This window comes from Electrophorus electricus, chromosome 7 (assembly GCF_041902795.1).
Source record: "Electrophorus electricus isolate QZ-2024a chromosome 7, ASM4190279v1, whole genome shotgun sequence".
In the NCBI taxonomy this organism is placed as follows: domain Eukaryota; kingdom Metazoa; phylum Chordata; class Actinopteri; order Gymnotiformes; family Gymnotidae; genus Electrophorus; species Electrophorus electricus.
This window is the reverse complement of record NC_137503.1, coordinates 34345032-34417120: the sequence shown is the minus strand read 5'-3', so window position 1 is coordinate 34417120 and position 72089 is coordinate 34345032. Positions and strand designations below refer to the sequence as shown.

Genomic DNA, 72089 nt, shown 5'->3' with positions numbered 1-72089 from the left:
TATGCATGCAAACATTCTTTAATTATGCATATTTATTCAAGAACTGTTCTAATCAGTAAAGCCATTCTAATCTTTGTCATATGTAATCACAAAGGCACACTTTAATAGAAATTGCACTTAAAAACAACACAATAATCACAGAAGAGTGCACCCAATGCAGTGACCATCCCATATATATTCAGCTACCAGTAGCTGTCAAAACGGTCTTCTGCAAGCATACAAATAAATGTAACTTTTTTTTTTTCCAAATCACTTGTCGGAAATGGACATGCTTTATGAGCTATATATTAGGATCCCATCCAGGAGTGCTTTCTCATTGGTGATGGATGTGTTTACCTCTTGCTCTGTGCTGAAGTTTTAAAGCAGTAATTTTGTTTAATGGTTTGTTGGAGCTGGGGGAACGTACGTGCGTGTATGTTGGGGGGTGGCAGAAGCTCCCTTTACTGGAGCTCGAATCTCCTGCTGTTCTTTCCCCGCCACATATAGCCTAGAATGGTCCGCGGGAGACCTTATGACAAATTCCGCCCTCTACAGCTCTCCGATTGTCGACCTGTCTGCCGCGCGCAGCATCCCTTCTTCACCAGCACGATATTGAACAGCCTCGGCAAGGGAATGTTCCAGTCTAGGATCATGTCCCTGGGTGTCCTCTGAAAAAAAAGAGTAGGAGGAAGAATATGTATGGAAGGCACACTGGGGTTGCGCTAAGCCATTTAGATAATGTCAGGGAATAACTGGTGCTCGTTATTCCTCTCTCCCCCTGTGAGCCCGGCGCTGTGTGCTCGGTCAGCCCGCCGCATTGCCGAGGGCGCGGTGCGTACCTGTGGCACCACTGTGCAATCCAGTGGCCCGGGGAAAACTGCTGAAATGACTAAACATCAGTTTCATTTCAAACGCCGTAACGATCTACTTCGAACTCTTGGTATTTATATGCTGCGGGAGGACAAGCTATACTTTTAGCTTATAGCCGTGAAATCCGGGTGATTTGGCGCAGCGTCCCAATTGCTGACAACAGTCGCGTAAGTCAGTTCAAGAGTTGTTCTGCTGGTTTTGTGGCATTAATAAATATATCGAGGTCCCCGATCTTATCTGCATTCGTGAAGGGAAGAAATGCTTTGACAGATCTGGTTTGACGCAAGATTTCTGTCAGAGATATTTCAAGAACAGGCTTTCACTCGCATTTGCATATTGCTATTTTCTGCTATTAATCTTTATTTCACTTCTTGCCTTCACAATAGGGTTCAGTGATGACAGCCATTTCTTAGCATTTCTTAGCTCAGTATTTTTTGAAAACTGAAATTAAAGAGAAAATAGAAAATAAAGAAAAAGAAAAAAAAAACAGCCCAATATGAATCTCTAGATTGATCAAAAATACATACACAGGGGATATCTTTTCGCTTCAAGTGCTGACCACTGTCTTCCCACTCTTCAGTGCTACTGTTATTCGGATCTGTTTCTTTCACACTTTATGGATTATTTATTTATTATTATTTATTTGTGTGTGTGTGTGTGTGTGAATTTAAAAGGATCTCTTTTGCCGGTAACTAGCGCTTGACTACTGCAGGCTATTAACATCCCTGAGTGATTCCTTCAGTCATGTACGGTGGGACCCGCAGTCTTAAACTGATATTTCACACTAAAGGTTCTGTTTATATTCTCCATCCGTATTTCACATATCCCCAAAACTAGGAAGTCACTCATCAGCTCTGACGTAAGGAATGCTGCGCTAAAATTTAGCGTCTGAGGCAATCATGACTTATTTTTCAAAGCCATCGACAGAATCTGCACAGACTGGGCCGCCAGTAGAATCTTAATGCGAAACTTCCATATGTGTGTTTCTTTGATGCTCAGGTATTTAGCCAAATTGTTACTTTCCCAGCAGCCGATAATGAAGCATCGAGCCAGACTTTGAGTGCCTGTGCAATCTTGGTCGAGTATGTCAATTCAACCCATCGCCACTCATGCTAATGTTCTCCAGTCCTCTGCAGATGCTATTCTTCCTGAGGTGGAGTCTAAATGACACTTTATATATTAGCTGGGCTCCTGGACACTGATGATATGGTGAACTGAATGAATCGAACATTATTGGTGCTGTCTCCTGGAGAAAACTTTTAAATTGATGGCTGCTGTGAAATGCTTACATGAAAAATAAACACACCATAAGATATATTAGCCAGGTCTTTAGCTATCAATCCAAATTTAAGTAGTCATGCTTAAATAATGAATAGCTTCCTGTTGGGTATGTCTGTCACACTGGCTCCGGGCCATGCCACCTCTGGCCACCAGAGGTCAGCCTCAACAGAATTCTCAACACCCCCACCCCCATTGTCACGCTATTATTTGCACCTGTCTCTTGTTATCTGTTAGCACCAGTGAGCGCAAGTCCCTCTGTTGCGAAGTCTCTTTGCGAAGTCTTGCATCTACCTTGTTTGCAAATCCTAGCGTTTCTGTTGTCTTTGCCTACCTTGTATTGTATGCCTGATTGTATGTTTCTCCCTGCTGCTATAGTAAGACTCAGAAAGAAATAACCATAATTCTCTCTTTGCTGACTGGTGAGGCATTATTCTGTATTGTAAACAAACCAAGCTAAATCAGCCTTGTTCTAAGTTTTAGAGTCTCTTTTGAGAAGTGTTCGATCATCCCAAGTTTGATCAGGGTGTTGACGAACAGCTCATGATTCTCAAACAGGAAAAAAATCCACCAGGCAAGTCTATATTCTGACAGCAGTGAGTGGCTGGAACAAACTAGCATGGGAGACAGCTCTCCGATGCAGGTTAAGAAAAGGGTTACAGGAGGCATTAGCTGGCAGAGATCTGCAATCTCTGCTGGATATATGCAGCTGGCTATTAAGAGAGACAATCTGACAGGAGCCTGAGACCCTAAAACTCATCACAACCGACAAACCCAAGAACACTGTAATGCTGTATAGGTCACTCATCTTTCCCCTCATTGCTAGTGGCCTCAGGAGCGGCTGGTAATTTGTTGGACGAAACTGTAGCCCACCAGTTGAGAATTTCCTCAACACCTTTGTCAGCCTCTCCTATATCTCATTGACTTGGATGGAAGACCATTGGAAAGTTGTAGAGTCATTTAAACTTATTTCAACTTTATCAGTATTCCCATTCCTAAAGAACTGTTTTGCAAACAGGATATAGAATTCATTATTACCCACTCATCCAATAACTCCATCTTGTTAGGGTATCCCTGGCTGGCCAGGCATAACCGTAGGTTCACTTGGGAAAAGGCAGAACACACCTCGTAGGGCATACAGTGTTTTACAGACTGTTTTATTCTTCCCTCTAGAGCCATTACAAAAGAAAGCCATGAGAACTTTGATTTCCACTCTCCTGAATACTCTGTCTATGAAGGAATATGAAAGGGATATGAAACGAATATGAAAGGGAAACTCAGGCTCAGGGTTTGACCGTCTATGTCCTCAGGTGTCGAATTTTTACCAGGTCAGATCTTCATAGTGCATAAAATCTGATTTCCATTCATAATGGTAAGTGGCCCCCACTCAAGGAGATTCTAGGGGACATGTGGAACAGCTTCGTCAGAAACTATATAGATGACATTTTGATAAGTCAAAAAAGGAACATATGCAGCATGTGCACCGAGTCCTGTCTTCTAGAGAATCAGTTGTACGTCAAGTTAGAGAAGCGTGAATTTCACAAGCAAGGACTGCTTTTCTGGGAGTACATAATTTGTGACAATGGCATGGAGAGGGATGACAACAAAGTCAAGGCAGTAACACGATGGCCACAGCACAAACAGTCAGAGAACTGTGGCAATTTAGGCTTCACAAATGTCTGTAGATGTTTAAGTAGGAATCCTAACCTTTTGAAAAAAAAGCACCAGAAACTTTTGCTATTCGGGAATCAGCTAGAAGGGCAGTCAAGGCACTAGAGGCCAAGTTCAGCACTGCTCTCACCCTTAAGCAGCCAGAGGCAGACACTTCAGAAACGGGCAGAGTTATTGCAGCATCATGGCCAGCTAGAGAAGTTATTCCTATCTGTACTTTATACACAAAAACATTCCACTGCAGAGTGCAATTATGATGTTGACATCAGGGAGCTTCTATGAGCCGCTATGAAGGATGCACTTCAAACTGGATGGAAGGTGTAATACATCCATTCCTAGTCACCATAAGATCATAAAAAGTTTGAATACATGAAGTTGGCCAAGAGATTGGTTCCTCAGCGGGCAGGGTGGGCTCTATTTTTTTTTACTTGGTTCAGGTTTATTGTCTATCATCCTGGCAGCAAAATCATCAGTGCTGATGCCTGCTCAAGACAATCAGACCTGCCAACCTCTACCCCAGAACCAAAGGCCACTCTGCTCCTTCAGTGTGTTTTGGTGCCAGTTAGATGGGAAATACTGCAGGAAATATGCCAGGGACAGCAGCATTAGCATCTCCAGAGTGTCCAGCCAACCTCACATATGTGCCTGCTCATCTGGTACAGTGGATACACACAGCTGGGAGTTCTGCCCATCTCAGGGTACAACAAACTGGTGAGGTATCCGAGTCTGAGCCACACCGCCTTCCCCAGCTGGACATTGATGGCGGCCTGGTCTATGCAGCTTTGACACTGTTGGATTCGAGGTGCAGAGTCGGGTGATTTCAGTGTCTGGAGAACTGAGAGGGGTATATTCTGGAGGAGCATTTCTGGGTGCTTGCAGTTGACTTCCTCAACTCCTCCCTGACTGATGACTTCTACCATGCCCACCCTGACCACCTAGTCTTCAAGGGAGGCTCCATTAGGGAGACACCTGTTGGGGGAGGCATGGGTTCAATTCACTCAGTCTCTTTGTGAAGTCTTGCCACTACCCTGTAGATTGCACTTCTGAGTGTTCATGACCGTTGCTTAGGTTACTATGTACGAGGTTTTGGATTGGCCCACTTGTTTTGCTTGTTTTGTCTTCATGGTGGTTTTAGCCTACCACTGTTTATGCACTACTCTGTTGGATTTGTATACTGGACCTGTCAGCTATTGATTAATAGAGCATCATGTAGCTGAAAACAAGGCACAAATTTACCACTTTAAATAAATAAATAAATTATATATATATATATATATATATATATATATATATATATATATATATATATATATATATATATATATATATATATATATATAAAAACACCCTTTGCATTTTCATAAGACTTCTTTGTCCTTTAAAATTAATTTACACCATTCACACCAAATATTGTCTTGTACAACTAAATAAAACCTAGGGAAAGTAGTCACTCCATCTGGCTCATTATATTGGCGTAATCCTTTATACTTAATTAGCCTTTTCTCCCCAGTGTCAGAAAAACATAAATTTATGATGCCTTAAAGAAAAAAAAAAGGATTTGTAGACATTCTGAGCAGTCAGGAGCAACAGGAAGATGAGCTAAGCCCAAAATATTTGGTAGATGGATGAGTGTTTAATTTAGTTGAAATGTTCAAAGGCAATTATATTCACAGTGTCTGGGCTTCAGCTGTCCATCACAAGTCCATGGGGCTATGACAGCTTGCATACAGAGAGAGAGCATCCATAAAGTGGCAATGGAGCAGTAAGGCATTAAATGAGAACCATCGTAATTATTACTTAAATACTTGCTATATAATAATTTATCTGTTGTGGCAAACACAAAGATGTCAATTTGGACATCAGATAACATGCAGGGTGTGCACATAACTCATTTGTAGCACCTAATACATTGCTGCACAGGGCACTAAAGAATGTACAAAACATAAATATAACACAATTATGTTCTATGCCATTTTGAGAAAATTGTAGGATATCTATTTCTGTGCGTGTATATGCAATTTCTCCTTCACAAATACATACATGACTGCATCCTAAAGTAAGATGTTAAGAATGTGTTATGCATCCACCCTTTATGAATAAAGGTTTTCACTCCAGCCCTAATTAATCAATGAATGATTATTGCAATGTAAGCGTGTGTTTATTTCTCTGTACAATTCATGTCCTATAAATGAAACTAAAATTAGGCTTTCTTGGCATGTCTTTTCAGGTCATGGAACTAAAGGGGTGTTTGAACTCCTGGCTGGCTGGAGGAGGACCAGAGAGAACCTGCCCTTCAAAGAACGTGTGGCTGATGCGTTTGCTGACGTTATGGTGTGCTACACTATGACCAGCTGTCTCTACATCATTACCTTCGGCATGGGCGCCAGTCCTTTCACGAACATCGAGTCTGTGAAGGTGTTCTGCCAGAGCATGTGCGTGGCCATCCTGGTCAATTACTTCTACGTCTTCTCCTTTTATGGCTCCTGCCTGGTGTTTGCTGGCCAGCTGGAGCAGAACCGCTATCACAGCGTGTTTTGCTGTAAGATCCCTTCGGTAGAGTACCTTGACCGCCAGCCCACATGGTTCAAAACCATGATGAGTGACGGTCACGATCTGTCCACACACCATGACAGTGGACCATACCAGAACCACTTCATTCAGCACTTCCTGAGGGAGCATTACACAGAGTGGATTACCAACACATACGTCAAGCCCTTTGTGGTAATCCTCTACTTAATTTACGCCTCTTTTTCTTTCATGGGATGTTTACAAATCAGTGATGGCTACAATATAGTAAATCTGTTAGCCAGCAATTCACCCAGTGTATCATTTGCCATGACTCAGCAGAAATTATTCAGCAACTACAGCCCAGTTATAGGCTTCTACATCTATGAGCCCATTGAGTACTGGAACTCTACAGTTCAGGAGCACCTCAAGACTCTAGGCCAGGGTTTCAATAAGATTTCATGGATTGATAATTACTTTAATTATTTGAAGGTAACAAATGTCAGTGCATCAACCAAAAGTGATTTTACAAACATTCTCAAGACTTCTTTTCTGAAGAGCCCAGAGTATCAGCACTTTACCGAGGACATCATTTTCTCAAAAAATAGGGATGAGTATGACATCATTGCATCCAGGATGTACTTGGTTGCCCGAACCACTGAGAAGACCAGGGAGGAGGTGGTGGAACTTCTGGAGAGACTCAGACCACTCTCCCTCATAAACAGCATCAAGTTTATTGTCTTCAACCCCACCTTCGTATTCATGGACCGCTACAGTTCTTCAGTTGTCTCCCCAATTCTCACCTCAGGCTTCAGTGTCCTGACCATCCTTATCCTCACTTTCTTCCTTGTCATCAACCCCCTGGGGAACTTCTGGTTGATCTTGACCGTCACCTCTGTGGAGTTGGGTGTCCTCGGCCTGATGACGCTTTGGAATGTAGACATGGACAGCATCTCTATTCTGTGCCTTATTTATACTCTCAACTTTGCCATGGATCACTGTGCCCCGCATCTTTACACGTTCACACTCGCCACTGAGCACACCCGGACACAGTGCATCAAGATCTCGCTCGAGGAGCACGGCGCGGCCATTTTGCAGAATGCCTCATGCTTCGTGATCGGGATAATGCCCCTGCTTTTTGTGCCTTCAAACTTGACCTACACACTGTTCAAGTGCTCTCTCCTCACCACCGGCTGCACGGTGCTGCACTGTTTCGTCATCCTTCCGGTGTTTTTGACTTTCTTCCCTCCTTCCAAGAAGAGGCACAAGAAAAAGAAACGAGCCAAGAGGAAAGAGCGGGAGCGGGAGAGGGAGGAGCTTGAGTGCATCGAGGTCAGGGAAAACCCTGACCATGTGACCAGCGTCTGAGATATGGTTGATGTGTCCGAGCTTATGGTGAAACAAGGAGACCATGTCCTGTCCAGTAGGGGGCGATGTCATGTAGCACTTCACAGGTCCAAGGAGGGGTCCAAGTGGGCTACCCTCTCTTCAGCAGGATGGTCTTCAACAGCAGACGACAGCCTTGCTGACCGTAGTGTAGAACGTCTTCTTAACGTGCAGCCTTTACCCAGAGCAGTGTAGAGCATCTGTAGCCGTGCAGCTCTCATGCCGGTTCACCCGACGAGCTGCCAAAGCCGTCTGGGGAAGAAGAAATTGGAAAATACAGTGATCCAAGAAGCTTGTAGTGTAGTCCATTCTAAAGCTGTAGCATGAAGGGAATGGATATTTTGCTTAATAATATTTTATTGTTAAGTGGGTTGCAGTGAAAACATTCCCATGGATGTGTTGATATTTAGTGAATGCAGTAGAACTAATGCTGAGTCTTAAAGAGTCAGAAGGCTGCTGCTTATACTGCGCTTCTCATTCATGCCTGAGTATGGGGGTATATCCTAAACGCGCTGCAAACCTTAGAAATGAAGAGTTGGACAGCTATATTCCAGATAACTAAAGATGTATTTTATAGGCAAAGTGTATAGATTTAAGATCCAGTTATTGTCTTGGTTATTAAATCCAAATACATATGTGCAAATGCACATGAAGAAGCATTTAAACAGGTAGCATGTCATCCGATTTCATTGAATAGCCGAGCGGAGCAAGGCAGATGTTATACACTGTTCATTCTGCACAAATTTAATAGGAAGGTACTATTGTTAAGATGCATTTTAAGCTGCAATCTGTTATAAAAAGTCTAGTTTTCCATGAGATTAGCTGTAGGGCTAATACATGAAATCAAGCATGTGCTAACATAACTGAAAATGAGCCCACTGTTGAATCATGCGTAATTTAACTGTGCGTGTCTAGGACAGTTTCTAAAGTAAATATACTAATCTGCTTTTTTTAGAAAAGCAACAGCACTCGAATCCTTTGGTAAGTCCCCTAAGAAACATGACTGCCACAAGGCACTGAAAGTGCCCTAGTTATTTTAAAGGTTCAGATTTCAAGGCAAGCTGAATGCTGAATCATGTAGGTGGATTGAAAAATAGCCCAGCTGTTGAGTAATGACAGTGTGTGGATTTGGAGTTTCATAATACCTGTCCTAACGATCAGCACACCGCGCTACCCATGATCAATTATCAGTTATCAATAATCAATTGTTTATTAGACCATTTAAGTTCACTGTATTATCAAACTTAAGTTATTGCTTTCACAGAAGAGACACATACAGGACAGCTATGTCTATGTGGAGTCAAAGTATACAATGTTAGAAATAGAGTGTTGTCAGGCCTAATTTATTAAATTTACAATGAGATACTCTCTTGGTCATTATTATAGATAACACTGTCCTTACTGTCTATATGGCTTTATTTTTTAAAGAAAGTTCCATCAGTTTGAAATGATAAAGTTTTACATTTTATGTAATTAACTAAAAACACTCAAAATACCATACAAAAAATTCAAAATAGCATACAAATGTGACATTTAAATCAATGGGAGTTTGAGAGAGTAGGCAGTATTTAATAATCCATGGTTATATGATATGAATATGGAAATAGGCTTGGTAATGTCGCAGCAATTAACCACATTTTGCTTTGAAATTCTTCAACATTAGATATGCTATCTTAATTTTATTAACTATTTTTCGGTGGGGGGGGGGGGGGGGGTATTTGTGAAAAATGTGCATGTGTGACTAGAGAGAATGTTGTCATTGTTAGCCAATGTTAGTGTTCATTTGGCCTTACTGATCAAGGCAGGGCACTGGATGTGTTTTAGTCATTCCAAAGGCAGATGGCTCCTCTACACAGAAGAGCCACGTTGATCACAGTTTACGAGAAGGGCAGTAATCTGGACCAAAATGTTGCTACTGAGGTTGAATAAACAAGTTGCAGAACATCGGATTATGGAAAATTGATCACATATCCCATACTGAAATGTTATCTTACTAAAAACAGTATAGGTTTCTCAGATGAAGATGTATAGGTTTCTCAGTGATGTCATAGTAAGTCATTGTAAAGGTATCCTCCCGTTGTGTCTATTATGAAGCTGGCATCATGCCATGACGTGGTGTTTAGATATTTAGTGGGACAAAGGTCTTATGAACAGAAATAAGGTGTGGATATCTTCAAGTGAATGTCCACCATGCCCATCTAACCTATTGGAAATAACACAAGATACCACTTATTCAAAACCAGGCAAGCAACCTATCTATTTCTCAGATATCCATCACTGAACCATAACTTAGCTGGTATGATTCATTTCTACCACTGATGGCATCACTATTTTGTGAGCCATATAATGTTTGTGTAGGAAGAGGGCATGAAAATTAAATAGGTTATGTGAAGAAAAATACATACTAAAACCATACACTTCCCAAAGTGACTGTCTACGCATGTAATGTATGTATGCATGTCTTAAGATGGTGTGCATTTTTATTTGTTTTTCCTTTTGAAAACTGTTGGAACAGTGTGCTCTATGTTTTTATGCATAATTGATATCATCTCGTCAGTAAATTGAAGATCTGTGTTTTCTGTTGTGCTACCAACCAGAAAAAATATATAAATTGTAAAATAATTGTATAGGATTTTATAGTTTTTTAAAGAAATGAAAAATGAAAGATTTTTTTAAAATCTGAAATTCTTATTATGAAAAGGCAATAAAGGATAAAAATAAAGAAACGCTTATCTGAGTAGGTCAGTAATAAATTATGGAATGTCGACTGCATAGTCAATGGATCAGTTCTTTCCACACAGAGCGTGTTAAAGTTCAGTATATTGGTGGTGTCTGGTGTGTGAAACACTTGGCTTTAATTAATTCATTCACATGAAATTATCATACTATAGATGGCTGACTCTTTTGTCCCCAAGTAACAATTTAATTTCACTTCTAAACAATGAAAGCAAATTAATTAATTAATTAAATTGATTAATATCACTGCCTGTAGATAGTTTACAAGATTGAAATAAAAAGAGATACAAACAATACAAGCTAAATATGTTACATCAAAGAGTAAATCTCTCAGTAAAATGCTAATATTAACAGTTCAAATATGATAGTTAATAATACAAAACATCATATTATTAAAGTTTTAAGAATTACTCCTAAGAGTCATCAATTGGTCAGGTTTTTAAAAGAGGGTTTCCCAGAGTCTGAGCCGCATGTCCCTCTCTGTCTGGCACAGTGTGTTTGTTTAAGCCCGGTCAAGACTCTTTGGGCCAGAATACCTACTGACTGCTTCCCTGGGGTCTGTTTTATCCAACGTGCTCACCAAAGAAAAGACTTCTGCTCTCTTCCCACTACTAACTTATCACCCTGTGCTATCCAGATCCATGTTCTTCAGACAACCATTCACAACATGCATCTAAATACACAGATACAAGAACTGATACAAAAGGCCTTCATATTATTTATATTATTTATAAATATTTGTTTATATTTTTGGAGAATTACAATCACGATGATATTCTGTTCGGTTGCATAGTTAGGTAAGAGCTCAGGAGTTAAATGTAAATGTAAATGTTAAATGTCAGACATTATTATTATTATTATTTTCATAACATTATCCCTATCGTTATCATACTCGACAACAGTATGAAAACAACCTCCGTCTGAAATCTGGAAAATGCCACAGTTTTTAGAGAACAAACTAAAGTGTTTTTATCTGGAGATAAAAATCATAAAATCATAAAGACTGTTCATTGTAGCCAATAAACTCAGTAACATGACTCATAGTTATCTACAGTTGCTATAAGTGCAGTAATTTTATTTAAATTAATTAGTATTCAGTGACTGTGTAGTGGTACAAAGTGTAAGTTGTGATTATTTAATAGCAGTATTTATATTCAAGCCAGCATACTTCTGCATTAAGGTCTGTTTGACTTGAGCCCACTGTGCTCTGTGTGAATGATTTAGAAATGCTTGCTTTCTCATGACTGGTGCTTTATACCTGCAAGACACGCAAAGACATGATTTTTAGAGTTTTTGAGTGCTTCAATATCTTAACAAAGATGAACAACAATTTGTGTCCTCCTAGATTCCATAGTGACATATACAGTGAAATGTCCTACAGTAGGGGTTTGAATCATAGCCATGCAATGTGCCATCTATGGCCAGTGATTCTCACAACAACAATCAGATGGCATTGCCATTGGAAACAAAGGATGTGAAGATTCCTCTCTTTATGTGTAAGAAATATTTCAACTTTTACTGACCTATCGCAACTTGAAATTTCAGAGGAAGTATGAAAAAGTGCATAGTGAGTATTGTGAACAAACGTTTTTTCTTCAGCTAAGAGTGTTTACAAGTGTTGATAATATATATTCTAGCACAACAGCAGGAAAACAAATGTCAGCGAAATGCATTATTTTCATTGTGACAAATGAATGGAAGCAAGAAACTAATCAGAGATTGATATAAATTTGTAAAATCTGTGTAACTAGAACACACACCAGCCCACATTTCCATGACCAGCTGATCTATATTACAGAGCAATTATATGATTTAGTAATATACTATTATTTAATATACATCAAGAGAGGGGCAATATTAAATGTTAATAACATTAAAAGAAGAAGTGGAAAAGACAGCATGTCACTGCGTATCATAACTGTATGTTTTATTCCATTTAAAAAGACTATTTTCCATCTGGCACACTACAGATTTTAATTCTGTGTGCTACACTGATTTATGGAAAAGTCTGTTTGATTAAATGTTCACTTTTTATTTCAGATTAGAATATTTTAGATAGAAAAACTAATAAAACCAGTGTCATCATACATTTTGTATATTTGTTATGCTGTGGTGTATGTGTGTGTGTGTGTGTGTATCTTACATTTAAGAAGTGCTGTTTCTCATAATGACCAGTGAGTAATGTATGTTTGTTGTGTTTACTCATAAGGGCACCTTCAGCTACAGTGAATCATTAAAAGCTCCTTTTATGAATAACATTATAATTCCCTGTTCAAGGAACACTTACAAAAATATTGTAATCAAGTATGATTATAATAAATTATAACAATGTCTTTCGGTGGAATAATACTTTACATTACATTTATCTGTCTTTTATCCAAAGCGACTTAATTGTGACTGAACACAACTTGAGTAATTGAGGATTAAGGGTTTGACAGTGGCAACTTGGCAGTGGTGGGACTTTAACCGGCAACCTTACTAGACAAGTACATTAACTACTGAGCTACCGCTGCGTAGTTTAAGTTTTAGTTGCAGTGTAAAGATAATTAACTCTAGCTGATTATAAGTAAGTGATGAATATCACTTTAGATCACTAGGTGTATAGGAACACCTGGTTTACAAAGGGTAGTCCAAACAGTTACAAACACCTGAGAACACCTTTAAAAACATAGTGAAGTTGTGTATTTCTCGGTCATGCAGTGAATCAAAGTCCAGGTACATCCATAAATTAATGTTCAGTTGTGACAACTTATATACAATATATAGTTCTTTGAAATTATATTATGCCTTAAGTTAATATAATTCTGCCTACATTTCACTGAATATTTTATTACACGCGGATCTTGCAAATTTAGGGTTCTCATAAATGTATTATCTTAAGCAAATAATTCCTAAAAATAATTCCATGTAAAATATTCAAAAGAAGTTGTGTCCCCTGACAATATTACTTTAGAAGTTATATATTACAATAGGCTCACAATAAATCATGAGGTTATAAAGTTTCTTCTTGATTTAGCACAAAGTCTGGGGACTGGTCTTTAGGCCAGTTCTGGAACATGTGGCTGAAGGCTTAGAGACATTGATTTAAATGTAATCATAGTGAAATTAGTACATTTGTCAGGTCTTCACCATGTTAAGATGTGACCTTCACCTAGCTGTCTGATGGTTGCAGGGATCCAGGAGTACACTCTCATAAAATTACAAATCAATGGAGGATGAAACTGGTGTGCCTAACTGTGACTGTGTAACACAAATATATCTGTATATTTACATACAACATTTATTTATTTATTTAATGTCTAAATATTCAATATGTCAATAAATATTTAATAAATAACATTCACAGATTTAATTAAGCATAGATGCCAACAATATTCCTTTATGTATGAAAGTTATAAAGGAAGATGCTTTGCAGTTTCTTTCAGAGGGGTTGGATCTGTTTTTCATGGTTCGTGTTGATCATATGTCTGTGTGCTTTCATGGATTATATTGTGCATAGTGTGTATAGTGTTCTGTGAGCTACACACATCTATCTTTCACTGTCCAGTGTGCATGTTCGCAGCCACTGCGAGTGAATCCAATCAGCTGCTTTGGCTGGGTTACATAAGTGATATGCAGCAAGACTGTAAGTGTGAAAGAATGAAAAAGAAAGAAAAAGATGTAGTTGGTTATACATTGTTTGTGCTTTGTTTGTTTCTGTATTTTATTTTCAGGGCACACTGAGGGAATGTCATGACTAAGTTTAAAACCTATACGTGTGAAGACATTACTCTGTTAATCAACATGTCACGGAGAATAGAATAAAACTCTGTAGCACAAATGGCCATAAAGAACAATAATAAAGAAAACCAATAGTGTGTGTGTGTGTGTGTGTGTGTGTGTGTGTGTGTGTAAGTGTGTATGTTAATGAATGTCTTCCACTAGTGCAGCGCTGGTTTTGACAGGCAGGCAACTGGATCCCCAGAACACTGCCCATTCCAGCAGGCAGCAATATTTTCTGGAAAATATAACATGAACATACGTAGCAAGCAACACTAACTGAAATAGCCAGGAATAGACCATAGAGACCGTAGTGAACTGATTGTGTAATGAAATGTGTAAGCCTGGATTTATTAGAAGTATGCATTTGGATGCTATGGGTATTTTCATTGTTAACTATTTTCTACTGCCTGCTATATTGGAGTTATAATATGTCCATTTTCTTTTTATAAGACTGGTTCAATTTTCATTAAAAGCTTTTGTCTAAGAAATACTGGGTCTAACAGTCTTGTTATTTTCTAGATTTTTTCCTTAGCGGTGGTGTAGGTACAGAGTACAGGGCACCTTTAATAAGGAGTGATGAGTTGGTGCTCCTGATGTTCTTGTTAATGAAGACAGGATGGACATCACATCAGGGCCACTTATTGCCTTGGTAAGGTATGTGATTTAAGACCACACACACACACACACACACCCACACACACACACACACAACAACAACATTCTTTAGCACATACACACACACTAAAGACAATGCTCCGTAGCAGATACACACACTGCACACACACTAAAGACAATGTTGTTCAGCACATACACACACTGACACAAATAAGGTTCCATCACCACAGTAAAGGTTTACAACAGTTACTAATTTGTCATTACGCACCACAACTTTAGGTAATAACTATCTTGATCTCTTTATTTTCTAAACATTACTTTTACTGGGCATTTTTTGGTTGGTTGTCAGTTATTCTGCTTTTGTCCTGTGATGTGTGGTGTACAGTATGTTCCTCTCCAGTGATTGGTCTGGATAAACTATACCGAACTGGGCTCCAAGATGCACCCAGGACGAGGTGCTGAATGACATTGCTTACAATTCTCTGCAATTAGAAAAGGTCCAGATTAGCCATAAGTTTCCTCTGGGTTTTATCTTGGTCTCTACTGTGTGAACACCCAGAAAAGTAAGCGAAGGCAATGATCAGTGGGGACAAGTTTAGGGATGATGTTAAACGTTTGCGCTAAGACAGATGAAAGTGCAGCGAGACTTGGGGTTGATCTTCTCCCTGCATCTCGCAGAGACTCCTCTGCTGAGACTAGGCTTCAGGCCCTGTGCCTGTGTACTTACAAGCTTTGCCTAAGGGGAGAATACTTATCCGCTCATTTAAAGGGATCAGGGGTCCCTCAACATTTTAGCTTGAAGGAACTACAGGACCTCTATTTATAATATTATATTAAGTCATTTATTTGAAGAGTCTTCACAATCTTTGCCCGCAAGTAAAGCAAATAAAAAATAAGAAAATATGCAATGTGGGATCACAAAAATGTAAGATGGAAACACTTTAAGACTTTACACTTAAAACTTTAAAAAAACACTTTTAAAGCACTGCTAGCTATCATTTAGCTGAATAACATTGTGTCTCTGTCACACATAAAATCCACCTTACATTATACTCCATCATTTAAATACAGTGAAATATCTGTATTATATTTTTCATTAAGAAACAATGAAAGCTTTTTTAAATATGAGGCAAAATGAAATTACACGGAATGCTTTGCTCTGACTGGAAGCCCCACTGGCTTGTCAGAATGGTCCAGCGGGCCATAACAGTGGTGGGGCCCCAGCAGTTACCTGCCCCGGACCGTGGAGTTTCCACCTGCCTCTCGACGTCTCAGCAGTTCCATGTGTTTCTGCCACTTCCCTGAGCCTGTGCTCTTTGTGCGCTTAGCAAATCAAAAATTCATGGAAGACCTGGATTCTTTCTGCTCCTGGACTTTCTCCGCTGCCTTTCATCAGCTGCTTTCCCTGGCACTGGGACTGTTCATTTCGAGAGCAGGGCCCATACCATGGCCTGCTTTGCCATTTCATGAGAAATGAAAAATGCATCTAACGGAATGGGTAGTGGTGGCCTGAAATATATGTAGTGGGAACTATTATTGCCCCATTTATTTGTTGAGTTGCACAGTAAAATGCCAGTAAAACTATTGGTGTTAAATTACCCCATCATCGTTCCATAACTAGAAGTGGGCCAGTTCAAGCTACGTTCATATTGGATGTAATATGCTTGAGATTTTTCTGGAGGACGACAAATTATTATTATTGGTTTTCTAGTGCCACATTAGTTTGTCATAGTTTACTATAGGGTCAGATGTCAGATGTCAATTTGTTTCAAATGATTTTCCAGCCGGTGTTATAACTGCAATGCTCTTCACTTCCCTAATGGTGTTAGGATTTCCCTGAGGAAATCCTGTTACATTGCCCTTTATGGTTGGGCTGTGTGTAGCCTTACAATGCACAGTGGCATTCATGTTGTAGGAAGGGTAGCCATTATTAGTTTATTCAGTGAAGTTATGTCACCATTATGACTGTGCTCTGACCCAGCATCACTCTGCACATGAAGAACCCGTACATCAACAGCTGCTGGCGAGATTGCAGACCTTGGGCTAACTCACAATGATGTAAACAGAAAGTGTGTGCTGAAACAATGTTGTGGGGCTGATGGTGATGTCGCACTTAAAAATAATTGTCCTTAGGATGCATGGGGACAGGAACACAGTGATCTGATTGGGTGGCAGTGGAGACAGGAACACAGTGATCTGATTGGGTGGCAGTGGAGACAGGAACACAGTGATCTGATTGGGTGGTAGTAGGTTCTGTAAAAGACCTGTCCTGCACCCGGTGCACTAAAGCGATGCAGGACAGTTGCTGCAATGCTGCCTGTGCAATAGAGGAGGCAGGGTGAGAACCTGCAGCCCACAATGCACTGGGGCAGCACCTCCTACTACTGCTTCAGGCCAGCTTGGGCCAGGAACCCCTTAAGGAGATCAGTGATCAGACCATCCACCAGGCAGACATCAGCCACTCATTCAATAAAGCCAGTGTAAACCTAGACCTTTCTAAACACCAACAGATCTACGACACCCCTTAAGGCTGGTAGTGGTACTGCAGCATTAGAGTACTATCTTAAAACTTTGTTCCTTCTTCCAAGCAATATTTATTATACACCACTCCCAGCTAGCAATCTTTTCCTCTTTGTACCTCTAACAACCATACACACCTTTATTATCTAACATAACTGCTTGCATAAAATGTTGCTGTTTTCTTACATTTTCTTAATTTTTAAAAAATGATTTTAAGGTTAATATTATTAGCACTACTATATACAAAGGAGGATGATGCAAACCATTTCTGAAGTAAGTTTTTTCTGAGTTTTTATTGTTGATTGTATAATAGATGGTCAACATTACACATGTAAAATCTAGGTGACAAAATCTGCAAAGATACATTACCTAGAAAACAGATAATAATCTTGCACCAGCGTAGTTTATCTGAAAAACAGATTTGATGAAGAACACTGAAACTAACATGGTTTTCCCAATAAAAAAGATCAAGAGCAAAATATGACTTGTTTACAGTAGCACCATATAGAAATCTCACACAAGCAACGAGCATTTCGCATGTGGAGCCCAACAGTGCTGCTGTTAATCTCATGTTTTCCACTCATTTTCTGCCTAGGGTAGCATTTCTACCAGTTCACTTTTGGGGAGGTTTTCTGTATAAACTTTAAAATACTGCAACAACCATAAATACCTTGTCCTATAAACAAAAGTCCTATACCTTTTTCTTAAATGTATGCAGTCATCAAAAAAGTTTCTTCTAGACTACTAGATTATAGGATTGGGCAGCTGACCAATTGTGTGTGCTCTATTGTTTGTGTATACTAAATGTGGTGCATTGTGTTTATTGCATTGTGTGTGTTGTATTGTGTGTGCTGTGCTGAGCATGGAGGTTTAAGTGGGATGTGTTGGTTGTTGTCTATTGTGTGTAGTGTATTGTGTAGTAATACACAATATACTGTATATACATTTATATACTGTAGATAAAAGCCAGCTTTAAATATGCATGTCATATTGTTTAAAAAACGCACCTACTTTTTTTTTACTTGCTCTTGCAGACAGTAGTTGTCATCCATTGATCCACTGTTTAAACCTAAATCGCTATTCTGAAGTTAAAGCTGTCTCTTTAGCTATTGGTCTACTTTGTACTGTTTTGATTAAGTGTAATATTCATTTAAATATTTAAAGAAGCATTTATTAAGCTTCACTTTCATTAAGAAAACTGCTGATAAAACAAGCTCTTGAAAATAATTTGCAGTAACATCTCCACTGGTTTGAACTGGGCACTTAGCAAGCACAATAATTCTATCTAAAATATGCAAGTTGAAAATATAGGTACACCAATAGTTGTAACTGCACAAGCATTTTATTAATATTTACTAATACTACTAATAAAGCATTTCACATTTTATATGTAACGTACACACACAATGATTTTACATAACGACTTATAGTACATCTAAAGGAATGTCATATGGAACTGAAAGTCCTCCTGCTGTGATCCATAGAACAGTAAACCATATTTATGAAGTAAATAAATAAGCCCAACCCATTAAAATGCTAATTACCCACAGCAGGTTTTTTGTGTCAACAAAATCTGAATATATACTAACTAGTTTTACTAACTAATATAAACTAACTAGTTTTACATTACTATACATTATGATGTGGCATTAGAAGTGTAATATTAACTACTGTAAGTGAGAATCTGAGTGATACTAATACATGTTAGAAAAACTAACATAACAGCTTTTACAACGCTTACTGATCTTTGGACACAGTATTGCACTTTAAACTGCTTTTTCATGTACACAGACTCTGTGACATGGTCCTTTGGGGTCGTTTTACACATTACAAAGTATAGAGATGACTGCTATAAAATATTAAAATACACATACACACTGCACATTCTTTGCATTACATCATTCCTAAGGAAACCATTCAAAGACAGAACCAGCGCTGTGTTTAGGCTAATGTTGGTTTGGGTCATTTGGTATTAAAGCTTCATCTGATGATTTCACAGATGACAAGTGTCAAGGGTCACTTGAGTTATTGGAGTGTTTTTTCCTCACATTTGCGTTTGTGCTTCATGTGCTGATCTATCTTCGATGGAATAAAACCTGGGAAAATCAAGAGCATTGGTGTCAAAATGGAGTAATTTAAGTGATATTAGCCTCAAACTAAGAAAAGATCAGTCGCTCTAAAACGATTGTAGACATTTTGCTAACATTGGGCTTATGGTGTAAATGCTTTTATTGGTGACGTTGGTTGGGTTGATGTCTCTAGAGCAGGTAGCAGTGATGTAAGTGCAGTGTTTCCCAGTCCTGCCGCAGGAGCTCACCTGGTAATTAACAGCAGGTGGGTAAAGCAGGATGAACTTTAACCTCTACTCCAGGTCAAGGACCACAACTTTCTTACCTCACTGTGACTCCAGGGCTTAGCACTCCATGGTTTCTAACACTGTGTGAAGTCAAATGTCTGAGGTAAATTTATAGTGGCAGGGATGGTCCAAAAAATAAGGTTTTACTGTTTACCAAAGTATTCCAACAGCTAACCCTAATCATCAGCACATCTGGGCAGGATTCACAGACATTTCTCCACATCTCATGCTTGTCTTCACACCTCACTTCATTACTCTGCACACCCAACATATGACAGATAGACAGACAACATTTTAGGCCACATCTGAAAATGGGTTCTTGCAGACTATCAGTACTATTTTTTGTATGGCTGAGCAGTAAGTAGGTTCACCCTACAAAAACAGTATGATGTGTTTAAAAGAGCCTGGAAGCATATAAGCACTGTAGATGACACTTGTCTTACTATTTCAAGTCCCTCATGCACCATGGAAACGTGTGGCTACCGGTGGCTAAAAATTTTTAAAAAGACAAACACAATTCCAGCTCCAGATCTGCCTCCAAATGACCAGTATAAGAAAACAGCCCTCATATTTCCATATTCGTATGCATGTATCAATTTAATTCAAACCAATTAAATTGACCAGTTCATAATTGAAATGTGCCATCTATCATCAGCTCGGTTACCCACAAGGCTAGCTGCCATATAAGTGCATCATATCCTATATGTGTGTGCTTATGTAGTGTGAAACTCATCCACATACTTCTGAGATTAGAGAGGAGTGTATACTCTGAAAAAAAGGACATAGTACACACTTTCACCCACAGCTACAGCATGCTCCTTTTCCTTAACCTCGGTGCCATTAACACTGTTCCTCAAGAGGCTCGAGAGAATACATAATGAAGCTGGGAACAAAACATAGAGGCATAACATGATAATAATAAAGAAAGATAAGCTGTTTAACAGATGATTTAAAGTGTTCAGGTCGACCTTACTTGCTCAGGCCTTACCTGTTCAGGTCTACCTTATCTGTTCAGATCTTACCTTACCTGTTTGGGTCTTACCTTGGGGGGTAATGCTCCTTCATCCTGTTGAAGACTTTGAGACGAGAGGATTTTGCACAGCTGCACTTCCAGGCAATGAGCTGGTATATGATGGGATTGTACATGGGCGAGGATTTGGCCAGCAAGGTTGGTATGACTGATACTGGAATAGGCACTGAATCAGGCTTCCCAAATGCAGACACCACTGACACTATGGCATATGGCAGCCATGCTATGAAAAATCCACCACAGATCAACATCGCCACCTGGAGGACACAGACAGAATCATACTGGATGCATATTCTGTTTCATTTTTCACCAAATATTTTAGTTTCTTATCCATTTTTATTAATCACTTGTACATGATTCTAAATCTCTTAGCATGTGTCAGTAGTGTAAATCTAATCACATTTTACTGGACTTGACTCATTACAAACTCCAATAATTTCCCAATCAATGCACAGAATGATCAGTATTAAGACAGAATATGCACGAATGTGGGAATCAGCAGTGTTATGACCCCATCAAGGCAGTGGGCCGCAACAGCGATGTAATAATTAAAGATTGGTAGAGGAGTGGTGTGTAGAAGGACTAAAAGGACCAGCAGGCGAGATGGGACTTAGTGTATTAGATATGTCAGTGTGTATATGTATATGTATATATATATATATATATATATATATATATATAGAGAGAGAGAGAGAGAGAGAGAGAGAGAGAGAGAGAGAGCTTTAGGAGTGGTTTAAATGCCAACAAGCAAAACCAACACTACAAAAGAAGCATCAACTCCCTGGCAATAAACAGAAAACAATCCTGTTCCCAAACAAACAGGGGACCGCTCCCTACAATCAGTAACTATATCCATACACACCAGAACATGTACTTTATCACAGGGCTCACAACTACAGGACACTAAAAGAGTAGACAGAAAGATCCATATATACATGCGCTTACTAACTATATACATCAAAAGGCAAGGTATGCACAGCTAAGAGACCAAATAAAATGTACACTAAAGCGATCCACACTAAGCTAGAGTGAGCCAAGAGTAAGCCTCTGTTTTCTTGCAGCGGGGTCCTTATATAGGCCACAGCAATCACTTAAGGGCAGGGCGGAGTCATTACTGAGGCAGGCTGCGAGACCCAAATCCCAAACTGGAACACAATGCAGCAGCACAGAGCATAACACCAAAAGAGCTTTCTTCTACATGTCTGTATCAGCACTAGTGTATTTATAGATGTACTTTTATCTATGCAGAAACACCACACATTTACATTTTGAATATGCTCTATGTATCAGGATGATCATGTGTGTGAGAATGGGAACCCTGGGAATTCCTGTTACCAGCACCTTGCTATATATTATACATATCCCACATCACTACTGAGACCAACCAGCTGATATCACAACAGCTTGAGATGCTTGGCTACAATCTCAGCAGCATCTCTCCCAGCATGGAGGGAAATTAGCAGAAAGAACTGCAGAAGGTGTGATGAAGGTGGAAATTGCCAAGCCAGGAGAATAAACAGGACGTTGTCTCAGTGGCAAGGTAACAGCATGAGAACAGACTCACCAAAGCCGGAAACTAAACAATACTGGAAAATGTTGTATATGGGAGAAAAGCAAATCACAGCAACCTCCCAGAACAGGATCCAGTAACCAGTAACAGGATCAGGATCCAGCAGATGTCAGGGAGAGGGCCGAGGACTGATCCCTGGGGAACACATTGAGTGATGGTATCAGTTTGCGATTTGTGGTTACCAAAAACAACTAAATGTTTTCTATTAGAAATATAGGAGGTGAACCATTCAAGAACCGTATTAGTAATGCCAGTGGTTGAGAGGTGGGCGATGAGTATGTTATGGTTAATTGTGTCAAATGTGGCACTTATATCTAGTGGCAGGAGAATACTCGGGTCACCAGAATCAGTAGCGAGAAGATGATCACTGAGAACACGTAAGAGGGCCGTCTCGGTGCTGTGCATAGGACGGGAACCAGATTGGAAAGGTTAAAATTGGAACCATGAAGAAGCCAGAGCCAAATATCTACAAACAGTGAGACAAGTCCTGAGAAGGAATCTGAATGAGAAGAACAAGATCCAGGCTATGAACACCTACACTCTACCAGTCATCAGATACCATACCCCACTGGCATAATAAGATGGCCATTGGAGGAGATTGAGGCCACTGACATCAAGACAAGGACACTCCTCACAATGCACGAAGGGTTTCATCCCAAATCCAGAACACTGAGAGTATACACTAAGAGGAAGGAGGGGACTAAGGATTAGTGAGCATCAGTACCCCTATCCAGGATGAAACATCAAAGATCCAGGAGTACACCAGGAAGATGGTGTGGTGGATGGGAATGAAGAAGAGAAGGAACCATCACGGGAGGAAAAACCCTTGCATGGTATGTACCCCAGGCAGACAATGGAAGTGGCTGATATGGAGAAATCCTACCAATGGTTGGAAAATCCTGGGTTGAAAGACAACTCAGAGAAACTAATCATGGGAGCACAGGAACAAACTGAATACAGATGCAGGCTGTACAGAGATACCCCTGAGACAATCCGGCACATAACAGCAGGGTGCCAGATGCTAACAGGCAGAGTGTACATGGAATGTCATAAAGTGGCTGGCATGGTATATAGAAGCATCTGTACAAAGTACAGGCTGGAAGTTCTGAGGTCAAAGTGGGACACACCCCCAAAGGAGAATGACCATGCTGAGATCCTATGGCACTTCCAGATCCAGATTAACCAAATTTTAAAGGCTAAACAACCGGACATAGTAGTGATGGACAAAGAGCAGAAAAGGGCTGTGCTGATAGATTTAGCAATCCCAAGGTCTGAGAGAAGAGTTTTAAAAGAAGGTGAAAGCAACAGTGGTGTGACCCCCAAACTGGGAGAATGGCTCCAGCAGATCCCAGGAACAATATCAGAGATGGAGTGCAGTCCTGAAAACAGCCAAGATACCACACAGGACTCAAGCTCCCAGGCCTCTGGTAGAAAACCTGAACTTGAAGGAAAAAGAGACTGCCTGGAGGAGGGTGAGTGGGGAATTTTTTTTAGATAGATAGATAGAAACAATAAACAATAACTACTATAAGAGGCTTGTGGGAAGGTGAGAGAAATGAGAGAGGAGGAGAAGAATGTGGCATCGTAAAGAACTGGAACTGTTCAGTGTTAAAATGCACATATATGTACATATAGCAGCAGCAGTTTATTGCTTCCAAATTCCATACAAGCTACAAGCATGTTAGGCTGCTATCTCCATCACAGCCAGCACACGGTCACACTCCTAACCCCCAACTGTGCAGCCAACAGTTGTTCAGAGCATACTGAATTCTCAATTTAGCCAAAAAAGAATCCATTAAATAAACACTGTTCATTGTCTCCACTCTATGGATTCAGCATATATTCATTGTGATGACTGTGTTCTCAGTTTAGTGGTGCAGTGTGAAAAAATGTGATTTGTTGTCAAAATTGATATCATAAGTGTGCATGGTATTTCAATGTGAATATTTCATTTGAGGAGATTGTTCTTGGTTTAGAAATCAATGTTTAATTTTGTTCATAAAACACAAGGATTTGCCAAAGGTTTTGAAAAATGTCCTCAGGCAAGTGTAAAAGCAAATGAGAAAAACTGGAATAATCCAAAAGACAAATGAGTGTTTCTTCAAAACAGAAAAACATGACAGAGTAACATTAAAAGAGTAAAAGAAGTGAATCTGTAAAATGGCACCTTAGTTAACTTAATCTCCAGGATGTCGTGGCTGTTATTATCACATTTGTTGAAGCGGGAGATCTCTTTTCTGGATGACTTCACCTTGACGATGATCCTGCTGTAGGAGAAGATGATGATGCCAGCAGGTAGGATTAGGCAGAAGACCAGAATGGTGAGGATGAAGCTCTGGCCGGCTGCGGAGGTTTGTGCCAGCCTCCAGTTGAGTGTGCAGGATGTGCCGAAGGGTTCTGGTGCATAGCTGCCCCAGCCCACCAGGGGCATGGTGGCCCAGAAGGCCGCGTACAGCCAAACAAGGAGCAGGCTCAACATGGCATGATGGCGCTCGATCCAAAAACCTGTGTGCCACAGGGGGCCAGCAGTGAGCACACTGTCTGCATGCTCTTCTATGTGTGCGCGTTATGTGTGTACACTCTGTGTACATGTTATGTGTCTACACTCTATTGCTTGTATTTGTGCATGCTCTACTGTGTGTGTTTTGTATGTATGCTCTATTGTGTGTATGTTATATGTGATAGCTCTACTGTGTGTTGTACTCTCCTAAACGTACACATCACACATGGACTCTGAGCCTAAATAAATATTTACTAAAAAGAAACTGGACTACAGTGAAAATTAAATGAGATGTCTGTTTAAAGGATATAACATCAAATTATATATATATGATTCTCCTTCAAACCCTTCAGTCACATGGTGTGAGAGCTACATTCTGAGATAGTCCTGTCCTGTTCGGTAACACTTTGTGATGGCTGAAGGTAATCGCAATAAGACATGTAAGACATGGGTTCATTTCTGAATGCCACGTCCAATACTGAAAGCATGCCACACCCACCGTATCTCATGTGGCAGATCTTCAGGTAGCGGTCAAAGCTGACCACAGTCATGGTGCAGAGACTGCCACAGCCAAAGAAGAAGCTTCCCCAGCCATAGAGGCAGCAGCCATACCAGCCGAAGAGCCAGCGGTGGGCCAGGCTCGAGACCACGAAGAAAGGCTTCCCCGCCACTGTGGGACAACACAGAGACCCACGCAAATACATTAGTGGCTAATTTGCATACTCAGTTCAGTTCAATTTGCACAGGCATAAAGCAGCAGCAATCTGGGTCCAGATGTGTATATCTGATCTGAGAAAAAAAACCAAAAACAACCACAGTGAAGTGGAAAAAGAACCCTGCAGTGTGGAAAAGAACCCTACAGTAGTGATAAAGAGTGCACAGCCTACAATTATACTGTCTGTGTGAATTACTGAAAGAACATGGTCTGAGTAAACAAAAAGATCAAGCACACCTTTGTGTTCAGTGCACTTACATACTTACATACTGCACAAAGATACTGTGAGATTTCTCAGTAGGACTACAGTCTTGTTTGTCAAACTAAATAAATTCATTAAAATGGACTGAGAAGTGCTTGGCCAACACAAGAGTATATAACTATTCATTTTTAGTTTGTTAGACACTGCTCAGTCTGGTGCAACATGACAGACCTGCACAGCGTAGCCTTGCAGAGCGTAGCCCTGCACAACGTAGCCCTGAACAGCGTAACCCTGCACAGCATAGGCCTATGCTTAATGAGATGTTACAAAGCAAAAAGAAAAACAGCAAAGCTGAATTTTGGTAATGATGAAGTGCAGAAATACCACAGCGTCCTCCTCTCACAGCGTGCTAGTGTAAATCACCCTGGATGCTTCAAAAGACCACATACTTCCATGTTGTAGCATTGCACCACTGTACTTCCAGAAAGCTGCTTGAGATTTACAGTGCCACACACTTCATCAGGTAATCGGGGGCCATATAGTCTGAGAACTAGAGGTCTGCTGAATATACAAGAACAACAGTAACTCAGAGTACATTTAGACTTTAGAAGAACAGTAGCTACAGACCTCAGGAATGGCCCTGTAAATACTACGGAACGTTTCTGTCTCTGTATGACAGTCAGTAGATAATAAAATAAAATACAACTTTATCTCTAAGATACATTAAGGATGAATGCTGGCAGATTAGGGCTTGAGCACACACAGAGAAGCACTGTCATCCAGAACGGCGCTGACAAATCCAGTTAAATCATGGGCTGCATTCACATTGCAGGTAAAAGTCCAATTTACAGCCCATTTTAAAGATGTTGTTTGCTTGTTCACAACAACTTTTAAATGTAGCTTATATCCAAACAGTATATAGTTTGAACAGGTTATACACATGACCTGACCTGCATGTGCAATTGAACAGAGCTTCACGAGACACATTTTTCTTGTAAATTCAGCCAACCACAGGAACCACTAACCTAATGCTCATGTTAATGAGGCCAGCTGTGAATTCAATAACAAATTCTAACGAGGGTGCAGACTGTAATGCTAGCTCTTTGTGGAGTCATGGTGACTAAAATTGGTGACAAAATTCTGATGAACATTGAGTTGGAATGACGTAAAAGTTGCGTAAATTCCCGATCTGGCTGATCAGGCTAGCATTACTGTATATCAGATATGTATCGGATTCCTTTACTACGTATGAATGTCCCAGATCAGAACTGTAAATGTATTTTTGATGTTCACACAACACATCTGTGTCATATATGAAGAAAAATATTGGATTTGGGCCAGTTTTACCAATACGTCAAAATGCCTAAAAAAAAATAAATGTTTTTTTAAAATCAGTGCATGAATTAGAGGAACATCTGAACTCCCCCACAGAAAGGAGCCAAATGAGAAACTGGTTATTAATTAACTCATTAGTCCCAATTATATCTTTCATGATCAGTATGTCCTGGCAAGGATTCAAAAGCATCAGTCAGCTGTCACAGGGAGTCCAGCCGGGTAGCAAAAGCTGCAATTTCAGTGCACAAAATAAATAATGAGCCAAAAATCAAATCAAAGCAACTCACTTTTATTATATTGAATATAGACACATTTACATGCACCCTATTTCACTATTCATTGTAAAGTGCATGTTATTAAATTAAAAACAACAACAACAACAACAACAAAAGTTACATGTAGACTCACAGTTAACAGAAGACTACAAAGAGCAGAGGAGCCCCCAACACTGTGGCCCATCTCAGCGTCAAGTCAAACAATAACCAATGAATGATTAATTAGCCTGAACAATCATTTGTCAGTTAGGACTGCAAAATAATTTCTTTAGAATTTCAAAGTATAAACAAAAGTATTAAATAATATGTACGAACATAATGGTTCAAATGTGACACTTTGACGGTCTGTCCTGGATTCTGAACTTTTTCACTGGAAAATGGTGCTACACTGCAAGCTGGGCAAAGTACACTGATCCTAAACTAACTGTGTGGGTCGTAACCGCACAGCCACATGGGCTCCGCACAGTACTGAAAGCATGAAGCATGCACAGTACTGAAAAATCATGAAGCATGCACAGTACTGAAAGCATGAAGCATGCACAGTACTGAAAAATCATGAAGCATGCACAGTACTGAAAGCATGAAGCATGCACAGTACTGAAAAATCATGAAGCATGCACAGTACTGAAAGCATGAAGCATGCACAGTACTGAAAAATCATGAAGCATGCACAGTACTGAAAGCATGGTCCTAAGCTAACTGTGGGTCATAACTGCACAGCCAGGCACATGAGGGTGCCACACTGCTTTTATGAATGAAAGCTGATGCATCCCTGATGAGGGGAATTAGTAGGGCACTACCCAGTTTTCTAGTTTTCTTCTTTATTCTCTCATTACTCTCTATAAAAGTATCCCTGCACGATACAGCTGCTGTATGACACTCCACATTCGGGACAAATTCATTCAGAGATTTCATGCTGGTGGTAAACTCCAGTGACTCTGAAACAGTTCTTGAGTTCACACTCTGAAGGCTGGTGTAGTGCTACGTTAGGACCAGATCACATGGGCGGCGAGTAGTAGCCTCTCTGCTGATGGACCTGCAGGAGTTACAGCGCTTATTCTCAACCACCATGAAGATAAATGAGCCTTTATGGAGCCTTACAGATTTGTGTCCCAATACTAAACCTGTTACTCGTATAGATTTACTGAACAAATACCAAGGCGGACACTGGCGAGATAGGGAGAGCCCAAAAAACACACAGTCACACAGTCGCATTTGAAAAAGAATATTAGAGACTAAAGAGTGCCTCTGTTAACTTTCCATTTCCACACTGTTGACAACAAATGCCCCTTAACTGAAACTCTATGTGAAAACAACATGTGTGGCTTTCAGTAGCATTCATTTAATCTCTTTGTATAACCTCTACAGGAGGATTGAATGGGTTACGTAGTGCAACTCTGGGCAAAGAGCCGATGAACCAGGAGACAGGCTGCGCGACACGGTCGTCAGATTATCTGGCCATGTCTGAATAAGGCACAGCTGGGTAAAAAAGTTATAAAATGAATAATGATGTTAAATCAAGTCTTACCTGATATGCCTAAGTCAAATATAGCTAAATTCAGGGTCATTAGTTCAGCTGGCTTTAACTTTGTCTTCCGTTTGATTGCCATGTAGATGATGTCACCATTGCCTATGGCTGCAAAAATCCCTATTAGAGAGAAATGTGGAGTGGATAATCAAAATGATGCAACCAAGAGACTGAACAGCTATTTTCACATAATTAAAATGTCAACAAAATCTGCATCTAAAACAATACACTGAATGCCTCTAAGACAAGTGTGGTTAATAATGTGGCCAGGTGCAAGGCGTGTGTTTAATTAAAGTGGGCTGTGAGTGAGTAGGTCACACATGAAAGTGACACCAGTTAATATTCTGTTGGATTTTCACGTGGCCTTCCTGATACAGTCTGGCATGGTCTGTTTTTCACATAAAGGTGCAAGATATACCGAATACAAAAAGGGTATGGAACAGTAAAGACTGCTTGGTGAAAATGTGTCAACAGGAAGATGAAGTGAAAAAATGTCTGATTTGTAAAGAACACACTTTAAAACATAACAGAAGCCCAACATCTTCTGATATGAATCACAGCAGTGGGAGTTTTGCTAGTATGTGTGAGACACAACACTGTTGTTGGAGTTTTCACAAATGTCAGTGTCAACACTGTGTGGAGACTGTCCATGTCACTCAAAGATAGTCAGCCTACAGATGCCCTGTGGTCAGAAACTAGTAAAGAGTTTTTATTGGAAGCACTTTATAAATCCACTGAACTGATATAAATTCACTGAATTTATCTCTTAAAATAATGTAGGCTAATGCAAGCAGCCACTTCTGTTCATTGTGTAATACATAAGCCATCTGCTGTGAAACTTAGCGGAATGTTTAGTTAATTGTTTAATTAATTTAGTTAAAAGACATGGCAACAGCACAGCAAAATCCTCAATTAAATTATTCCCTGCACTGTTTACATCAGTCCAGCTGGACACATCTTAACGCTGTAAGAGTTAATTCAACACTATGGGATTTAATTCAACTCTACATGTAAATGAAACCTATTTTCAAACTCTATCAACCATGGCTATAAATGATAAATGATATAAATTGCTTTAAATATAATAAAATTATAGGCATAATCAACTGTTAAAGCAGAAAGCAAATCAAGGTTTAACCATTTAAATGAACTATTTGATATACACACACAACCAACAACAACCTTGTTTCCTAAACGTTTATGGCTTCTTCCCAGAGGGCCACTGAAGAAGCCCTCTGAAAGAACTCTTGGTTTGACTTGGCTGCAAGACACGTGACTCTGCAGGAAACACTCACCAGTGATGAGAATATAGGAAGCAGCCACGATGTCCCACTCCTTGGGCAGCTGTGAGCTGAAAGGGTCCCCCTGCAGGAGGTGAGGAGGGACATGCGCCGTGTGCAATGAGCTCTCATTCTCCATTGGGCCTCTGGAGTTCCATCAATCTCCTGTTGATGGTTGAAGGGTCACATGTTTTAGGTGTTGAAAGGAGGTTCACTGAATCGGTAAGGAGATACTGGAATCAGACTGTAAAGTCCTCTGTTAGGCATCAGTAATGGGGTGGCAGTCAAAAGAATGCAAATCTGGGCCAACTATATTAAGATGCGACTTGAAAGGGCAATCTAAAAAGGTTGGAGGTCACTAATGACAAAAATATAAAAATGTAATATGTGACTTTGTAAAACAGAAAACGGCTCTGCCAGCATATTAATTTACAAGCCAAACCCCCTTGAAAAAAGACTACAGCATCCAGCTATCATGCCATTTGCAGAAAGCTGTCACTAGTAATGATATTCAGAAGACACCAGAACTACAACAGTTCTGTCCCTCAGTGCATTCCCATGTTTGTAATATTGTCCCTAATTAATGCAAATATTTTCCATGACATAAGAAAAGGATCCAATCAATCCATTGTCAATTTATGGTATACATAAAATTCAAAGGAATTGTTTTGCCAAGACCCTACCAAAGACTTTTTACAATTTCTGAAAAGCACTGAATAATCCATATAGCAGCCAACAACAACATTATTATCACATACTATATTATATATTACAGTATAATGTATTCTGTTTAGAATTTTCAGTATACTGACAACTTCTTTTCCATTTTCAAATGGGAGGTAATGTTTTGATTGAAGCGTATTTACAGTAATTTTCTATTATTTGCACCATGCACAATATTCCAACCTTAAGGCAATTTTTAAAAGCAATTATAACCTTTTGTCATAACTCTCACCATGTTTCTAACCACTAATTTCACCATATGTCTGTTTATACATTTACATATAAAAGCTCATTTTCCTCACTCTCTGGTAAATGTTGAAGGAACAGTCTATGGTCTCCCCATTAAGAAACCTTTAAGTGATCAAATACAGCATGGACCAGGTAAACTGTAGTCCTGAATTTGGGTAACCTCAGGCAATAATATAGATGATTTATCAGTGGAAGGTCTGTTTGCTTAAAAGCCCTCTTGTATATTCACAGGTAGTTAACACTAATAAGCCTTCTTGCTGTATTCATTGGGGATACTCAGCTTTGCTAATTATTTCCCAGGAGCGCTGAGGTCAGATGGCAGATCACACTGTTAGGCAATTAAAAAAAGATAAGACACAGAGCTTATTTCCACAGTAATGAGAACCACTGATCCACGTGATTTATCAGCTGTAATTTTCAAATGATATGACATCTATGTGAATGCAATGCTCTAGCAATAGAATACACTGAACTGGAAGGGTTTAAGGTGCTATGTACCAAAACGAGCAAGGACGCTTTACCCTGGCTAGACAGAGGATATTTGGACTCTTTTGTCAATATTATCTAATAAACTAATAAATGATCAACTAATCATTATTTTCAGACAGAACGAAGACTCACCATGTAAAAATGAAAGCAATCACATTTCTTGTAGTTTATTTTTACAGTGTTTAGCAACACTTATTCAAACAATACAAGAATGAATAGGTTACATTCATTCATTCATTCATTCATTCATTCATTCGATTATGCACTTTGGGAGTTCAAACCCATGACCTTGGTGTTCCAATCAACTTGTTCTATAAGAACACACTGAACTTAACAGGATCTCATAATATGAAAAACCCATATATATGTTTATGAAGCTGATTTTAAAGTATTTTTGTGCCCTCTAGGTGATTCTGCATGTTTTGTACTCCACAAAAGTTGAAAGTGTATTTCACATATAGTGTAAAGTGTAAAAATAAAACACTAAGAGGGCAAAAGTGGTATTAAATGATCAGAGATGTATTTACTTTAGTAAAAAACATGCATGTTAAAATATAACTATCCCGTCACATATGATGTACCTTCTCTGTCACATGGTTCTACTTTTTCAACTCTAACTAGAAATTACACAAATCAAATTCTTCTCCTAAAATTTAAATCTCTGCACTGTCTGGCTCTGCTGTATCTCAATGAACTTATAGAGTCAAACAACTCGGCAAGTATGCACTCTGCTCACAAAGGCTGGCCTGCTGTCTGTCTGCTCCGTGTCATAAAAGAACCATAGCAGGAGACTGGGCTCTCTCTCCCAAGACATGCCCCCTGCCTCAGGACAGGACTCAGAAACAATCAAACTCAAAACATTCCTGTTTACACTATCTTATGGTTAATTTATTATAACATGCATTGTGTTTGTTGTTTACACACTGTCTGGTAGTTTTCATAACAATAATTCTATATTATATGCGCTCATGCTTGCAACAACTTTCCGACATGTTCAGTCAGCCATCATTCACACATTCTAATGTCCACCCTGTCCTCTGTGATTTTTCTGTTTTCTTTCTCACTCACTAAATTGATAGGACTCAGCCACACTCATATAATCCAGACTTGAAAGCTTAGTTACCTTCACAAATATCTGCTTTATATCTTATGGCAGAAACTATTTCTATAATTTAATCAGGAACTTCTAACTGTAGATGAAGAACAGCGTTCATCACAAATACATGTTTAACAGATGTTTAAAGTGCTGCTACAAACTATCCTAACTATATATTTATTTACATTTATGACATTTTCAGACATGCTTATCCAGAGAAACAAGAACATCAACATGCCATTTTAATATGAAAGATTAAAACATTGCTTTAATATAAAAGATCAACATGTCAATTTAATATGAAGGATCTGGATAAGCGTGTCTGCCAAAAGCTGTAAATGTAAATGTAAGATAAAATCGTTAAACACTTACCTCCAGTTATCCCAGCGTGGCACCTCTGTCCGGATTTCAGGGAATACTGTTGTTCTTGTTGTCAATTTCTTCACAGGTTAATCCACGTTTTCGACTCAATATTTCGATTTCAAGGATCGTCCTCCTAATTAAATCTCAGGTTGAACACATGGAAGGGGCGCTGGGCTATCTGTTATCTGTCTTACCTCTCTGACGGCTCAGTTTAACACACTGAAGCGACCACGTGTCTGTTAAAGCTATAACGAGCACTCGTTAACAGCAATTCATAAACAAATTTCATCAAGTGGTCTCAGTGTAAAACAAATGTGTCGAGTGAAGTTAGTTTTCCCAGGACACGGATATGAAATATATTCAGATACAAGGGCCATGTTATCTTTAAGTAATCCCAGTACTTCTCTGCATCTGTTAACATGGTTTGGTGCAGATTAGCAAATAAATGTACAGACTGCAAAAATGTCCACATATCAGAAGTTGGATTACAGAAAGATTATTATTGGCGGTCACTGTTTTCAGATGAGTTGTTAAAGTGTTTTGTAGTAGCGCAAAGAAAGGTTCAAATAATACAACTCATTGGAATTGACCGTTGTTACCTTATCTGAGATATCTGTATGGATGAAATCTTTAGTCATGAAGAGGAATGGATATTAAAAAAAATAACATGAAGATAATTTGTGTTAGGTCTTTTCTTGGCCATACTGCAGATAACACCAAATGATAAAATGTCCATTCCTTTGAGAGGTGGTTAGGGAGAGTGAAAGATAAAGCTTAAACATTATTTGAACATAAATTCATGATTTGAGGATGACCATTTAACACGGGAACACCCCAGTGGTAACTGACATTTGTGCCATGATTTATGACACATGCATTGCACATTATTTTGAATGTTGCATGGAGTGTATTTCTTACATACTGCACACTGGTTTGGTATTTTTGTTGTTCTTGTTGTTGAAGAAATATTGACATTCACGTGACATTTACAGCTTTGCTCATCAGCTGGCCAGCAATCTCTCTGTCAGCAACGATGCATTTACAACTGCAGTACTACCTTGAAACATGGTCTTTCACCATGACACTTTAGCTAACACAGCTAAAATAATGAAAGTACAGAATTTTATTAAGTTTAAGTTTAAGTTTGGTTTATTATAGAAGAGCAATATCATAGGAGAGCAAAGTACTTAAAAAAATCAGAAGTGTGTTGTACTGCACATTCAATATCGACTGGGCAATGCATTTTTTTATATTACAAAGGGGTGAGCAAGTTCATGTATGCTGACTTTGACCTATCTAGACACTTTTCTTCATGTTTCACACATAAATGGAGTTATGGAACAAATAAAGGTTTCTGAAGAAATACAGAGACTAGAGGGTGATAGAGTAACTGCATATGCCATACAATAAGTTACAGACTATAATTCTATAATACCCAACGAAGTGCCAGTGAGGGCAGGTATAAGTCAGGTGAGACTGAGTCCACATGCCATTCCCACTTTCAAATGAAAAGTCCCACTTTTTTCCCATCATTTCACTTGTATTAACATATACTACTCAATGTCTCAAAATGACATGACACTAATAAACATACTGAGGCTTTAATATGAACAATAGTTCTCTCTTTTTCCATGTAGCGATCTACAGAATAGACTACTTATCCCCTGACATAGCCAAAGAGATTACTCTACACTATCATGCACATTACATTCTAGCTGATAAGTTGATTAATAAGGTGTGCTTGGAGTAACCGTGCTTCTGATTGTATATGGACACAAGAACCTCACTGTTCTTATTGTATATGGACACAAGAACCTCACTGTTCTTATTGCATATGGACACAAGAACCTCACTGTTCTTATTGCATATGGACACAAGAACCTCACTGTTCTTATTGTATATGGACACTGAAACCTCACTATTCTTATTGCATAGGGACAATGGAACCTCACTATTCTGTGATGTTTCTCAGTTGGGCTGCAACTTAAAAGCTATTCCACTGATCAAGTCAAAAATGCACCCCTCTTAGAGGGGGATTTTTGAAGTCCATTAACATCTGTGATATGCCCCACATACCCACAAGACTCTTCAAAATATTTGTTTTTGTACATTAATTTTTACAGTTATCAAGAGACCCTCATTTGGTGCATTGCTCTCTGAAAAAGCAAATGTGATGACATGACGCCCTAAATGATATAAGTCTGTACCAAAAGTAAAGATTTAGTACTCATAATGTTTAGAATGATAGCCACACTCTTTTTATGACTGGCATCATTTGCATCTACAAAATACTCCTAGTATATAAACTGGATTATCCATTTTAATGACAAATTGCTGTATAAAACCCAGTAATAACCATACCATTTAAAATGTTATTAATTTTTATAACTTTGTATAATTGCCATCTTTTAACAGTTCACCAGGGATAGTAATAGATTATGGCTACATTTTCACTGCAAAGCACATACTAGAACAATGCAGGTACATCCGATAACCTGAAACCAGAGCAGAGGATGGTACAGGGTTTTACTTTACTCCACCTATCAGCTAGCAGGCTGTGAGAGTAGGTAGAATGGTTTTAACGTTATACTCTTTCAGCAAGAGGGTTCATCTCATTGCAACGTCACATGAGTAGTGTGTGTGCGAAAATCAGTCTGGGAGAAAAAAATAATAAGATTATAATATGCATACATCACATGCTGGCCATCTGCCATACAATTTACTCATGAGAATAACTACATACCCCATGGTGCATTTCTTCTTTGTACAGAATAACTGAGAGATCAAAAGACATCTCACAAAAACTCACATGAACATTTCACTGCTTTGACTTCAGATAATCCAAACAAGAGATTTATGTTAGCTCATACCAGAGCCTGTTCATTACATTAGAAGTAATTAAAATGCCTCCATTTCTGGTTTTGTTTAGCAGTCATGTGAATACTGCATGATGTAGTCACAGGTCTCTGCTGACTGACAGAGGAATTTGTGTTGGATCTTTGAACAGAGCTATCTGTTCATTCGGTATTACTTACTGGGCTCTATTTCCAAGCAAGTGCCTTTAAAAAGGCCATGTGTGAACGCTCCCTTGAATAGCTTTAATACTACTGCAAAGCAATGAAATTAGAAGCAAGGTGAAAGCCAATCTTGAAAACTACAGGGTGACTGACGTTCCAGGAGGGCAGGCTAAGTGAGGAAGGTTCTGAGCCAGAAAATTAGGCCAGTAGAAATGGTAAAGGTTCTGACACAGGGGCGTGGTCATAGAAAGCAACGCAGGCCAATGTGACATGAGAAGCCCACCTTTGTTTTCACAAATCTTTTCCTTTCTAATCAGATGGAAAACAAAGCCAGCAGTAGCACCTGTTGCTTCTAATACAACCCTGGCAAAAAAAAGAGATGGAATCAGCACATCTAGAGAAAGTTCACCCAGCTAAATTACTATGTAGAAAATAATCAGATACGACAAACCAACTTTTGTTTAATAACCGAACATTCTGGTTGCGTGAAACATGCCTCAAAGATAATTAAAATTATTTTAATTAATGACATTTTTCCAGATTAATAGAGGAAACAAATATGGAATCACTCAATGTTGAGGAATGTGTGATTCAACGCTGAATACCACTTTAATTCAATCATCCACATTCCATTCTCGTTAGCCCACTTTAACCTTGTTTATATTGGTTTTCTGTATGTAAATCCCATTTCATTCAGCCAGTAACTTACAGTTCTGTCACAAGCATGGACGCCCATTTCCACCCATTTGTTTGGCTGTTTATCTTCCATTTTAAAGGCGTATAGCTTTGAGTTGTCTATCCTGATGCTTTGATATCTTTCTTGGGCTACGTTTTCCTTTTATAATCTTCCCGTTGTTTCAGTTGACAACTCTCATACTGGGGCCATGTTTCCTTTCAATCAGCCAAGCCCAACCGCTTGTTAAGGTCTGTAAGCAATGCATTTCAACTGCAGACTAATTTGCCTTTTTAGACTTGTGCCGAAATGCAAATTACAAGTTGAGGCCGTAATTTTCTCCTCTACCTGATTGTGGAGAAAAAGAAATTCCATTAATTAACAATTTATTGTTTGATGGTACGTTTCACAAAGCCAAATTGTTCAGCTATGCAGATTCCATCATCTGTACAGGAGTTGTATATTGTAAATACTGTGAACCTGGAATGTCTTGCGGTGCCATTTTATAATCAATCAATTTTATAATCAATCAATCATGGCTTGGAGGCAAATATCCCTTTGCAACACAAGCAAGCCTGAGGCACTGCACTGTGAAGTAGGGTGTTACTGGAGAGCGTGAATGAGTGCTTATGACAGGGAACTAAAGAAGCAGGGGGAGGTGGCTTAGTGTGGCTACTCACTTCTCTTTGATGAAACCTACATCCAAGTCTAAATCACAATATGTACAGACCCTAGAGTGTGCGGGGGGTTTGGTTTGTGTGTTTTTATGAATCATAAGAGAGTCAACATGGTACACAACAGCTTTTACATGATTGTACAGAACAATATTACCATTAATGAAAAACATGGATCTCTCCACCTTTGGCTAATAGAAAACTCCTGAGCAAACATATCCCATGTATTTAAAACACAATCTTATCTCGGATCCCACCCCGGTGTTATATATTTGACTTTGGCATTACAAAGTCCAGGATATATTAGTAGCTATGAAAAAAAAAAAAAACTATCAGGCAAGGGAAATATCTGTAAATAAAGGTGATATTTATTCAGTTTGAAAAACAATCTAAATTCATGCAATTCAGTTCAAAATCATGTAAACAAGATCACTTGGAGAGATGCTTAATGTATACACGACAGCTTCCCATATCCTTTCAAAACAAAAAAGGAATGTGTTCAGGTCATTTATAGACTAGATAAAACTGAACAGAATATGTAAAATGGAAAGGACACAATTACCAGAATATTCATTTCACCTGGATTGGACATAGATTAGACACATTTGCTTTGTTTATTGCTGTAGGGACTAAGACGTCATCTTGCTCAGTTGGCAAGATCACCTGTACACAATAACGCACACGTTTGTAGACGTTCATTCACACACGCACAGATGCTCATGCACTTTCATAGAAGCAGGCACACAGTCACATGGTCCCTGATACAGAATGCATACACACCTCTATCTTTTGCAGCAGCACAAAAAACTGTGGTGGAAGTGCACTTCCAGTGCACCCAAATGAAAAATGATCACTAAAAAAAAAAAAAATTGAGTGTCATTACATGAACAATGTCTTCCTACCAAGTGTGTGGTGGTGGTGGCTGCTAAAGCATCCACAGTGCATGGGATTTAGAAATGTCAAACTGAGTTAAAAGAAGGAAAGACATTATTTAGATGGAGAGATTGTGCAAGCAAGCAAAAGCACTCAATAGTAATTTACTGTGGTCTGCAGCAGGCACAGGTGGAACTGGAGTAGAGTGGAACTTCATGAGGTAATAAAAGCAGTGTTTGGAGCACTGCAGGATGGTTGCCATGGCACTAGTTCACACAGCAACCACGAGTCTTTCAGGAATGTCTGACCACTCAAAACTGGTTCTAAATGTAGAAATCACACTGAACTGGACCATTATGGGGCAAAGCAAGCTTGTCTGATCTGCTATACAGAGGACCCAAAGCCATGTGCAGGTTCTCAGAGGAATAGCATAGGCTTGGCCATAATCAGAGCATTAAGTGGGGAGGTTCACATGAATCATCATGAGGGAATTAAAAGAAAAGGTCCACCAATAAACCACCGGTGCGTTTATATGTCAGATGAGCTACTGTTTACAGAACTATGCTTTTTGAGGATGGAGTTTCTTCCAAATGTAATAAAGATACATAATCAATATAGAAATTTTCATTTCCTGCAATTACTAGACCATAAAATAAATATTTTATTTATATATATATATATATATATATATATATATATATATATATATATATATATATATATATATATATATATATATAAATATAAATTCTAAGCATATAAATGAGAGCTCCCAGTATTAACGCTTGTAAAACAGGCACAATAGTGTCTCCCTGGATAGGAATGTTAAAGAACAACGAAAGGCCCGAATCTCCCTTTTCACATAGCAACAGAATACATTACAACTGTAGCAACAGAATACACTACAACTATAGCGACAGAAGTACATCATATCCCACGTTCATCTAAAGAGGCTAATGCGGATAGATTATTGCTGTAATCATATCTTAAAAAACTACCCCATGTCATAAAAATAAGAAAAACAAAATAATTCTGTCCATCACTTTATACAGCTTCAGTAGTATTAAATCACAAATTCTTGCACAATTCTAGATTAATGTGAAGACCACATATCCAGCACAGTAGTACACATTAAGGCCTCAATCATTGTTGGCAAACAGACAGAGGGAGAGAGAGAGAGAACATACATCTGTCTTAATTAAACCTTTCTTTACCTTAAAAACCTCATTATGTGCAAATGTAAATATTACAATTTGTGGGATTGGTCAGTGACAACAAGGAGAATAGGAATGTCTGCCTCGGGCAGGGACAGGAGGGCGGAGTGGTCCACCAGCGACTCTACGATGATGAGGGGTTTCTCAGTGACATCAGCCGACCTCACGTTGATTGTACCAGTTTTTTGCATTTTTCTATCTCCAGCTGCAAAATGGGGAAGGAAATAACTTGTTTTTAAAACTGTAAGGTTGAGTGCACAAAAAAACAACCAAGACCACAAACACACACTCATCTGTGGCGATTTCTGTTTACATTATCAACTGTCTATTCCTCACTATCAAAGCTCCAAGTAAACCTCAAACGCTGTTCCAGGCACTGCTGCTCTACACTAGTAGCAGCCTTAGTAGAACAGGATTCTGAATCTGTTATTTACCTACAAAGAAAATACAAGTAAACCATTCACATCCTTTAAATTATGGTCCTTTAGGTCAGTGACTGCCTGTTCTTTCATTTAGAGTCCGTTTTTTTTTTCAAAATCACTCTCGATAATGATATAAACAATGATATTAATAATGACATAAATAATGATATTAACAATGGGCTTTCTTTGTTTAGCCACTTAGCCTGGAAGGTTGCATTCTCTTTGTGATTGTGTGATCCCATGCTGAGCCCTGCGTGATGAGTCAGAGCTTAAGGACAAGGGCTGATTCACCTGTAGTGCCACGCGCTTGGCCCGCTCCTCCTCTAGTTCATTCCGAATCTCAGAAAGCTCTCTCCTGCAGTGAGCACAAGCTCAGGTTACATCCTTCATACACACAGCCTTAAGGCCCTTCTAATGGCCAACACCAAAGTGGATTGAAATAATAATATAAATAATCTAGGTATAATCATGTGTGTATAATTATAAAATAAAGTAAAATAAAAATCATCCTGTTTATGTAGGCTTCTTTATATATTCTTGGTTACTATTGGAAGCATTTCTGTCAGTGAGTGATACTAATTCAAACTGCTCATTAGTTTGGCTGCAGGGACTCACTGCTGTGTATGTGCCTACATGCCCCTTCCTGTGATATTTAGAAGGGTTCTATAATACAAGTCTATTAGCAAAATGACAGGAGATCTGACCAATGAAACTGGATTTTCACTAAAGGGATGGGCCTATATTAGCCTGGCCCTGCTCTGCATCGTGAAGAAGAGGCAAAGATTTATTAGTAAAACGTCACTATGTACATGCTACCTTAGCCAGCTAACTTCGACTGGTGGCTACAAGACGGACAGACATTGTAAAGATCTTTTCAGCTACTCTTCAGTAAAAAATGTACAATAAATTTAGCAAGGTTGGCTGACTCCATCTATCAAAACTGGAGGCAACTACAGCTCCGCCTTACGCCTGCTGTGTCTTCAGTAACTCTACGGAGAGCACCAGGTCCTTCATCTGCGTCCTGAGCTCCTCCAGGTCGACTCCTCTCTCCTCCTCCACCTCTGCCTCCGCCTTTGCCTTGGGCTCAGGGGTGGGGCTGGAAGTGGGATTATGAGCGGGGTCGGGGGCAGCTTTATATGCAGTAGCTGAAGGTAGTACTGAGGGAGATGCCTGTTCAGATGCGGAGAGACACACAGAGTTCATGAGGCTTCATGAGACGAGTTAGATACAAACGCCCTAACATGCCATTTGAATTAAATATGCTTAGTTATGTCTTATTAAAAGATGAACTTGGGTGACCTTACTATGAAGCAGGAAATGAGGGATGCTCCAATGGTTCACCCATAAAGGCTTTGCTGCTTCATTTACAGAGATTATTTCACTTCACTGAATGTTTGATTAGCAACTCCATTTGATTACTGACTGACACTGCAATGAGACCATATTCATTATAGGAAAACAGATGTGTGAGTGCATAAGGTCAGAGTTGCTCTGAAGAACAAATTAAGTTCATTCTTGAGGTGGATATCCCTCCAAAGGTAGCAAAATTAGTGCCTAAAGTATGTCTCTGATGAAGCAGTTTAACCATGTGATGCTAAAGGTGACTTTAAAACAATGACAGTTAGCACTGTCATTAAAGTGATGCTAATTTCTTCATGTTTAGCGCAGTTAAAATTGATTGGCATAAACTTTACCGTTAATCTCTGTTGCTTTTGTTGTTTTAAAACCATATAAGCAGAAGAATATCCCTTTATAAACCTATTTCTAGTTAGTCTTCCTTTCTTATCTTGATATACAAGATGTTGAGATGTTCACATTTTAACATGCTCACACTGTCAAAAGAGCATTTTGAGTATTATTTCAGGCAACATCCAGTTTCACAAGCTCCTCTGAGGTCTAGCTGTCTTATGTCTGAAACTGATGAAATATCATGCAGTGTCTGAGCCTGCCCTCGGCAAGTATAACATGAAGGATGGCAAAGTTTAATGTCGAGTCCTGAGGGGCTTGTGCTTCATCTGAGTCAGCAGAAACCAATAACAGGATGCACAAGAAAGTATAAAAAGAAAGGATTTCAGAAAAGATGACATCAGATCAAGATGATGACATTAGAAAGAGACCACTATCCCCCCTTGGCCCGTCTAAATCAAAGCTTTGTGATGTAGAAATGTTTGTACACGGTAACTCCATGGCAGAAAGTCAAAGTTATAGAAGTGGAATATGTTTAACTAAAGGGCTCAACGGTAGTATGCAGATCAGCCTACCCTCCAGGTTTCGGAGGATTTTGGTTTGGCCATTTCCTCCTCTTCTGTTTTCACAGCTTTCTCAGTGCCTTCCTTGTTCGGCTTTATGAGAGAGAGAGAGAGAGAGAGAGAGAGAGAGAGAGAGAGAGAGAGAGAAAAAAAACCAGACTGCATTTACAGAGCGTGGAAACGGCTAGCTCACCTGTGGGTGGCGAGGCAGTAGCCACAACACCTCCAGATATTCTCACTTCGTTTGATCTGCCTGGAGGTTCTTTCCCAGGCTCGGCTGCCTGTCAGTGCAACAGCACTTAATCCGAGACATTACACACAGATGCTTTATCCTGATGGTTATGTAACGTGTGAACCTTCTAAAGTGGGTACACAAACTGCACAACTAGACGAGTTCGTCTTCTGGGGATGGTAAATATGGCTACAATAGATTATCACAATATCAAAAATAGAGTTTAATAAATATAGTTTATATTTAATAGAACATACTTCACTGATCTTATGGTATGCCATTTTAATTAAGTGGAAAAAAAAAGGCAAATCTGACCCATGTTATAATGAGGCACGCATCAGGCTCACTTGCTTTGACAAATGCCTTATTTGTCACATTTGTTTGTATTAATGTAACAACAACAACTAATTATCTGTCCTTCATTTGAACCACCTTTGCAAACATGACCTTGACTGCTGTAAGCGCTAGGATTAAGATGTGGCACACATTTGTCGTCTTGTGCGTCACTGCTAGCAGCGGAAATGAGAAGCGATAGCGCTGCTCGATGCAAGCATGGAGATCGTGTTTACAGGCTGGCAATGTTGGCCAAGAATTGCCAGTGAATTCAGGCTACTGTTCTTATGGACTTAACATTTTCAGCCATGTACTGGCATCACTCGTTTGACCCAATATCTCCTAAGGGCTGAGGGCACTTAGCTGGAACACGCTTCAGCCTTCACTCACCGACTGGCCTGGGCTGAAATGGGCTGGTAGACGTCGCCCAGGCATCTTTGGTCTGCTTGCAGTTGGGTGAGACAGTTTCTCCGAGGTAGAGGAGACATCATCGAAACTCAAGAGATCTAGTAAAGCAGCAAGACAGGTAGATCATTCCGTTTCTCACGGACAACTATACCTGTATGAAGATGTGGATTATGCATGGAGTCAAACGTGCAGAACAATCTTCTCTTCCTCCTCCCATGTGTACTTTTAGGCCAATCAAACATCAGCAGGCAAAGTCAACACACAAAGTCAAACACAATGTACAGGTGGAAGACATGTTAGTGGTGAGTCTAATAGAATAGGAATGGCCAGTTTTGGCTTGTTGAAAACGTGGCAACCCTATGTATAAAACGAAAGGAATACACCAGTTTCACACCAATCTTGACTTTTCTTCTGCTTGTGCCTAACAAACACATGTGTGCCTGCAACAGCTCTAGTATACAGGCACATTCAGAATCTTAAACCTGAACTATATTTGATAATGCACCATTACAATCAAATAAGAACCAGTAGATTAGATGTGCTTATTGACTATGGACAGCATATGTTACATGTATACAGCTGTAAACACACCAGACTGGACTTTGCTATTAAAGAGAACTACTGTAGAGAAAGATTCTTCAAGGGGGAGCCAATTGCTGATGCTTTTGATTTGTTTGGACATGAGACATATAGGCCACAAGTAATGTGGCATGATGTAACCTGACATTTAGGTGCTGAGACATGGCTTTTTTTTTTCTTAATTTGGAACTCCAAGTGTGAAGAATAAAAGCTTTGCTCCTGAAGATGCCCCCTACAGTACAGAATTACAGCATGTGACGTGATAAGCTGGTGACCTGAAACATTTCCATGAAAACACTTAGCAGCTTTCAGCTTGGTCTTAATGCCCAAACGACGCCTGGACCACAAAGCAATTCTGATTTGCGTCTTCTTACTGGAGCCGAGCATCCAGCCTTCTCCTGGTCTCCACCACTCTACTACACCCCCCACCCCCTTGCCAGTGGTCATCACTGACGTAAATTAGGAGCTACACTGGACTGATGGTGGAAAACACAAGGTCTTGTCTGACACTGCATAGATCACTGCTCATATGTAGCTCAAACAAGCCAGTTGCGAAGAAAAGCAAGTGTGGGTGGTTTGATGGATTCTTCATGTACACAACAGTGACATACCTGTGTCTGCATTCTTCTCACCCCAGTCCCCTGACAGCGTTTTTGGTTTGCTGGGTAATGGTGGTTCCAATTCCGACTTTGGTCGAATCTGAAGAACCTCTCCATTGTGCCTGCTGAGACAGATGACAGACACATGCTGAAAGATGGTCACTGATCACCTGACTTCATATATTCTTGAGTGCGCCTGGCAACCCCACTTATTTTCGTCTGCTTTGATTGCCTTTGGCCTGCTGCACACTAACCAAATCACCTCCTGGCAGTCCTGGCAGGTCAAACTGTTTAACGAAGCAGAAAAAGATCCATCCTTCAGCGACGTTCCGTGTCACTTACTTCACTGCCGGTGCAGGAGTCAGCGGCTTTTCGGGCCGCTTCACGGTGACTGGGCGGGGCAGCCCTCGGCCCGGTGGCGGGATAGGCTTTTTTGGGGGCACGATGGGGGCAGCAGCCTTGGCAGGCTTCTCGGGTACAGCCCTGTCCACTGTAAAGAAGAAACACCATTAACATGAAAGTGGATCATTCATCATTAACAAAAGTTTGTCATTTTATTAATTGCACTTATTATTTAGTCTAAGTAAACCGGTCATCCTCAATATTACATTTGAACTGATGAAGGAGAAATATATTTACTCTTTAAATTTATTTGTATGCCAACTTTCAAAGTGCAAAGCAGAATTATATAACAGGAATAAAAAGACACAATGAAAGTAATGCTGGTAATACAGACAAATAATTAATAAAAGTAACAACAACAACAACTATAATTGTAATGCAGAAGCAGCAGCACATTAAAACCTGGTGCAGTATACCTGCAGGGTTTTATTCGGTGTATAGTTGAACCAGTGATATTCACTGACAGGAGAACTTTCACACATACACACTCACACAAGCATGCACGTACACACTCGCATCCCAGACTCGGGTAGTGAGAACTTTAACAGAGTGCCTGTGCCAGAAGCCTCCTTTCCTCTGTACGTGACTCAGTTATTTCAGAAGCCAACAAATGCTCATGTTGTAAAAATAAATAAATAAATAAAAAATGCCAAGGACTATGCTGAATTAGTCTGGATTTCTCAGGGAGTTGAGAGAAACCCGTCAACATTTTAAACAACAAAAAAAAACCCCTCTTCAGTCATCACAAACAATACAGTGAACAGTCCTTTTAAGGTAAAGTTCACTGGCAGGAAACCTTTAACAAAACCGCTACTGCAGAAAGTGAGTTCTAAAACACTCAGACTGCCACCGTTTTATCGCATGTCATCCTGTACTGAAGCGAGAGATGGGACGATGCTGTGGATGTGCTCAGGGACGTCTCGCCCCCTCACACAGCACAACTGCGCCACGCCAGCAGCTAGGCAACGGCACAGGAGCCTCTCGAGCAGGGCAGGATGGGGCAGGAATGGGCAGGACAGGGTAGCGCAGATTTATTTGTATTGCATCATTTATACACAGTGGCAATTCAAAGTGCTTCACATCAGATAGAGATGTACAATAAAGTTTAGTACATCTCAAGATCTGTCACCTCTGGAAGGTCTTTGCCAAAAAATACAAATAAAACATTATTAAGATAATTTGCATTTGTAAAGTTAAAATTAACTAAAAGTTAATTTAAAGATACTCAAATAAATTAGATTTAAATAATTCTAATTTAGATAATAAATTTAATTAAAATAACAAATTAAGAATCAATAAATGATCATATCCTTTATATTTTCTATTAAAGTTCACAAAATCATATAAAGATAAAATTAAGAATAATGGATGCCATGGGATCTGAGGGTAGGCTTTTATCCCCAACTGAGCACATCAGAGACCCGGAAGGCTGTGGTCCAGGGAAAAAGTTAAGGATGGAGAACCACCTTCAGATATCTCTAGCGTTCTCAGTGACCAATGGAAAGCCAGAAGTAGTTGTAAACAGTGCGGCTTTTTCAGCAGCGCTTCAGCCTTTGCTGTTATGTTTGAATATACTCCTGTTATGTTGTTGGAATGACCTTAGAAACGGGCTGTGTGCTTGCTGGCTCTAACATATGTCCAACTGAACAGTGTTCAAGTGTTCGTCATCTCAACTGTGATAATTGTCTAAATAAAAGATTTCCCTTGAGTAAGGGAGTTTTTCTTCATTTTCAAGCCTCAACACACTGAGCACGTAGTATAATCTCCAAGTCTACCCAAGGCTTTGTGTACTGGGGTGTCATCTTTGTGCAGATGATGACTATTAATCAGTCCATATTTATTCAGGGGAAATAAGAACTCTGTCTACCCCACTTCCCCCACTGACAGGGAAAAAATATCCAAAATACCAAAACTTGGTAGCTTTGGTTCGATTAAAATGTACCCTTGTGCAATTTCTCTGTTAGTGCGCTTCCTTCAAGTAAGAAGTTCCTTTCAATCTCTGGTGCGCACCAAATAAGCAAACTGAGACCGCCTGAGCAGGTGTCTCAGTTCATGTCTAAAATAATTCTGGTGCGAGTCATGCCAAGTATGAACACAATACAAACCAAAGGCATCTAAAAAAACCAAACACAGGATGTGATGTCACAAGATCCAACATTAAACACACCGCAAAAGAACAGAGTGCATTAAAAACAAAAACAAAACTGAAAAAAAGCTTTGCATTATAGTTTGGCAGAGGCATCGGAAATGGACATCGTCTTCTAGTTGCAGCGCATCTTCTTTGGTACGTGCAGCGGAGGAAGTTACAGCACTGGTTTGATTCTTTTATCACCTGTACTGTGTTTCCAGATGGTAAATATACCACCAAGTGTAACCCCGATAAGTGTATTAAGACCACAGACTGTACCATACATGTGCCATGTTTTTGTTTTGTTTTGTTTTGTTTTTTTTAAACTTATTTTTGGTTCCATTGTAAATTTGAGAGTGTGAAAGCTAACAAAACCAGGACTACATTCTAACAATGTATCATTTTCTTCTTTGATCCAGACCAAGGGAGCCGAAGTACAAGTATGAACACACCCTTAATGACTATCTATACACATATCGCAGCAGCTGCCTCTGCAGAACTGAGCTTCTTTTTCTGTGATATCAAGCATCTTGCATGACAAAAAACAGCTTCATTCATGTAGCATTAACACACATGCTCGAGATAAAGCTCTAATAGCACAGTTTCAATTCCACTCAAATTATAATTCTTATACCGCGACCACACACAAACTCACTTTGGATCTTTAGAACGGCAGAAGCACCAACGCCCACTGCATCTACTGTTGCACATATGCAATGCCAATATCCAAATCATCCTAGTAAATGGTGCCAGTGACAATATATCGGCACAATATGCCTCTGAAATGTTGAGAAACTTTACACTCAAATACTACACTCAAGATATAGCATACCTTCTGTCCTGGTAAAGGAGCTAACAATAACATCTCCAATGAGGTAGTAATAGAGCCCAAAATGAGAAAAGGTAAACACTGTATAGTTTGATGATCCACTGGGGTTATATGGTGGTTATGCAGCAGTCAGAGAGGATGCTATAGCAGGCAGGGGCCCAGAGACTCGAGAAGGCCAACGTCTCAGGAGCCCACCTGTCTTACCTTTATCTTCGGGCCGTGTCTGTGTGGGTTTCTTGTCACTGCTTGGGACTTCTGGCTTGGAGACTGAAAAGCGAAACATTGTGCGTTAGCTGGCCTCCCCTCCCTCTCGCTCTTGAATGCAGTGCCACAGAGACCGTGTACGTGCACAACAAACAACAGAACAAAGAACACACAAAGACGCAACTCAGGAAAGGTGCAGGCACACACAGTCAGCTTCCTGTGTGGGCAGAACAGACGGCTCCAGAAATCTAGTCAATTCTCTGCAAGCTTACAGAGGAGCTGAGACCACGACAGAGCGCGTGACAACGCAGCGACAACAACGGCAGCTAAACCACAGCATGCCCTGAAGACTGCAGGGCAGGACTGGGGAAACCACCACCTCCAGCTTGAGAAGAGAAGTCATTCTGCTCACAGCTGTCAAGCACTGGAACAGGTACAAACTGGTTCAAGAAGAAACGATGATAAGCCTCAAGTGTTACAGGAAATTAAAGAAAACCCAAAGGCAGACAGTCAGGCTGACTATGTCGAACAGAGCATTTTTATTAGGACATGGTGCACAAATTTGTCTAGAAAAACCTCAGGGGGAACTCATCAACGAACCAGAAACGAGCATTGCCATTAGTGAAAGATGGCGTAGTCCTGAGAGACTAGAGATCACACCGCCTGTCAACTAGCAATTATTCAGCCTTGGCCACAGTCTTGGATGAAGGACTCCTTCAAACAAGCTTTTAAACAGTTGTCCTTGCACACTAAATGACATGAAACACACTCAGAAAAGAAAGGCTGCTAGGATTTTCAGTAGGTCCTAGCAGACATGATGAAACACTGCCTGTCTGCTAGGTGCGTTTGATAATAAAATGCTGATTTCTCCACTGCATTCCTCTCCACCGTATGACAGAATGTTACCAGGAAACTGCTGCCTGAATCGATAAATAAACTCAGCATAGAGAACATCCTCTTCTGGTCAAGGTTCCCTGGCCCCGTCTAGCAGATTCCCTTTTAGCCGGAGGTGAAGTGGCAGCTGAAGGAGTTTGGATAGGCCAAGCGCCCAAGCACTGCCTCCAGTGAAGCCTTCAACGAGAGTCTCTAATGCTCAACAGCTACAGCTACACCAGTGCAGCTGTAGGAATGAGGGCTTTAAAAAGGAAAACTGTAAAGAGGTTCTATGAACTTTCATTTAGCAAGGCTAAATGCAGCTTTAATGCAGCTTCAAATGTGGGTGTGTGTGGATGAGAGAAAGAAACATGCAGAGTTCCATCATACCTGTGGATTTGGATGGTGGAGCTGGCTTCTTTGGTTTCTGTAGAAAACAGAAAAAAAAATGTTAAAAATTATATATATATATATATATATATATATATATATATATATATATATATATATATATATATATATATATATATATATATATATATATATATATATATAATACATATATAAAACCCATTTAACTAAGCAGAGGTCATTTAATTAAACAGAGTTCATCCTGTATATACCATGTGCTATTTTTTTTAACATTTGTGCCAAGGATTTCAAAAATACTTCAAGTGAATACTTGAGTAAACCTTAATAACTACTTATAGACAACTATTGGAAATACTAGCCAAAATCACCAAGAGCTCACCAAACCAAAGCATTAAACCCTGAAATCAACTGTGCACTTGATGGTTCTTGCAGAGTGTGAGGAGTGTGTGAGCTGTGTGTTAGGTTTGTGTGAGGTGATCGTGAGGTGCATACTGAACACATTGTGGGAGCGATTAAAAGGCCCTTAGAGACCAAGCCCAAAAATAAATTACATTATAACTATTATTATTATTATTATATTATTATTATTAAACTTCATTTATTTAGCACCTCTCTCATCCCCAAAGACCAACATCCCTCATGTTTATGGCCAACGGAACTATATCTTTTACGGCCGTGTGCTGAATCTTAACTCTAACTCATGGCTGTGTGCTGATGTGCGGTGGTGACGTTGGCCTTCATCCTGAGCTTTGCTCTGAACTGCAGTGGCCCTTATTTCCTGACACAATGCAGGAAGCTTTTAATGAAAATGACCTACAGTTCAATTTAATAAAAAATCCACTTAAATAACAGAAACATGGTTGAACATTAAAGGGGAACCTGGATATGGAGCAACATAACAGCAATACAAAGATCCAGGAAAACCCAACAATGCACAGATGAAAGTGTGGACAAGACATCGATCCTGGTAAAAAGGAAGAACAAGGACAGCAAACGAACATTGACCAAATCGACACAAATTAGTTTGTTCAAACTGAGATGCATTAAGAGTATAAATGGTGAGAATAAAGCAGTCGGGGGGGGGGGGGGGGGGTTTCGTACTGGGCCTACGCATTGTGCAGCAGGCCCTCCTGACGTCACACACAAGATCGTTAAGGTCAGACCTGAGTGGGAGCTTTCTGACAACAGGCAACAGGCCAAAGAATAGAAACCAGCTTCTTCATCCTCTAAAGAAAACAGAACGTGGGACAACAAGTAGATTTCTACACCGTCTCTCCACTGCCTGATTGTTGAGCATCGGATCTTGCACAGTTCTGCTCTTCCCCAGGACTCTTTAAACAAGCTACTCCTGAGATTCGAAAAGCACTTTGTCTACGTGAAGCATCTCAAGACTCTCCCTGAAATCAAGTGCAGCTACTTTGCTACTATCCAGTTTAGAGAACACTATATTTAATTTGAATAAGCATTATAAGCACCTAGGTTAATACAGAACACCATTAGAGGTAGATGAAATCCTGTACAGCACTCTCATGTCCTAGGAGGCAGATATTATACAGAATACACCAGAAGATCTACCTATAGCACTGGGGAGGCAAACCAGCTTTTCCTTCTCAGCATCAGTGAAATGGGTGGAATTAGTTGGGTTGTTAAGTGGATAACGTCATAACATCCACACTAAACATACTTTATTTTTGTTTATGTTATCAAAAGGGCTGATTCACATGTAAACATTCTATAAATTCCAGTAGAATGCACTTCCTACAAAGCAAATCTGTTGCTATGTCATGTAGTATTCCACACAGCGACAGATGTCACTTTTAGTTCTGCACCAATGACAGGAGTATACACCTATCCAGGATTCTGAATGTGAGCCATTAGGCCGTTCACAATCACAATCAAAGCAAAGTCACGTGGCCAGTTCACTGAAGACTTGGCAAAAACAGGGTCACATGCCCATTCCATGATTCACTGGTGTTTGGCATTGGAGCAGCTGCCCACACTGGTGTCCCTGCGTGAGCTCACTGACTGAATAAAATCACTCCAATGCGGTCAGCTTTGTAGATCTGAAGATCACATGATAAATGGGCAACTATCAAGAAAGTTATTACACGGGCTTCACAGTAAACAAGGTATTAGAGGAAGCTTATGAAAGGCGAAGGAAAACAAATTAACAAACATTTTGTTTACTTCATAAGGTATCAAAAAAATGCACACGAAAATGTTCCTTATGTCTTCTGGATCTTGTTTGGAAGACTGCTTAATGAAGCCTAAAGTGCCTACACAACATGAAATAAATACTGTAAAACTGCAGGTTAAATGGCAAGGGCAGATTTGAAAAGAATAAATAAATACAAAATAAATATATATTATTCTAGTACTAACGTTACATAAGTTCCAATGTTAACATACATTTACATAGCACCATGAAAACACAGGCAGGCAGTGAACAGTTGAAAGGATTAGATAACAGACACTAATAACATGGATAGGCTAATGAGCTGTGTAGTGTTGTCTGCTGTGCACCTGGGAGCACACATGACATGACGCAGCACTGATCAGCTGTGCTTTACCTCTTTGTCCGTCTCTGAGATCAGCACCACGAAGTTGTCAGGGAACACTCCCTCCTTCCCGCCCACTTCTCCTCTCCACCAGCCCGGCTCCCCCGTGTCCTGAGGTAGTCACATATCACGAGGTCAGGGAGTGGCGCGTCACTTTAATGTTGACCGACATCATTCTCAATAATAAAAATTAGAAGACAGATCAGATCTGTCTGAGATTATACCACTGAGGCGATTAGCACAATCTACTGATGGTGCCTGCATTTAAGAGGAATTACCACTGTTGTGCTGATATTGACCGCTAGGTGGCAGTAGAGCTTAAATAATTAGACTGCAATTTTCATCTTCCACTTTCTCCCCCTATAAGCCATTTTTTAAATACCATGTCCCAGACCACCACCACCCCCACCCCTTTGCACCAGTCGGACTGTCTCCTGTCAGCCAGCCTGGGACACCACCGACGCTTCCTGCTGGCACTACAAATCTGACGGAGCCCAAAGCCACGGATGCTTCATGCTGGCAGGAAACTAGACACTACAAAGGCTGCCATCTTCCTCCCAGCCCACATCCACTGTTCACTGCCTGAGAGGGTGAAGAGGTCCCCCCCTCTGCGGGAAGCCCTGCGTTTATACAAAACACCGCCACAGCGGCTGCAGGAACTTGGCCAGACAGCTGGATCAGGTGACGCTGAGCCGTAACACCAGCCGACTGCTTTACATGGGGAAGAGGAGCACCTTAGCAACACCTCAACTCCTTAGCAATACCTTAGTGGGTGCTGCCCTGAAAAATCCCAGAACAACAACAGGATTCCATGTGTACATTCCACATTGCCTGGTGCAGACGCACACCTTAAATAGACTAAAATCGAGCAATTAGACCAAATCAAACATCCAAGCAAACATCAGGGTCTTAGCTCACCATCGCAACAGTACCCACAGGGCAAGCACGTGTTGTGAAGATGGGGGACTTCCCATTTGACATGGGAGCACAATAAACCCAACCACCACTTTAATGCTACTCAGATTCTCAGGGCTCAGTCCACAATCATTCACCCACCTTACTCAATACCTGGATGATGTCGCCGTCCTTAATGTCCAGCTCATCCAGATTTGTAGCCTCGTAAGTGAAGGTTGCCCTGCAATATTCTTTTACTGTGCACAGCACAAAAGAACAAATTACAGCATCGCTGTTACTAACCACGACAAGTCTAAGCGTTAGTACAACTAAATAATCATGACTGTCAACTCAGAGTGCATTTGTCACTGAAGTGATCATATCCCAACTATTACAACATCCCAGTTAATTATTTCCACTTAATACATAAAACAGAAAAATGGTTGTTTATTCAATTTCACAAGTCCAATTCTTGGGTGAAAAAGCAAATATGACTTATTTATGAGCTTTAAAACTTTGAGTTTTAGGAGAGCCATTGTGTTGGGTTCACTGGCAAGCCACTCTAGGTCCTGACTGCAGCCGAGTTGGGTTCCGCCCTCCAACAGCGGCTGGGAAGGGTGTAGACACCCCAGCTGAACACACCTTTCCCTTTGCACTCTCCATCTTTCTCCACCTTATGGGCGTCTGGTGTGCTGGAATGGGTGGGTTTAGCAGCAGGTGGTAATGACGGGAGTGGCTGGAATGAAGCAGAAGCACATGTGGGTTTAGCGCCACGGTAACCACACACGGTTGCAAACACTGAACAATCCAAACTCTCCAGTTCCACACTTCAGCTAATGTTCGTGTTTACTATGGGAAGTGAGAGAGAGAGCGCGAGAGAAAGAGAAAGAGACACACACAGACACACCTTTTCTAGGTTACTGGCAAATCTATATGTAAATCAATGCATTAGGAAAGTGGAGCACAGCTCTCTGAAGCAGAATCCAACTGCATTTGGTTAGAATTTGATATTTTTAGTGCTGTTGCAGATTTTTTTAAACTAAAGAAGGAAACACCACTGCAAGCTCAGTCCAAACAGGAAACAGGTTCATTATTGATTCTAATTTATTCATTCCACATTATTCCATTTTTCAGTCACTTTGTTTCTGAAATCCTGATGGTCCTCAGGCTGAGAGCAAAGGAAGAAAAGACAAAAGGGAAAGAGAGAGGTGAGGAGCAAACGAGTAGAAATCTTCCACATGAGTGATGTAACCCCCCAAAAGAACAGAGACGGTCCAATGTATCACTTATGATTCAATGAAGCTTTGGGGCTTGTAGGATTGATTTAGGCTTTGGCACCGACAGTGAATCAAGGATGAGGTGGTGAATGTTCAGATTTAATGCAACAATGTGCCCCGCACTACCATCACAGCAGAAGTGAAGAGAAAATGACAGGCAACTAAAAGAGAGTAAACCAAACAGTTACCAACAATTAATAATGATTATATTAAATTAGAATATATTCTCAATTTGTGAGCAAGTTCATATTGTTTCTGTAGCGCTTACCTTTTTTGACTTGTTTTTTTTTAATGACAATACAGCCCAAGAAGTTTTTTAAAATCTGTTTCACTTCTCCTATTTTGATTTTCTCCTTTGCTTGGTTGAACACTACTGTGTTCAGTGCACTAAATACAATATAAATGAAACACACATATACATATATATGCATGTATGTATGTATGTATGTATGTATGTATGTATGTATGTATGTATGCATGTATGCATGCAGGTATATATGCAGAACAGTTGAGAATTGGCGTGATAAACACTACTAAACATCACTAAGAAGGTGGAGCTGACGTGACAGGGCTGACCCATGCACAGGGCTGACAACTCTGTGTGTGCGCTGTTCCCAGAACAGAAGCAGTCACGGGCATTGCACTCTGTCATACAGTAAGACCAGTAATCACCCTGGCATGCTCCAGGGCACGCAGTCACGTATCAGAAACATGCCGTTCCACTGGCACACGCTGGACTGCTGCTGTATAACACTAGTTGGTGTCATAGTGACAGGCGGAACTGCTGTTGTATCACACTTCTGTGATGTCAGAGAGGCTAAACTGCTGCTGTATCACACTACTCTGATGTCATAGTGTTCGGGGTCCCAGAGAAAACACAGGGTGCTTTTGAGCAACATCATAGGCAACAAACTGTGCAATGCATATGTAAACAGTGCAGAGTATACCTCTATCTTAATTCTGCTTAATTCAGTTGGATTCATGACTGGAGAATGACTAGCAGTCCTGAAGGGTACATGGGACAATTCAGCCTGCCTCCAGGAGATCATTTCTACCTTGCTTTGAGTGAAAGAGCGGGTGATACAGTATGCAAGCAAGCTTACTTTTTCTTTCTTCTCCTCGTTCTCTGATGTCAGTCGGACCTTGAGCTTCACTGAGCCTTCTCGAAATATATCGCCAAAGCCGACTCCTCTCACCTTTTTTGGCTGTGCAATGACCCCATTTCCAGGGTATGGGGAAACCGGGCTGGTGATCTCATCTTTGCCATCTTTGAACACACAAGGAAGTGTGAGCACAAGCACCCAGACACACACACAGCAATCTATTGATGGCTTTCTAGACAGATCATGTGTTGCTGATATGACGGATCATAGCACATATCAACATATATTTGAGAGCACATGTTCAAAAACATTACAAACGTCAATACAATAAGCAACCTCTATTAACGCAACATTCATCCTGGGTGGTAATAATATTATCCATTATTTGAGATTGATTGATTTATTGATTGATTTATTTATTTATTTATTTTACTGGTTTCAAATTAGTTTCTGTTTAAGGTTACCCAGTGAGTAGCCCTAATGCTAAAAAATAAAATCATAGATTTTAGATCAGATCACGCTGAAAAGTAAAATCTTAGACAACAGAAAATGGCTCTGGACCTTTACTCCTCTAAACAGCCTAAATGAGGTAAAACTGTGTGTGTGTGTGTGTGTGTGTGTGTGTGTGTGTGTGTGTGTGTGTGTGTGTGTGTGTGTGTGTGTGTGTGTGTGTGTTGCAACAAGGTCCAAAGCACGTGCACATGCGCGCACGCACGCACGCACACACGAACAGCCAGCAGAAGGCCTCTGTTCAGCTGCTGCATGCTGCGACATGCCCTAATTGAGGAGAGTACGGTACCTGGCTCATCCAGGAGCTCGCCGCTCTCGCCTTCCTCGCTCGTCTCGATTTCTTTGACAAAGTTGGACGGAAAGAGACCAGACTTCCCGTTCATGGTTCCGCTCCACCAGCCTTCTTCCACCTACAGGAGACGCACACTCAGCATTAGCCGCCCCTGCTCCCGTGCAAGAGACCGCTGGCACTCTCCCCAAACAATGGTGGAGAAAACAAGAAAGGAAATGCCACCACTAACTGCTCCCCAGAGACTGTCCCAGCCCATGTGGGCGGTTCCTTAGGGTTGAAACTTCACTTTAAGAATCCATAAGATGTACAGCTGTATGCTGTAATAAGCAGCTTTATTGGATGACAAATTAAGATTATGAAATTAAAAAGAGTTCTGAACATCAGTCTTAGTTGCAGCAAATTTAGATCAGTTTAAGGGTAAAAACTCAAATGTTTGGCTTCATACTACTGTATACTAATAACCACAATAAATATCACATTATGGTTAATGAATTATTCGTGTACAATTTAACCACAGTACAGTCTAGACAAGCAAACAAACTCGTGACATGTACTTCTCCAAAGAATTAAACAATCCACATTAGGAATAGATGGGTGGTGTGCGGATATGTTCCGAGTGTTGGCATGAGGTGGAGCTGGGCAAGCGTTGCTCACCTCTTCAGTGATCTCGATGATGTCTCCTGGCTTTAGCTCCAGCTCATCCTCATTCTGGGGCACGTACTCAAACAGGACTTTACACTGCCGCTTCTTCACTCCTGTAACAGATGTACAGAGCCCTGAGCCGTCAGGCCCCGACGCAACAGCGCTATCTCAGTGTTATGGTCGACTCCCACACTCCGCCCACAGAGGGCTTGAGGAGCAAGCATTAAAAGATGCAGGAAATGGAGCTCAGACACACACACATGCAACCACACACACACGCAACCACACACACGCAGCTACACACACCCACACCCCACCCAGTCAAGGCACATTTTTTCTGATGACTCACACTCCTGACAAAGCACATTAGCATGCTCCATTGATGTTCCTGTTTGCAAACATCTCTCTGCCTGCATTTGACAAAATAAGAAAAAGGGACTTCTGCCAAGCCAAAGGGACTTTGTAAGAAAAAACAAAAAGTAAAAAAAAAAAAAAATCCTGGTTCAACCCTGAAGGCCTAAAACAAAAAGGGCTTTTCAAAAGGTTTAGTCAACTTCTGTAACCAGTTTTATTCAGACTGGTGTCAGACATGCCCATCTTTGGAGTTTGAATTTTTGTTTCATCACCAGTTATACACAAGACAACTTTCTCTGATTCATTTTAGCGCTCACAACAAGCAATGCAAGAACACCCTGCTGTAACAATACCTGGCCAATATTAGCAGCAGTGTTCAAGCAGATTTCTCCTAAATACAGAGCTAGCCAATTTTTAGAGGAAATGAAAATAGCAACTCTTATTAGGACCAGAGTGCGCCCTTACTGGCCTCTGCTGGATGAAGGAAGCTGTAAGCGCCCAATAGCATTATGGGAGGTGCAAGCTACATTGCCCAACAGGCCAAAAGATTTTGTTCTCGCTTCTTGGTTTTGGGTTAACACAATAGCCCAGTTCAGTGACGACGTTCTCTAAGAAATGGAATGTTTGACATCACGTACCACGTGACGGAAGGAAGGTAAAGACACAGTGTGAAGGCTGTTTTGATTTCATGGTTTTCTGGTTTGTCTTGGTGTATAATTGAGCAGTTTCTTCACTGTCAACATTTTCAAAATACCAATAAAAACAAAAATGGACATTTCTATCAGTTACTAGCTACTGTTCATTTTTTCCTTACACAAGTGGTTCTTATTCGGTGTACTGCAACTTCCAGGTTGGTGTTCCTGGCCCATCCCTCTGGAGTCCTCTTAAATCATACTTCAACAATCTCTAAGATTTGCCATATTTTGAGATTCACATGTGTTATACTCACTGCATTTCATATATATAGCTTGAAATTGCTTTAAAATGTATAAAGGTGAAAATGATCAGTTATTAATATTGGTATCGGTCACAACTAGGTCCTAATTATCGATTATTGTATCGGTATCAGTAAGAAATTCAATATCAGTGCATCTCTAGGTGTATAATTTTCTTTTGTCGTGAGCAATATGTGCACTTCATCACAGTCACTCTGGTTCAGCTTATAGCGACGTTATTCCCAGTTTTAATTCCAGTATCTTAAACACAGTGACCTATACAGATCTCAGAAAAGCACTAAATGTTTCATATTTCACCTATATAAATAATGGCCTCTAATTTGACTTATGCTTGGTTATGGTTATTCGGTATGCTTAGATACATCTTATTCACACTGTAGCCTTGCTAAATTTAACAAAAACCAAATGTCTGGCCAATCAGTAGTTACTTTAGCTTCAATTAATAAAAACACAGAATTAATCATGGAAAATATATGTTAACGTGTTCCAGTTTCTGCAGCCCATCAGAGATGGCACACAGAGACAAAGACACAGAAAAACAGAGAGAGAGCACCAGGGAGACACTCACTCTTTTTGGCGGTACGTGGCTGGAACCCCAGTCCCCCTGCTGGGATACCGAAGGTACTGATCCTCTGAACCAGGCTGGCTACGTTCCCCGATGAACGGCGCATTAATACGGAGTCCTCCCTCGCCTCCGATTCCCTTGTGTCCTTTAATTCCTTCACCTCCTTCATATCCTTCACATCTTTTGTTTCCTTCTTCAACTCCTAAAGTGAAAGAAACAGAGCAGGTTTGAAGCACCACTAAGGACTCGAGAGATTCAGCTGCCATTCCAGAAAGCCTTAATACTGACCTCCACAATATCCAGCTCAAAACAGGGATGCAAAGGGCAGATGAATGCAATTATGTTATTACGAACAGTCATTAGTTAGTTAATAAGATTACTCCTCAGAGTTCATTTAGCTCAAACCTTGCTTATGTAATGAAAAGACATTAAAAGAAGGGGAGAGAAGATTTACAGTCTGAGGGTTGTGTTGAGGTTCTGTTGATCACACTACCCCACCACAAGTTTCACATTTTGAAAAGCCACTCTCTGGTGCCAGTTAAAGTATCTTCACTACAGCAGCAGGACATATAACTCCTGTTTCCACATCAGCTGTGTAAGGAAGGAATTTTTAAATGAGGTTTGGTGAGGAAGTAAAACTCCAATACTTTATTCTACTAATACATTTCCAATATAGCCAATTTATTGTACTCTCCTGAGAAATCAAACATTCAGACTCCAGTAAATTAAGCACATTTTTCACCACAAAACCACAGATAAACATTTACATGCGCAGTACTGCCATGTGTAGGTCTGAAAAAACTATGACTATGTCTTTAACGCAAAGTACCACGTACGTTATAATGGTTTTGCAGTGAACTATTAGAGCCTTGATAAAACGCTAGTACTATACCATATATTTATTTAGTTAACCATATTTAGGCATATGTCGTGGTTTTTACAGACCTGCAGGGAAGATCTGCACATGGGTTGACAGTGTAGTTCTGGACAGAAGCAAACGATAAACCACCATTCTACTTCCTTACTTCACCATTATGTGGTATGAAAACAAATACAAGCACGGGACACTGAATACTCAGTTACAGTACATTTCAAAGAATGGGACACTGAATACTCAGTTACAGTATATTTCAAAGCAATCATGTTTCAGCCATTTTTCCCTTTCTGTTGGGCCCTGTGCATTGGCCTTTGTGTGACCCTGGCTCTTATGATCACAATCAAAGGAACTCTGCAATAAGATGACACAGAATGCATGAGACTGAAATGAGATCTACAATACGCCACGTATTGTGCTGCATGCATCCCTCTGGCTAAAGTTTCTGGTTCACTGTACACAACAGAATTTGTTAATGTTTTCATTATTTACATATTTATTCACAAACCACAATTTGCTCATATACATAGTTTATTGATTTTTTTTAAAAACCAACATTTAAGAACATGAGAAAAATGAAAGAATTTAAATAAAATCTAAATTAACCACTGGCTATACCTTTCTAAACATGTATATTAGCCACCTCTAATTGAAATAAGCAGCAGACTTTTAAGCACCTATTTCTGGAATCCCTGAGGCCATTCCAAACAGCATCAACCCTACCAGACAAAGAGAGAAGGTCAAGAGAAACTGCTTCACGTGAGCCACACACGCCTGCTTCAGGAAGCACCTCCACAGCCTTATTCTGAGCTAGCGTCACGTTTCCAAGTCTGCGCTTGAGACCTGCCCCAAGGAAAGACAAAGCTGAAAAAGCCGAGCTGCCTGTGCTTCCTGAAGTAGAAGCATGGAAAGACAAACGCCATGCTTCACATCCTCTGGAATTTCCCTCTTTTCCCTGCTGACTGAGCACTTCTATACGCCCTCTGTTGTCTGCTAACGAGAGCTGTATTAAGGCTAGTGTTCCTCACTTCTGAGGTGCAGTCACCAACACACACACACACACACACACACACACACACACACACACACACACACACACACACACACACACACACACACACACACACACACACACACACACACACACACGACAACCTAAATCCACCATATCCAAGAAATCGCAGATTGAATCCTTCTGATATTTATTCATTTATTAATTCTGTTAAGAGTACTTCCAGCTCTTTGAATGGTAGAATGCTAGTTAACTCCACCTGAGCTCTCAAGAGAAGCAATAAAAAAAAAAAAAAATTAAGTCCACACCCACAGACAAAACAAACAATCAAAATGTGTATTACAACTAGACACAACATGACACCATTTACGAATGTAGTCACAGAACATGATGGAAAAGTTGTGATAAAAGTCCCTTGCCTGTTCATTATCCATAACTTTGAGAGAAACGACTTCAGTTTAGAGATGATAATACAATCTGAAAACTTCATCCGGGAGCAAAGTTCAGTCCAGTTTGCTAAGACTGTGTTGCCACACCATATAGGTAAGAGGCAGGCAGAGGGGAATAGGTCACTAATGGCAACATGGCAGGCTACAGGCTTATAGTTCACTTACAGCTCACCATAGACTACAGTATCTCTAACCTTTCTACCACAGCTGCCTTAGAAAACTATCGAAGTAATTTAAAAATGTTCTTTTAAATGTCAGAAGATTGATTAAGCTAAGGGTAGATGTACAATGCATCACCACAGAAGCCAAAAGAAGATCCTGAATGTTAGGCCATATCCTACCAGGGTAAGACACAGATGTAAGGAAGGTTTTGCATAACTGGGACCTTTTTCAGGTCAGTGCAGTTTAAGACCTGCATACAGTTCTAAAGTTCCAGCTCAGTGGCAGGTAGGAAAAGCCATGGAACTGAGGATGGTGTCTCATTTAAATACCTTTTACCTACAGTGAAAGCAACCTGGAGAATTTACTTGAAACGCACCCTCCGAGTGAAGAGTTAACATTTATGGTGTTCAGCCGACGCTTTTATCCAAAGCGACTTACAAAAGTCTAAAACTTTAAAAAGTCCTTTTTTTTTGTAAACTGAATTTACATTTATGGAATTTAGCTGATGCTTTTATCAAAAGCAACTGACAATTCTGACAGAACACAACTTGAGGGTTAAAAGCCTCGCTCAGGGGCCCCAACAAGTGGCAACTTGGTGCTGGTGGGGCTTGAACTGGCAACCTTCCAATTACAAGTTAAGGGCCTTAAGCACTGAGCTACCACTGCCTGAGCTGCAGCCTGAATGTGTCTCTGCACAGCACTGCATACTACTGACAACAACATTTCACTTCAGAAAAACGATAAGGAAACTATAAAGGTGCCTGTACTCCAGAAATAATGCACAACATGGTAACAATTGGGAAACTCCAAGAAAGAGAAGGGAAAAAAAAACAGTACCTCTTCCTTTCAGCGTCCTCATGCTAACTGTTAATTAACTAATTTGCGACTCCCCATGCTTCTGGCTCTGTATATGAAACCACATGCTCAAAACATATGACAAATACAACCCCAACCTGCAAACAGAAAGATAAATAACCTTGCAAACTAAAACATTATGAGCGAACATCAACACTGAACAGCATTAGTCACTGTATCAGCCACTAGTTCTTTTCAGTGATTTATTAGATAAGCAGGCTACATGCTGTCCAGTTAGATAAACAGCATAAAATCCATGTTGGGTATAAGTGAGCTCCAACGGTCTGTTCAAATACTAATCTATGGGGCTTATTGAATAATCACAAGGACTGTGGAAGATGGCCTGCAAAGGCAGTTATGAAGTTTGCTGATTGGTGTGCGGCTTAAAGCCAAGTGAAATGCTTCAGTCGTAGCTTTGAGTACTGGCAGTATGAGCCTCTATAACGAGCTGTTGTAAGGGCAGCACTTTACTTAAGATAAGCATTTAAAAGCAGGGTCATGTGCTGAAACTTCAACCACTCTACTGCCCCACAGGAAAAAGTACTGACCCTCCCCCAATCTCCAGTACAACATGGGTTATCTAGTTGGTGCCATCTGTAAAGTCAGAGCAAAAAACTGTAACCCTCACATTGCTCCTCAGTTTTGATTGTGGGTTAATTCTGATTCTCAGTGATGCAGGTTTCAGTGCAGTACTAAGAAGAAGAATCTCCTTAAATTAAAATGTGATTGCCACATCACACCATCCTCTGTGCAAATGAGTTTTGTTGCGTTTTGTTATACACACTCACAGTGTTTGATTACAGCTGCAGAGACCATGCTGCAGCGAGAAGGCATCAGGTTCTCACCTTGACAAAGTTGTCCGGAAACAGGCCTCTTCTTCCGTTTAGGTCACCTTCCATCCATCCCTCCTCCTCGATTCGTCGCACGTTCTTGATTACATCTCCTGGCCTGAGGGTCAGCTCATCGTCATGCATGGCTTCATATTCAAACTCCACTACCACCTCAACTACAACGAGAGAAAGCACCAGAGCAAGGCAGAGAGGACCAGACTTTTGTTCAGAATTCATATTCAGTGGAACGGCTCCTAAGAGCAATTAGCATGACAGAAAACACATCATCTTTTGAACATATCCTTATTATGCAGCAATTCACAGGCCTCATAGGCTTCTTAAGCTTACAAAACTCTTGCTTACATGGGTCAACACCTTGGATAAACAGTCACCATCTCTTCTACTGTTTAAATTTACTGTCTGAAAGCCTATGGTTAGAATTACTGTCACTGAACTTCTCGAAACTGCAACTTTGAAAAAAAACTGGGAACAGTTCAGCAGACATAAATAATCCAGTTTGGCTCCAAAGTATCTCTGTCTTCAGTGCACAACCTAGACAAATGTTCAGCGCTGCATGAAACTAGAGCTACGTGCATCTGCTCTGGAGACTCTGATGTTTACGTCACAATTCAGTTTGATTCACTTTCAGTTTGATTCACTTTCATTCATTTTAGGTCAACTTGATTTAAATGGAAAAGTGTATTTGTCACATTTAGATTTGTGATTTTGAGATAAATCTGAAGGGAATTAGCGCGTCATTTTGACTGCAATAAATAAAACGTATGAAGTTAAAGGACACATCTATGAAGTTTGGGTGAGGAAGGCATGGATATTAATCAGGTCTCATCAAGACCTGCGCATGGACCTCCTGCCAGCAGTGTTGATGAAGATGGATCAAGCACCCTCACAACCTAGTTCTTCCCTGAGCAATAACAATCTCAGTTAAGTGCCTTTCTGTAACACAGACAGCATTCTAAAATTAGGGCATCTTACTAAATACCGCTGGGCTTTCACAAAATAGCCCAAATAAACAAGAACCAAACATGCCATTAAAAACTCACAGAGAAACTAGAAAACATCTCACTGGGTTTATAACAGTGTTATTTCTTTTTTCAGTTTCAAAACAAAGTAAAAACATGGAAAGCAACACCTCACACCCACCACCTGTCTCACTCTTATTGTGTACTCTCCTAGACCTACATGAGTGAAAACACAGCTTGGGTCTTCACTGTTTGAGTTATACCCAGCGGGAGATGGCAGAGACACTGATCACCCCCTCACAGAACCAGATCAACTGTCCGGGTCACCCCAGGCCCTCAGGTACTGAGGCAATAACCACATGGCCCAAATCTGGAAACCACGGAAATGAGCTGGAGGACGATCGTACTGAATGATCGTACTGGCAGCATTCAGAGGCTCAGCCACTGTCAACTGAAGGTATTTCACATCAAGATACAAGAGATAACAAATCCAGTCAATACTTGGAGAATGGTTAACAATTACAAGAGATGGAATGATCTGAGATAAAGTGCATGATTCATGTGAAGCAAGTTTTATTGTGTATATGAATGTCTATAGCCTGCAGAGGACATGATCAGCCTGTACCACTCTTACACTGTTCTAACCAAACAAATTGTTATCCGTTTCCTCATATACACTTGAATATTCACTATAACACTACAATACTGAGAGCGACAGCATAGACAATATAACATAAAACCATAAAAGGATTTTACTAATTTAATTTTACTTAAAACTAAATGCACTTCATTTGAATTGAGTGTGGGCTGTATCAGTCTGCCTGAAATTCTGTAGCAGTAAAACAATATAATGATCCACCTAAATTAGTTACACATCACACATGCAAAATTGGTCAAAAGACATTGTGGATGAACTACAACACCACTGGTATAAATGGCCAAAGAATGTTTTAGCCAGCTTTCAACAGCCATATGTCCCTTCACACGCTACTCAGCAAGGCTGATCAACTCTACAACACTAATGGTCAAATATGATGTAGGGGTATTTTGTGTGTGTGTGTGTGTGTGTGTGTGTGTGTGTACATATCTCCTTCGCGCCTTCTTCCCTGCACCCCTTCCCCACACAGACAGAGAAAGAGAGGGTGCGAGCAAGCGAGAGGAAGTCAGTCTTGATCAGCTAATGCCTCCATTTTTCCCCCCTCTTAAATTATACGCACCTGTAGCTGGTCAAAAACAAACACACAATTCATTCTCCTCCCAGCTGGGGCTGGTTAGCTTCTGCTGGGCTAATTTTAGCAGTGAACTGCGCTGTGAACACCTTCTCTATGAACTTTTCTGCTGAGGCCAAACTTTACTTGCTGGCTGCTAAAAGGGGAAGCAAAATAGTGTGTGAGCACATTTAACCCAAAATATACATCTGTTCTTAAGAGAAATGTATGGTTCTGCAATTTGCCCTCATCATAATACTCACTAATTGTAGTGAATTTCACTGAGACAAAACATCAAGATTACACTTCAAAATCTTTTTACAGTTAAACTAGAACTGAAACGCTGTTCGAGTCAAGTTCACATGACTCGTACAAAGTACAAATATCATCATCAGTTAGTCATAATCAAACATGTTTGTTTTTGTGTTCTGATACATTAGTTTCAATATGATTGCTTGATTCATGTGGCGACCGCTACATGTCTCCTCCTGGCCATGTTATTGGCTGTTTTACTGGCTAATATTACAGGCACATGTGAAGCAGCAAGCCAGAGTGAGACCCAAACGCAGCCATACTTCAATCTGCTTAGGCATCAACATGTTGCCCTGGAGCTCTGCAGTCTGATATTCATGGTCCAGTCCAGAGCTCTGACATAATGACAGGCTCAACCAAGCACTGCGGCCAGAACAGCCCACAGCCGGGCGACAATCCAAGACCTCAGACTGCAATCAGCCTCCTTAACGAGTCTCTGGGCCTCTTTATTCCCACTGCAGCTATTCAGAGAGGAAAACAGATAAGGCGATTGGTTCTGCTCGTTCTGATTGTAAGCGCTCTCTCCCAAACATTATTTCTAAGAGGCTTATTTTCCATTTATCTGCAGGAAGGCTTCACATCAACGCCATCGAACAAAGAACTGGGCAGAAGAAGGTTCTGGCTCTCAGACCATAAATTTAAACCAATCAATCATAATCAGCCATTACAATGAGCACTTTCAAAAAGCAGCGAAACAAAACTGACCCATAAGTTACACACATCCTTGTTTGACCTCCCCACTGGCCCTGCCTTCAGAAGCATCAGCGGAGCAGTGGGCTGAGCTGAAGGAAACTCTTCCCCAACTCAATTCAGCTTTCTGGAGAAAGCAATTTGCGAACCATAACAACTTACAGGTGGCCGTAGGTGGAGAGAGGCATGAAGCAGCTATTGCCGGGCCGTAGAGAGCTCACAGAAGGCATGGGCTGAGGAAGTTGGATCTGACCTTTCGATGACAGTAGCTTTATTGCCATGGCAACCACCCTGAACATAAATTATTAGGGCAGCGGTAAAGGTAATCGGAAGGTTGCTGTTTCAAGCCCCACCACTGTCAAGTATCCACTGTTGGGGCCCCTGAGCAAGGCCCTTAACCCTCAATTACTCAAGTTGTACTCACTCATAATTGTAAGTCACGTGAATGTAAGCATCAATTAAATGCTGTAAATGTAAATGTAAAGAGACTAAGTATACTCTAACCAATCCAACAATTCTGAAGTCAGGTAACCAGCAGTCGTTGTCAGCGTAGCAGGTCAAGCAACTCCCAGCTGTGGCTTTTATTTCCCATTGACCAAGTTTTTGAACCTTTAGGCAAATAAACTGCTTAAATAACTGGTTGTGCAGTGGTATTAACGCATGTACTATGCTAAACACTGGTTAGCACTAACTATTGTAACAGTCAGACCGGTTTGGAGCACCAGACCACCTGCCCAGAAAGGCACAGGCAAGGCTACCTGTAGCATATGTTCGCTCTCGGAGATGGTGCCAAACTTGCTGCATGACTGCAAGCTAAGAGTGAGACCTTCAATTAAAAGGGGCCAGCAGCGTAATAAAACCATGTAGCACATCCACAGTCTCTTCTCAAGCTTGCATGCGTGCGTGTGCATGTGCATACCAATCAATACTTGGGAAAGCCTCTAAAAAATTACAGCACTATGACAAGATTCCAAAAACAGTCTGGATGAGATTGTTCTAATTTGTTACAGCACTCACAGGTTCATCAACATACATGCAAGCACCAGTTCATATTAAATCACATACACAATGAAATTCTGCAGTGAGTGCACCTGCTCTGCTTCGTCACCAGGCAATGGAACCAATGACATGTCTACGTAGACTGACCTCACGTTCAATACTACTGCAGGTGGGAATAGTCAGAGGGCAGTCTATCTTTAAAGTAGACACACACACACTACATAAACCAGGTCTTTCACATTGTTGTTATGTTAGCACCTTCCAGCAGACTAGCCTCTACTTCAACACATAACTCATTCATGTTAAAGAACGGAGCAGTTGAATGTGTTTCATAATCCAATGACAACATTATTACAAGACCTTTTGCCAACTAGCACTGGTAGATCAACAGGTGACTTGTAGGGATAGGTTGTCTGGATTCCTCACATATTTTCTCTACATAAAAGCTTTCAAATGCATTTAGAAAGTGTGAAGAGGGAGTCTGAAATAGAAGGGACCCAACATAGAACTACTGAGTTTTGTAGTATTTGAACCTGTTAAACTTCCATGACTTGCACATCGTTTTGTTTTTTTGACTCATCTGCATCTACAGGATACATTTTGGTGACGTTCATACTTACACTGCCACAGTACAATCAGAGATTACCTGTGCTCATAAACCAGATATTTTTTCTTTCTTCAGCCATAAACAGCCTTTCCTAATTACATTTTTTACAGTCAATAACTTATTGCAGGGGCCAGTCAACATTGGGATTCATCCTAACAACTGTAATGGTGAGTTTTAAAGGCCGCTCTCTGCTGAATCCTAGCCAGCTGCAATTGTGAGTTGTGTTCAGTGTGGAATAGTCGAGTGTAAAACATGCCCTGAACAGCTGGCATTATGAGCCATACAAATATAGGTTATGACAGCTCAAGACTCTGCACTACAGGTCCATATCTGGTTTATATCAGTCCACCTAGCATAAAGGGCGGTACACACACAAAGGTCTCAATTACGATTATGCAACAACTGTTTTGTACTCAAGCAGGCTAGCATTCAGATAAACCAAACAAAAACCAAGGAGGTCAATCCAGCCTATAGGTTTTCAATTGACTATATGAGAAAAAAGGTTTGAAAAGAGATGTGGTTAAATATCCTGGAGGCTGAGTGCAAACCTACATTTTAACTTCTTTGAACAGACAAACATCTGTCCAGTCCAAACACTCTGTGAGACCAGTGGAAAAAGGACCCCATCCTTATGCATTTGCGTCCAACACAGGTACATATTCCAAATCCACACAGGTACATATTCCAAGCCTACTCCTTTCATAATCCAAACCCATGTCACCTTTTTGTTTCCATTTGTGTCACTGATGACAGAGTTTATCATCATCATGTCTCGAGAACTTTATTTCCTATTGAGCTTTACATATTGAAATCTGATCATTCACAGACAAATTGACACTTATGAGACAAAGTAGCAACAGGTTTCTTTACCCAGGAACACATTTTAATAATTATTGCCTTGATCACTTGCGCACTTTCTGATAGGTTTTGTTTTCAGTGGAATGCTTATATAACACTGACACCTTGATGTATTACTAGTGAAAGGGGAAGCACTCAAGGCCACGCAGGCGACCTGCCTGCCAGCTGCCTTTTCCTGGCAGGTCTGTTAGAGCCAGTCCTCTCCAGAGCAGCAAGGCCCCTGGCTCTGAACTACGAGGACCTACTGACTGTCTCTTCTCAATGCTACAGACAGCTCGCCTGCTTTCAGGGGCCATGGGAATACCTGTAGAAGCAAACCGAAGCACTGCTGCACAAATAGAAAGACTATTCAGGTACACAATGACATGTCCAGGCGTATCAGCTTGTGACCCAACACTACCCTGCACCGCTAAGACAGTCAATGAACTAAAGAGAATTGTAAAAACTCTATTTCTCTTCTGCACTATTGTGGATATTGCGTCATGAATTAACCTGACGAAGCAAAAGTGAGTGGTGGTGGATTTAGAAACGCATCTGCTTCCCAGAACGAACCGAAACATCCCGCCCAGTACTAAGCAGTGGCAGGCAGGCGAGCGCCTGCGTTTGGTCACATAGCATTCACACAACTTTTTCAGGAATGGGACAAGACTCTTTCGGTGCGGTGGCCGACATAAGTTTGATACATGCCGTCACCAGCGTTTAGTGAATTATCCTGTAGCATTGCTGGAGTTACCAGTTGGCCAGTCATCACCGTGCTGTATAGTATTCCCGATACAGGACAGCCTACTCAGAATCGCCTGGTTAGGACGACCCTAGCCAGCGTGATACGGGAAGGCTACGCGTAAGATTCGATTGAGATCACGCACCTTGGTATAATATACAAAGTGTCTTCGCCTCGATTGTAGCTTTAAAACACATTAATTGTAACATATCGCTCATCATCAAACGTAGCATAGCCTCTAATAGTCACACTAAGATCAAGGAAACTCACCCATACTGTCCTTCGACGCAGGACCGTCTCCCGTCCTAGAGCTGACGTTAGCTAACAGCCTGGGCGCTAGCAATGGTTACAATTCTCCTCCTTGTATGTAATTGTGCAGATCAATTTCTTACGTCCAAGTTTATTAGCGAAATAAAGCCATTCGCCTTTGCTTTAATGATGACCTGCCGATTATTTCCGTGGTATAATTGTATGTGTAATGTGCAGGAAGTTATCCAGAAGTCTCCACCTTTCTTGGATTTTCCTGAAACTAATGCCACACATATACAAAACAGCAAGAGACTCCGCGATATTTCAATGGGGGAATCACGCGAGAGGCGAGTGGAATACAAGCGCCAAAAAAGTGAACCTGTTTCTAGCTAGTGTAATACATAAGAGTACAAACCTTTTATTTGATACTTTTAAAGTGCGGTGAACTGTTGACCTTGGTCTCATTGACCTTTTCGGGTATATGTGGGGAAACATTATGTGGTATTCTGTTTACAGGAAAAAACAAAAACAAAATTAAATTAAAATGAAATAAAATAAAATAAAATACCACGCTTAAAATGTAGTCAGTGAAATGGCAGTATTGTTGCACGAAGTTTTTCAAGTCCCACCATGCGGCTAAATTGATTTGCATGCAATTTGGGTTTCAAGCTGTTGACATTATTTTGAAATGATTCTAATCAACACTGATTGTTCGGCTGTTCCTGTAACTTTGGTGTGTTGTTTGGAATAAATATTATTCACTTATATTATGACCAAAAGGCTGTTAAGTAATACTTTTAAATTATCATATTTGCAATTATTTTTGCATTATTATGAGGGGGAAAATGTTGCTTTCATTTGCTTGCTTTCATTTGGTAACAGATCTGTCTGAGGCTAACGTTTATTTGTATTTGTTTGAAAATTACTCAAGTCATGTAACAACCAAGCAGATCCAAACTAACATCCTCTAATGGTTTTCAAAGCACAGTGAATATAAGTTTCCTGTTTTGTGTCTTTTAGAGAGCATTCAACATTTCCCAATCCCTACTCCCCATCATAACCCCACCCCCACCCCAGAAATGTTCACTGTTTTGTAGATCAAACAGTGAAGATGGAGAAACTGTAGCAGTAATATTGGGGTTTTACAGTAAGAACATGTATGTGTGCACAGATTCAAACACACTTGTGCCATGCTGTTAAATCTCTTCAGATACTGAACCAGCACCTTAATGGCTACATATCAAGAAAAAACAGCATGGTTTTACAGAGAAACCTGTTTGTATTTCTTTGGCAAGTTATGCTGTAATTACTCAGTTACTTGGAATTTTGAGGATGGGTTTTGCTTGCATATGTGTTTTGTTATTTATCCTATAACCTTTTGTTAGGATTATACTCTTTACTCAGTTTTTATGAGGTGGATATCTTATATACCACAAAATGAGGCACAAATGTATTATTTTGTTTTTTGCAAAACTAGGACAGACTCTCTAGAATGCAACCTGGCAAGCAGATACACAACAGCAAAACTGTGAATTTACTTTTATGGCATTTGATGTTTTAAAAAGATATTGACAGCCTTGCTCAGGGAGCCCTAAAGTGGCTCCTTGGCAGCGGTGGTGCTTGAACCAGCAACCTTCTGATTACAAGGTGAGTATGCCGAGCACTGACGTACCAACAGTTGTTGAGAAGTTGTAATTTTAAATACCTCAAAGCCAGTGTGAAGCAGAACTTTCACACAGAAATAAATTAAGTAAAGTAAATTAAGTAAATAAGTACTGTTAATATGAATCTTTAACAAGTAAAAGATCTTGTTTTTGATGGCCAGGATGTGTAAAACAGTAAAAAGGTCATTCATGAAATGAAAAAAAGCAACACACACACACACACACACACACACACACACACACACACACACACACACACACACACATATATATATATATATATATATAATGTAACAAACATTTGTTTAGTTTTGATGAACCCCTATAAATACCATATTACACAGATCTATAACAAATATGATAAAAAAATAAAACCGCTACATACAACTCTTATGTTAAGAACACCACTGAAAAATGAACTAGTTAGCTCATATACCTCAGAATGAAATCAGGAGTTTATAGCATTCTGCATCATGAACAATTCAGCAGAGGTTTAAGAAGATATTTCCATCTCCTCATTTCAGAGTATATAGTTTAGCATTCTCCCAGTTAAAAGTTGATTTAATTTGTGCTCATGTATAGATAAAACCACTAAAACATTTATCAAAATGATTATTTAGTAATGAATGAACTGTTATTCATTCTCAGGGAATTTCTTATTTGAGACAGCACAATTATGCACCTGGCAAGCCATATGTGATAATCTATGTGATAATCTTTGTGGTAATCAAGTTTATAAACTTCAACTCTGATTTCAACATCCTCATATCAGAACTGCTAGATGAGCACACTAGTAAAAGATTCTGTCCAGTAGATGACTATGATGCAGGAACCAATACATGAGCAGGACACATTAACCCTCAGCATGTGAGCAGGACAAACGAACCCTCAGCACGTGAGCAGGACACATTAACCCTCGTCATGTGAGCAGGACACATTAACGTTCATAACATGAGCAAGACACATTAACCCTCAGCACGTGAGCAGGACACAATAACCTTCAGAACATGGGCAAGACACATTAACCCTCAGCACGTGAGTGGGACACATTAACAATCATCATGTGAGCAGGACAAATGAACCCTCTGCACGTGAGCAGGACAAATGAACCCTCAGCACGTGAGCAGGACACATTAACCCTCAGCAAGTGAGCGGGACACATTAACCCTCAGCACATGAGCAGGACAAATTAATCCTCAGCACGTGAGCATGACACATTAACCCTCAGTATGTGAGCAGGACACATTAACCCTCAGCACATGAGCAGGACACATTAACCCTCAGCACATGAGCAGGACACATTAACCCTCAGCATGTAAGCAGGACACATTAACCTTCAGAACATGAGCAAGAC

At 40.3% G+C, this 72089-nt stretch overlaps 3 protein-coding genes across 10 annotated transcripts in view; 1 reads left to right on the top strand and 2 right to left on the bottom strand.

The window, feature by feature from the left end:
• ptchd4 (patched domain containing 4) overlaps positions 1-9052 on the top strand; it is a 23543-nt gene extending 14491 nt beyond the window's left edge. For both annotated transcript variants that reach the window (XM_081718327.1, XM_027028208.2), the window contains exon 3: positions 6026-9052. In XM_081718327.1, coding sequence (XP_081574453.1) covers positions 6026-7671 — 1646 coding nt within the window. In that variant the 3' untranslated portion in view covers positions 7672-9052. The remainder of the gene's footprint in view (positions 1-6025) is intronic.
• Positions 9053-20518: 11466 nt separating this feature from the next.
• On the bottom strand, positions 20519-30252 carry opn5 (opsin 5). The gene is made up of 6 exons (XM_027028210.2): positions 30129-30252; positions 28834-28953; positions 25278-25448; positions 24446-24783; positions 20721-20965; positions 20519-20561 (listed from the first exon to the last, which is right to left on the bottom strand). Exons 1-6 carry the CDS (start codon positions 30250-30252, stop codon positions 20519-20521), a joined length of 1041 nt encoding a protein of 346 aa, XP_026884011.2.
• A 7491-nt stretch (positions 30253-37743) lies between these two features.
• On the bottom strand, positions 37744-69357 carry cd2ap (CD2-associated protein). Of its 7 annotated transcripts, none has more exons than XM_027028216.3 (18): positions 69093-69357; positions 62463-62623; positions 58269-58467; positions 56403-56524; positions 55746-55866; positions 54947-55110; positions 53209-53302; positions 52729-52823; positions 51685-51783; positions 49133-49169; positions 47870-47932; positions 44649-44796; positions 44319-44428; positions 43111-43226; positions 42168-42248; positions 40874-41076; positions 40198-40261; positions 37744-39689 (listed from the first exon to the last, which is right to left on the bottom strand). In XM_027028216.3, exons 1-18 carry the CDS (start codon positions 69094-69096, stop codon positions 39648-39650), a joined length of 1923 nt encoding a protein of 640 aa, XP_026884017.3. In that variant the 5' UTR covers positions 69097-69357; the 3' UTR covers positions 37744-39647. The 7 variants fall into 7 exon arrangements, with proteins under 7 accessions (XP_026884017.3, XP_026884019.3, XP_026884016.3 ...); XM_027028218.3 differs by having other exon boundaries at positions 56403-56503; positions 69093-69356; XM_027028215.3 differs by having other exon boundaries at positions 44319-44431; positions 69093-69355.
• Between the last annotated feature and the right edge of the window lie 2732 nt (positions 69358-72089).

Coding starts and splice junctions, on each gene's coding strand:
- opn5 (XM_027028210.2), bottom strand. CDS start 30,252: ATGGAGAATGAGAGCTCATTGCACACGGCGCATGTCCCTCCTCACCTC. Junction 20,966..24,445: donor TGGAGATTAAGTTAACTAAG/GTGCCATTTTAC, acceptor TGTGTCCTCCAG/GTGGCGATGTTGATCTGTGG. Junction 20,562..20,720: donor AAGGAGCATTACCCCCCAAG/GTAAGACCCAAA, acceptor TTTTGTTCCCAG/CTTCATTATGTATTCTCTCG.
- cd2ap (XM_027028215.3), bottom strand. Junction 55,111..55,745: donor CGAGCTCCTGGATGAGCCAG/GTACCGTACTCT, acceptor GTGTGTTCAAAG/ATGGCAAAGATGAGATCACC. Junction 39,690..40,197: donor CCAAGCGCGTGGCACTACAG/GTGAATCAGCCC, acceptor CCCATTTTGCAG/CTGGAGATAGAAAAATGCAA.